This window comes from Zea mays, chromosome 1 (assembly GCF_902167145.1).
Source record: "Zea mays cultivar B73 chromosome 1, Zm-B73-REFERENCE-NAM-5.0, whole genome shotgun sequence".
NCBI lineage: Eukaryota > Viridiplantae > Streptophyta > Magnoliopsida > Poales > Poaceae > Zea > Zea mays.
Genome location: NC_050096.1, coordinates 179,344,528 through 179,416,278, shown reverse-complemented (window position 1 = coordinate 179,416,278; position 71,751 = coordinate 179,344,528). Strand labels below are relative to the sequence as shown.

Sequence of the window (71,751 nt, the reverse complement as noted above, 5' to 3'; positions counted from 1 at the left end):
CCCAGGGCCGCGGAAACGGAACTCGTGGCAGGGGCCGAGGGCGCGCGCAGCCGCCGCGCCGGTTCTACTGCCTTTTCCACGGCGAAGACTGCGCCCACCAAACCAAAGACTGCCCCGAGACGAAGGCCACCAGAGACAGAATGGCGCGGGCGCAGCCAGCCGACAATCCCAGAATTGTCGCGCATAATTACCAGCCACCCCCTCCACCATATATCCACGCTCCCGCCCCGCATCCACCGCACCACGCTTACCAACACCATCAGGAAGTACAAATCGTACCTCCTCCACCCCCACCACCACACCAACAACACCAAAACATCCCCCACGCCCCAAAGCAGGAAGACTTCGCCGACCAACCATATCGCGGAGTCATTCACATGATAACAGGGGGGTCCAGCACTGACTTCGACACCAAGCGGCAGAAGCGGGACCACTACCGCAGCATCAACCATGTCGCGGTCACCGGCCCAGTCGTGCAGACGAAGTGGTCCCACATACCGCTAACCTTCGACGCACGAGACGTCGACCTGCGCAGCGCCCCCCACATCGACGCTATGGTCGTCAATTGCAGCGTGGCAGGCTAGGACCTACACAAAGTCCTAGTCGACAACGGCAGTCAGGCGGACATCATCTTCCTCCACGCCTTCGACCGCATGGGTATAAGCCACAGCCTGCTCAAGCCTTCAGACAATCCGTTGTATGGCTTCGGCGGCAAAGGCACCTTTCCCGTTGGCAAAATAGAGCTTCCCCTCTCCTTCGGTGTAGCACCCAATGCCCGAAGTGAGCAAGTAACCTTCGACATTGTCGACATGGTATATCCGTACAACGCCATCATGGGCCGGGGCTCCATCAATAAGTTCGAAGCTGCCATCCACGGACTGTACCTATGTATGAAGATACCAGGTCCGCTAGGCGCTATCACGATCTACGGCAACCAGCAGACGGCGCGCAACATAGAGCGGGACTTCATGCCTGGTCAGAGGAACGTACACTGTCTCACGACCCAGCGCGAGGTCCCTGCGCCCGCCAGCCCAACCGACAAGCAGCACGAGAAGGCACAGTTGCAGAGCCAAGACGGAACCAAGACTGTTCCCCTTGATCAGGCCACGCCCAAGCAGACAGTCACTATCAGCGAAGACCTTACGTCACATGAAGAAGAGAAGCTTCTCTGCTGCCTGGCCAAGAATAAAGATGTCTTCGCCTGGTCCGCCCTAGACCTGGTCGGAGTCAGCCGATCCATAATTGAGCACAGCTTGGGAATTGACCCTTCGGTGCGACCAAAAAAGCAAAGGCTCCGCAAAATGTCCGACGAAAAGACAGAGGCCGCCAAGGCGGAAGTGCACCGCCTCCTAGAAGCTAAATTCATCGAGCCAGTGGCTTACCCCACGTGGCTCTCCAATGTCGTAATGGTGCAGAAAAAAAGCGGGAAATGGCGAATGTGCATAGACTTCACCAGTCTCAATAAGGCCTGCCCGAAGGACAATTTCCCGTTGCCGTGGATCGACAAAATAGTCGATAGCGCGGCCGGATGCGAGGTCATGTCACTCCTCGACTGCTTCTCCGGCTATCACCAGATATACATGAAGGAGGAAGACAAGGCTAGCACCAGCTTTATAACACCCTTCGGCACTTATTGCTTCATCAGGATGCCGGAGGGACTCAAGAATGCGGGGTCCACCTTCTCCAGACTCACCAAAACAGTACTCGAAGGGCAGGTCGGTAGAAACATATTTACATATGTGGACGACATCGTCGTCGCCAGCAAGAATAAGGAGGACCACCTCGCCGACCTCGCCGAGACATTCGCGAACATGCGAGATGCACGACTCCGCCTGAACCCGGAAAAGTGCGTTTTCGGTGTTCGCCAGGGCAAGATATTGGGTTACCTGGTGTCGCACCGCGGCATCGAGGCCAACCCAACCAAGATCCAGGCCATCGTCGACATGTCGCCTCCGCAGTCCGTCAGGGACGTCCAGCGTCTGACAGGCAGATTGGCCGCTCTCAACAGATTCATCTCCAGGTCCGCCGAGCGAAGTCTCCCCTTCCTCAAAACACTTCGCGGTGCGAAAGACTTTGCTTGGGGGCCGGAGCAAGCGGCGGCCTTCGCCTCATTAAAACAGTACTTATCGGAGCTGGCCATCCTCACAAGCCCCGACTCCTCGCTCCCCCTATTGCTCTATGTCGCGGCTTCGCCGCACGCGGTCAGCGCGGCACTAGTGCAGGAGCAGACTGTTGAAGGCACAGTCAGACAGTGCCCTATTTACTATGTCTCCGAAGTCCTGACACCGTCCAAATGCAACATGACAGAGCTGGAGAAGATCGCCTACGCAGTTGTCATGTCCTCGCGCAAACTGCGCCATTACTTTGAAGCATTCAAGGTCCGAGTCACCTCTGACAGGGGGCTCGGCGAACTATTCAGAAACCCGGAGGCATCGGTGAGGATTGCCGAGTGGGCAGCCGAACTCTCCGGCTACCACATCAGCTTCGAGCCCAGGACAGCCATCAAGTCGCAAGTCCTGGCAGACTTCGTCGTCGACTGGACTAGGCCAGTAGCACAGCCGGACCCGTCCACAGAAAAGGTCTGGACCATCCATTGCGACGGCGCATGGTGCCATGCAGGGGCAGGCGTCGCTGCAATCGTCACCTCACCAACCGGAGTCAAACACAGATATGCAGCACGCCTCAGCTTCGCTTTGGAATCCGACAGATGCACAAACAACATCGCAGAGTATGAAGCGGTTATCCTCGGCCTCCGCAAGCTAAGGGCCCTCGGAGTCACCACATGTATCATCAAGACAGACTCCAAGATAGTTGCCGGCCAGATCGAGAAAGACTATGCAGCAAAGGACCCCGCGCTCATGCAATACCTCGTGGCTATCCGAAGTCTCGAGAGACAGTTCAAGGGATTCACCTTGCAGCATGTGGATAGGGCCAAGAACGAGGAGGCCGACGCATTGGCCAAGGCTGCCGCCAGGGGCGAGCCCTTGCCCTCCGACGTGTTCTTTCACACCATCGGCACGCCTGCCGTCCGGAGCCCCGAAGGGCTCCAAATAACTAATGATAGCAAGGGCCACCGTATAGTCAACCTAATCATGACCGAAGACTTGCGGGCACCAATAACCCTGTTCCTACAGGGGTACTATCATCCAACTGACGTCAGTGAGGCAAAGCGCCTCAGACATCGAAGCCGGGACTTCGCACTGATTGAGGGCCAATTATACAAGAAAGGGGTCAGTCAGCCAATGCTTAAATGCGTCACCGAAACCGAAGGCATGCAGATCCTACGCGAAGTCCACAGTGGCACGTGCGGCTCGCACGCAGGGCCAAGGGCCCTGGCTGCCAAGGTGATCCGACAAGGGTTTTACTGGCCCGCAATGATCTGCGCCGCAAATCGGGTCACAAGGTCCTGCGAAGCCTGCCAGAAGTTCTCTCCTCGGTCAGGCAACCCCTCGCAATATACAAAGCTGATTGCCCATACATGGCCTCTCCAGCGCTGGGGCCTGGACATCATCGGGCCCCTGCCCACCGCTCAGGGGAACCTTAAGTTCGCCTTCGTAGCCGTTGAATACTTCACCAAATGGATTGAAGCGAGGGCTGTTTCCACAATCACATCAAAGACTGCCCAAAAATTCTTCTGGCAGAACATCGTTTGCCGCTTCGGAGTACCGTCCGAGCTAATAGTTGACAACGGCAAGCAGTTCGACAGCCAAAATTTCAGGGATTTTTGTTTCTCCATCGGCACCAAGCTTGCCTTCGCTTCAGTCTATCATCCGCAGTCCAACGGGGTCGTGGAGCGTGCCAATGGGAAAATCTTCACAGCTGTCAAAAAGATGCTCCTCGATGAAAAAAAAGGCAGATGGACCGATTTATTACCGGAGGCAGTCTGGGCGCTAAACACAACTGAGTGTAGGGCGACCGGGTTCACTCCTTTCCGCCTTCTATACGGATCGGAGGCAATGACCCCGCAAGAAATAAAGCATGGGTCCCCGCGTACAGTTCCGTCAGCCGTCCCCGATGTGGACGAGCCAACTTCAAAAGATCTCATTGACGGAGACCGGGTCTTCGCCCTACAGGCCCTAAACAAATACCAAGCCCAGACCAAAGCATGGCGCGACCACGCAGTCATCCCGAGAGAGTTCAGCGAAGGGGACCTCATACTCATCCGAACAGCTCGGACGGAGTCCAAGGGCAAGTTGGAGCCCAAGTGGAGGGCCCCTTCATAGTCAAGTCAAAAGCTTCCCCCAGCGCTTACAGGCTCACAACGCCAAATGGCGAGGACCTGGAGCACTCCTGGAACATCGACAACCTTCGCAAATTTTTTGTTTGACCCATTTAGGGCTGATTTCGCCCTTGTAATTCGCCGCAAACAATCTTGTACTGGCCTGCACTCTTTTCCTCCCGGGGGGTGAGGTTTTTAACGAGGCGGAGCCATGTAATATATGTGAGAAAAATCCCCCGCAAAAACATATGTCGAAAAAAGACCGCGACAACGGTCTTCAGCATTCGACCAATTCGAAGTCACCGTGAGGCTAAGCGCTAGCCACCCTCGCGTGCGACAAATCCGCGCAGAAGTCGCCTAAGGGTGCAGCCGGACTAAGCACAACAAGTGCGAAAAAATCCGATGTCTATCGTGAAGACTATCCGCGCAGAAGTCACCTAAGGGTGCAGCCGGACTAAGCACAACAAGTGCGAAAAAATCCGATGTCTATCGCGAAGACTATCCGCGCAGAAGTCGCCTAAGGGTGCAGCCGGACTAAGCACAACAAGTGCGAAAAAATTCGATGTCTATCGCGAAGACTATCCGCGCAGAAGTCGCCTAAGGGTGCAGCCGGACTAAGCACAACAAGTGCGAAAAAATCCGATGTCTATCGCGAAGACTATCCGCGCAGAAGTCGCCTAAGGGTGCAGCCGGACTAAGCACAACAAGTGCGAAAAAATCCGATGTCTATCGCGAAGACTATCCGCGCAGAAGTCGCCTAAGGGTGCAGCCGGACTAAGCACAACAAGTGCGAAAAAATCCGATGTCTATCGCGAAGACTATCCGCGCAGAAGTCGCCTAAGGGTGCAGCCGGACTAGCACAACAAGCGCGAAAAAAACCCGAAGTCTATCGCAAAGACTCCGCGCAGAAGCCGCCTAAGGGCGCAGCCGAACTAGTACAACAAAAGCAGAAACGATAGCATCAAACCATCCGTGCTAAGAACGACTATAATCACAATAGCACAGCATAACCAACCATACCAGACAAAGGCACACAACGTCCTCGCAGGCACAGGCACGCGAGGGCACACAACTTCATCGTACAAACCTCTACACATATACAAGCGAGGGCACCACACTCTACAACGGCTCAACCTTACGAATAATTCCCATCTCTCTATAATTAAATAACATTATCCTAAGCTCCTCACCCGCAAAAAGACTTCGCAGTTCCCTTTCCCCTGTACTCACAGCGGCCGGCAAAGACAACAGTTCCTGACGACCAGCCCTGCTCACACGAAGCCGAGCCCCCTCCTCCGCGCTAACCCTACGTTTTGCAACCGCCCTTCGTCGGCGGCGCCCGGTGCTAGGGCCTGGCACGTCTGGCGCGTCCGCGGCGTGTGGCGAAGCCTCCGCCGCAGCCACGTCCAAGGCCGCAAAATAATCCAAGTCCTCCGACGACTCCTCAGTCCACTCAACCGAGCTCCCGGAGTCGGTAAAATCAAAAAACTCAGATGCAAACCCACCATATTCATTCCCACCTTCCGCGGTCGAAGCCGCCAAAAACTCAGTAGTAGCGGTTGCGTGCGCAGGCCCAAAATCTTGAACCTGCGCAGCAACCAAAATTCAGCACAGCATCCAAAAATTCCCCAACCCTAAACACCTACTACGCCACCTGCGAAGGCCCTGACGCTGCGGGAGCCTCCGCCGTTGGCTCCGCCGTTGGCTCCGCCGCTGCCTCCGCCGTTGTTTCCGCCGCCACCGCCGCGGGATCTTCAGCACTCGGCACAGCAGCTGCGGGGGCATCAGGGGCGCCTTCGGCCACCTTCGGGAGCAGGTCTTCGCCGACCACAGCGGATGTGGGGGCAGCCGTCGCGATCGCTGCGGTCTCCGGGGTTGGCTCCAGGGCGACCCCAGTCACAGCCTCCGCGAGGGTCGGCTCCGGGTCTGGCAGCGCGCTGTTCAGAGCCCCGAAGTCGTCCACCCGCTCGCCGCGCTCCGCCTAGGACAAGACACACAGATTCAGCAAACACACGCACAGCCTGCATACAGCAAACGCCAAACAAACAAACAACGTTACCTGAGCCCTCGCAGTCTCGGCCCGTTCCCTGACCACCTCACGACCGTACAGACCCCACATCCGGTCATAAAGGGCCCCGGCGGATTCCTTCACTACGGGGTCTTCGACCTTATAGATATCTCGCTCAAATTCTTCATCCGCCTGGTCGAAGGCCTCGAAGTGCCGGCACCCTTCGCGGGAGAGCGCGTTCGTCGCCCCCTCGCAGGTGACCAGGGAGGCGTACGACATCAACCCCCCCGCGACGGCTGGAAGTTCCAGCAGCTCCTCCTGCACCCACTGCAGGCAGCGAAGCCCGGGCTCTCGGTCCGGCACCTCGAAGTCACCGGTCCGCGCACCCAGCTCACGATATGTATCCATAAGCTGCGTGCGCGTCCGTTCGGCCTCCGCATGCATCGCGGCCTCGGCCTCCTTCGCGCGGCTCTCCAGGGCGGTGAGCCGCTCTTGCAGATGTTCGGCGAGCTCCTTGGCAAGATTGCCCTTCGCCCGTGCCAGCTTGGCCTCCGCCTGCGCAGCCTGCCCCTTGGCGACGGCCTCGTTGGCTTCCCTCCTCTCCGCCGCCAGCTGGCACCGGAGGTCAGCCTTCTCCCTCTCCAGGGCGGCCACCCTGTCCGTCAGCTTACAGCACTTGCTGTCGGAGGCCGACTTCTCACGGACAGCGTCAGCATGTTGTGTCCGAAGTCTCTCGACTTCGGCAGACACAGCTGCCGTGAGGGCCCCCGATGCAGTACGGCTGGCGAAGTCAGCCACCTGCAGAGCACACGTAAGGCCGTTGCCCCAAAAGAAAGAGGTGGGGGAGAGAGTATAACTCAGCGGACCTGACTCAGCGCCTCCGTCGCCTGACTCAGCGCCTCCGTCACTCCCTTCAGCCGGCGGGTCGCTGCGCTCGCCTCGTCCCTAACCACCGCGAGGGCCGACACCTCGCCTCCGGCGCCAAGGGCCTCGCCCCTCGCCCTCGGCACTATGGCCGCCGTCGCGATCTCCGCGCCAGGCGCAACCATAGCAAGCTGCCCCTCGTCCGACCCTGCAACGCATCTTCGAATTAAAAAAAATAAATAATAATAATAATAGGCCAAAGACTTACCACCAAGATAGTCGTCTACAGTAATATCAGTGCCGAAGTCGGCAACGCGCCTGCCCGACAACGGCAACGCTCGGGCCGCCTTCGAGGCCTCCGCCACTCCGCTGGCCGGCGGCACCACCTTCGTTGACTTGGAGCCTCCAGCGCCCGCCGTTGCCTCCGGCGCCTTGCTAGGTGCAGAGGCGCCCGCCTTCGCCGCCAGCGGCGGCTTGCCTCCGCCGGAGGCCGCAGCCTTCGGAGCCCCCCGCTGCCTCTTCGGCCTAGCTTCATGCAGCCTGACAGTCGCCTGGCGTTTTTGCGCCGCACCTTGGCGATCCTTGTCCATCACTGCCCACACAACAGCACCGATATTTCGCCCGTAAGGAAAAACTCTCCACCGATGAACCATACGAGATGTAAAACAGTCCTCCTCAGCCGCGCAGGGGATAGGAACATTTCTAGGCCAGCAGCCCCCGGTAACCCTCAGCATCCGAGCTGAAGACTCCCGGAGCTCGGGCGAAGACATCCTTTCCCCCGGGGCCGCACACGTCCTCATCAACTCTCTAGCAAAACTGTCAAACACCCCAAGTCCTCCCATCGCAGTACCTAATTTTCTCTTTTTCGAGGAAGGGGCGGCCGCCGGCGCAGGGTTGTCTCTAGTCTCCACCGCCGGTTTCTTCCCACGGCGGTCCGCTTCGTCTTGACCGGGATAGCCGTCGTACGGCAATTGATTTAATTCGAAGACCCTGTTCAAACGGTCATTTGACCCGCGGATATCAAAGCTGCGCTGGCCTTCCGTCCTCGGCACGTAACGTCCCACGAGCCGCACCGCCAAGTCCTCCGCATCACGCACAAAGGCGGCCGGGTCACGGTTTCGCAAATTCAGTGCGAAGGCAGGACTTCGCACCACCCTTCCTCCGTGAAAAGGCATCTGGCGAGGGCACACTTCGCCCAACGCCCAGCCGTGCGCCAAGGGCCAGACCCCGTACGCCACGAACTCTTCAACTAAATCACGCCCACTGCTCTGACCGGCGGCGCACCGAAGGGCCCCTTCGTCTGCATCCTCTTCTGCCACTTCAAAGGGCGGATACGCAGAGTAATAATGAGAGCACATCTCAGACACGGGGAGTCCCTCATGGTCTTCGACAGCACCCTCAGCAACGTAAAACCAAAATTCATTCCAATTGCCCCACTTGTTGCGGGCGCACGGAACCAACTCCACTACTGGCATTGTGGTCTTGCCGGTCTTCGGCGTGAATGTGCATGACCCGAACTAGGCAACTCCGTCCCCAACCATCCTCTTCTGCCAATGCAAACAATAATTCTTCGCAAAAACTTCAACCGACGGTTGTCCGCCGTACGAAGTCGTCGCCCAGACATACTTCGCCAGCGCCACCATGGCATTCGGTGTCAGCTGATGTATTTGAACGTTGAATCTACGCAGGACTTCGCCAACAAACCGGTGCGCAGGCAAGCGGAGACCGGCGGCGAAGAACGCCTCGAAAACGACCAACTCACCCTCCGGCTCGGGGACTTCCTCCGTCCCCGGAGCACGAGAAACTCCGCCGCCAAAGTAGCCCAACCGCTGCATATCTTCAACGCGGGCTGACGTCATCCGTGACACACCAAAATCAACAGAGTCGCCGGCGCGCAACTCCTCCACCATCAAGCTACTCAACGTCTCCTCAGACGAGGCGGCCGCCGGCGGCGTGGTGTCGGCGGAAGAAGAAGAGGACGGCATTGCTACGTACCGTCGGCGGCGGCGGGCGGTCTGCTTCACTCGAGCCAGATCTCCGGCGATCAAGAGCACGGCGGGCAGACGAGCAGCAAGACGGCGGGCAGCTAGGGTTTTCGCGGAGCGCGGAAGGCAAAGTTCAAAAAGCACCGACCCCCGCCCCCTTTTATAGGCAGGGCGCGGCTCTTCGGGAAACCCGCAATCCGACAGGGCGCGGCGCTTCGGGAAACCCGCAATCCAACAGTACGCCGTCCATCAACGGTCACATCGAAAACCCCCGCAGAACCACTTCGAGCGAGGGCAGCGTCTCCGCCATCTAGCGACGTCTTCGGCACCAGGTGACTTTGTCGAACTGGTCCCTCGGAGGGCAAATGTTGGGGCGAAGGCAAAGACGCCACCCTTCGCTCGTCGCCTTTCGCTGCAGTCGCTGGTCTGACAGAGACAAAACGGACAGGGACACCCTTCGCTTCATTCAGCACCAGACGAAGGCCTGCGGTGACGTCTCCCCACAGCGCGGCCTCGTCCTGCTCTGAGGCCCACGTGTGATCTGGCCCATTGTAACGGGCCCCGCGTGGCCGCCTTTGTGTTACGGGCCTAGTTTGTAAAGGCATTCTTGTAATTACAGCTTGTAACCCTGCTTTATGGGAATATTCTGGGGATAAACTAGGTGTCTGAGGGCACATGCGTCCTTAACACAAGGCGCTGGGCACTCAGATACCTATAAATACCCCCGCACAGTGCCCGTGAGAGGCTAGATTAACAGAGTTATTGCCCCCGAGCACGCAACCCTGTTGTCACCACAGTTCACTCTTGTTGGCTTCTTTGCTTCCGAGAGCAAGTTCCAACATCCCCTTTAAGTCGGTTTCATCTTCCGCCTTTGTCATTATACTAAGTCGAAGCTCCTTCAGCCATAGCTTCGGCGTCCGTTCATTCTGCCTTCGGGTTGCATATCCTTACCACGCATATCTTCATCCCAAAGCCGAAGCCTCCTGTAACAATCTATGTTACACTGAAAAACTATTAGTCAGGTTTTTGAGGAACCTTCGGAAGAGGAAGGCTCCCAACAGTAGCCCCTCGCAGTATTACTTTGTTTCTTTGTAACAAATTCAGACTGCGACGTGAACGAAGGCCTTTAGCCGAAGGTCCAAAAAAACACCTTCCCTTCGCTAGAATAGCGAAAGGCACTGACATGTAGGGCCCACCAAGTTGTGAGGCGCTGGGCATATAAATAGGGACTCACATTGATAGCATTTTCTGTGCCATTTTAGTTGCTTGCGTTATTTTAAACATTCTGAGTTCTCTTGCTCTGCCAAGTTTTGATTAAATTGCGAGCTTCGGCATTTGTACAATCGTTGGCTAAATGGCTGAAGAGAAGAAGGTTGATGACCCTGCTCTTGCCGGGTTTTACAAAGCTATGGAAGAGACCAATGTAGAAAAGATTGCCCGTGAGACACTTGCTAGAATATCTTAAAGTTCCAGTGACAGTGAAGATTTTGACTTGGAAAGTGGAAACGAAGATGCCGAAGATCGACCCTGGCGACCGAGTCATACCATCTTCGGAAAGTCAACCATCAAGCAAAGTCAGATTGATTCCATGAAAGGAAGATATTTCCGCGATATTTCTATTGTGAGGGCTAGAGGAGATAGCACTGCCCCTGCACCCGAAGTAGACGAAGTTGTTGTCTACAGGAGCTTCGTGAAGGTAGGGCTTCGATTTCCCTTGAGCAAATTTTTAGTTGAAGTCCTGAAGACTTTTGAGATTTACCTTCATCAGATTACCCCTGAAGCTATCGTCAGAATGGGGATTTTCATCTGGGCCGTAAGGAGCCAGGGACTAGAGCCAAGTGCAAAATGCTTCTACAACATGCATGAGCTGTATTATGAGACGAAGGCTACTGACAAAGAGCAATATCATAATAATTTTGGTTGTTACGGCTTTGTGCCTCGCTCTGATGTGAGCTATCCAGTCCCGACGTTTCAGGAGAGGTGGCCAGGAGCCTGGATGGAAGAGTAGTTTTATGTAAAGAACAACTTAGTTGAGAGAGAAGATATAAATGGGATCATCCAATGCCCTATTTGGTCTCGCTTCGGCATCAGAAGGCTAGCCACTGCTCTTGGAAACGAAATTGAAGCATGCCAGAAGGCCTTTAACACTGTATGCACTTTTATTGGCTCAAGAGACTTAGTCCAAGAGCATATTTCTTATAGTGTGGCCTCTTGTAAATGACTGGGAGATGCCGAAGGAGACTGCTGCCGGGTCCAGTCAAGGCGGCTTGGTTTATCTGAAATACACCTTCAGATACAGAGATCAATTTGATGAGTCGAACGATGACTGGCTGAATTGTGTTGAGGCAACTAGTGACGAATTGCTTGGGGCCTACACAAGGGCCAAAGATGATGCCATGGCACTAGCCTTCGGAGGTCGAGGCAAGAGAAGATTAAACAGAGTTTTTGATGTAATTGGTTTTGTATATTCCGACTATTGTTATCCCTCGCGAAAGCAGGGAAAGAAAAGAAAAATCTGCTGCTTTGGCCATCTCTGCTATGCCAAAGAGTAAAAAGATCAAAGTTTTGACACACCGGCCTAGGTACATTGAAATGGCCAGAGTGCGAAAGCTTACGGAGAGGCCTTCTTCCGTTGCTGAACCAGAGTTCCCCGGTCCTGTTGGAGCCACAACGGGACCAGCCGAAGAGCCAATTCTGAAGATAGCAGTGGAGCAGTCAAAGGCCAAAATAGCCGATGTGCCGAAGCGTCCTACTGAAGCTAGGGCAAAAACAGCCGAAGAGCCAGAATTGAGGAAATTGGCAGAGGTATCAAAAATTCCTGCAGTAACTCCAAAGAGGAGGAGAATGACCAGTGTACTAGACGCTATCATGGAGTCGACAAAGGTACAAACTCCTGCCTCCACAAGAGCGCCCAGCATGAGTGAGAAAGCTGTCGAAGCTGTTACAACTCGTGCTGAAGCTGAAGTTAAGCCCTCAGTTCCCGCAGAAACAGGGCCTACGGGAACTGTTGGAAAGAATACTAAGCAAGGACCTTCGGATGCCGCTCTGATCTTGGAAAAAGAAGGCACACCAAAGAAGGTTAAATCTCCTACCCCTGAAGCGTCTACTGAAGAGCTAGATTTTATTATACGACATGCTTCGGGTAAACAGTTGACGGAAGAGCAGATTGCCGAAGTTAAGCACTATGCCAGGGATTTAAAGTACCCAAAAGAATCCTTGGTGTATAATGGCACTGACGAAGACGACTTTCTGTACTGCCTTTCGGATAATAAGGAGTTATCTGTTTGTCGGGAGATGGCAAGGAACATAGGGTTTCCGAAGCTCGAGCTTGGCCTATCTGCAATGTCGAAGGATGACCTTGCAGACAGCCTCGCTTACAACATTCTGAAGGTAAAGATGTTTTGACCTATAAACAGATTGTTTTTGTATCTCTTATTATTGTGCTGATCCCCCTTTTTTGTAGGGCTTAATCTTGAGAAATGCTTTAAGGGCACAAAAGCATGTTGAAGACGAAAGTTGTGCGATTGCACATGGAAACCTTCGGTCGGAGGTTATTAGACTGAGAAATGAAGCCCTGGAAAAGGATAAAATTCTACTCTCCTTGGTAGACAGGCTGAAGAGCAATGAAGCAAAGCTTAATGCACAGTCCGAAGCTCATAAAGCCAAAGTTGAAGAACTTCAAAAAGGCTTGCCAAAAAGAATGAGGATTTTGAAGTGGCTAAAGCGAAACAAGAAATAAGCAAATGGACTAGCTAAAGATTGCAAAAGAATGTGGATGAGCTTCGTGAATCTAAGGAGAGGTATTATGAGAAATCCTTGGATTGTGCTAAAAAGTTGAAAGATAGTTTTGCAAAGGTGGGTGCTTACTCATCGGAGCAAAAATTCATTAGAGGCGATCCCGAAGGAATCATTGAATGGATCGGCGAAGAAGCTGAAGCTTTTGACGAAATACTTAGCGACCGCAGGGATTTCTGTGCCTTCGCCGGTACCCGTGGTGTTGTAGCGATTTTGGTGAAAACTAGCTGTGACCGTGTCAAAGCTGCAGCCCAGGCAGAAACCGTCTTCTCCATAGAGGACACGAAGGAGCCTTCGGCCCAAGCTACTTTGATGGGCGGGAAATTCTATTCCAATGTGTGGATGAAAGGCGACCGCGAAATAGCCGACGAAGCTATAAAGAAAAATGAAAAAGAATCCATGATGCCCAAGAAGAAGCCAAGCGAGCCAAAGAGGCTGCTGAGCGCGCAAGGCGTATAGCTATTGTTGGGGACTTGTTCTCAAATACTATGAAATAAGAACAAGGCAACACAAAAAGAAGTTAATGGTTAATGCCCTTCATCCTTCGAAGCATTATTTCCCTTAGGATATAACGGTCTTCGGACGAAGGTCATGAAGGACGTACCTTCATGATCGCAGTATATAATAATGGGAGACGAAGGATATAAAACATGAGAAATAACATGAATAATCATATGACATTATCAATATATCTTTATTATATCATCATGGATGAGTAAGAACAATATTGAATTACATCTGATGTACCTTCGGATGTACCTACGGGGGTACTGTTCACCTATTTATAGGTACGGGACGCAGCCTGGTCAAAATTACATTTATATCCTCTACAACTAGTTACAATCATGACACAAATTACCAGGGGCTGATTGGTCTTTTCCTCTTTAAGTCGGTGCAGCCCTTTGTCTCAAGGCATGTCGCTATGCCGAAGCTCCCCGGATGGTAGCTTCGGCGTGTACCTTCGCGCTATGCTTGCTTCTGTGCTGATCTTCCGAAGGTGTTTCTTCTTAAAGGACCTTCGGCGATGAAGCAGACCCCCAACAGTAGCCCCTTCGCGGTGCTAGATCGTTTTTCGTAACGAGCTTGATCCGTGAAAAATCTCCAAGGCTTCGGAATGCCGAAGGTCCGAAAAACACCTTCTCTGAGCTCGTTGCCGAGAAACGATTAAAATATTCCGAGCGCGAGGTGGCCCACCATGCGGCGGGTACGCACGGTCTGGCGATTCTCCTCCCAAGCGCCGAGTGGTCCATCGTTCAGCGGGTGCGGGTAACTATTCAGCGGGTACATGCAACTTGGCGATTCACCTTCTCACCTGCAGCACTATACAAACAGACGGGTAGGTGTGAAGTTACCACAGCATTCATTGCCATTACACTGTTGTGCTATTGAAAAATTTAACGATAGCCGAAGCTTTTTACTGCATTCTCAAGCAAAGCATCATCTTGATTTAGCTTCGGCAAAAGAAAGAGCTTTGGCAAAACTGTAAAAATCATCAGCTTCGTAAAAACTTGTAAGAAATTCAACATCAGATGGCCAGAGTACGCTCAACTGCAAGGGTGACTCGTGAAGGACAAGAGGCCGAAGCCACCGAGATAGCCTCGATCTCCGAAGTCATGAGGCAATCGGGATTGGTTGTGACGGAGGGAGGTATTGACGAAGGTGCACCTACTGCCAAAGCTGAACAATCTGACATCGAAGAAGAAAATGTTGATGAGGAAGAGGAAGACTACAACACTCTGATCCCATCAAAACCTAGCCACTTGGACTTTGAAAAATCTACTCTGTCTGAGGCTGATGTACCCATGATGATGAAGCTGGGTTACTTCGGAGAAGCTGAGAAGAAACTTATTCGTTTTGCCGGAGAAGAAACCACTCCAGAGCCCAAAAATGATGAAGTAGTGGTTTTCAAGAGCTTTTTAGAGCGGGATTGCGGTTTCCCTTGAATGAGATGATTGGAGAAGTTTTGGATAATTATAAAATCTATCTTCATCAGCTAACCCCTAACGCTATCGTTAGGCTCAGCGTCTTCATCTGGGGCCTTCGAAGCCAAGGAATGGACCCGAATGCTGAAGCTTTCTGCCGAGTGCATGAGCTACATTACCAAACGAAGGCCAGAGAAGACGGGCTACATGAGAATTTTGGCTGTTACAACTTTGCGTATCACAAGGATACGAAGGCCTCGGTGCTCAGCTATCGCAACAAGTGGCCAACCGGCTGGAAAAGTGAATGGTTCTATATCAAGGCCGATGAGAAGAAGAGGGAGAAGTTAAAGACGATGGTCCTGAGCCCACTAAGTTTAAGCTTCGGACTGACTAGGCCCTTGTGCCGCATGATGTCGGGGTCACCATGCCAACAAGCTGTAGCAGAATTCAGGGTTGTGGCTGAACAGATCAGCACTAGAGATCTAGTGCAAGAATACCTAGCCAACGGGGTATTTCCAATGCTGAGTGAATGGAGTATGCCAAAGCTGAAGGGAACAAAGAAAAAGAATGAACTTGTTCGGTTGCCCTATTGCTTCAAGTTTGAGAAACAATTCAAAGAGCCTTGCCAAGAGTGACTGAAAATGATTGAGGCTATGTGCAACGAAATTTTGGGCAATTATACTAAAAAAGAAGATCAACTGATGAGTGCAGCCTTCGGTACCCGACCAAAACGAAGGTTGAATCGGGTAATGGATGCCTTAAACTTTGAATATCTTGAATATGAACGACTAAGCAAAGGTGCCAAAGGGCCAAAGAGAAAAAGGGTTGTTAGTGTTATGAGCAAATAGGCTGCTAGGATGGTAAAAGAAGATGAAAAAACTTTGAAAAAGATAAAATCCAGTCTTGAGCCGAAGGTGGCAACCTCGAAGAAGAGAAAAACTGCAACTCCAGAGCCGAAGATGGTTGAGATAGAAGAGGGAGCTCCTTCGACACCTTCTGCTGCCGAAGTAGAAGAAATTTTAAAGGTAATGACCAAATCCTTACCTATCAAGCTGCTAAGTTCACTGGGGCCGCAACTGACGAAGCTTTTATAGAAGAAGGACGAGCCTTCGGTAGCGAAGAAGGCGGTTGGGCCAAAAAAGCGAAGGATTGTTACTGTTATGCAAGCTATTGAGGAAACGCCACCGCCGACCTCAGCGTAAAAAATAACACCAGCTGCCGAAGTTGATGCTTCTGCCGAAGTTGCGACTGCCGAAGCTACCAACCTAGAGAGTACATTATCTGATATCGATAAAGTGCTCTTGGATTTAGCTGCGGAGGAGATTGCTGCTTCTGCAGAAGAAGTCCTGGCCACAGTGCCTGAAAAAGGGAAGAAGTTGCCGAAGATATTTCGGGAGAAAAAGGCTTCAATTTTTAAAATATAGTTGGTCAAGAATTATCCAAGGCTGAGAAAGAGGAGCTACAGGAGTATGCTATATCCTGTGGCTACCAGCTAGGAGCGATGCTCTTCGGCGGAATTAACGAAGAAGCCTTAGGATGTATTTGAGATCGAACTAGAGCAAAGATTATCAGCACTCTATCGAAGAGTGTTGGTTTTCCGAAGCTTGAAGCTAACATCAGTCGCTATCGCCAACAGCATATCGTTGGCAGCTTATTCTATTCTAATTTTAAGGTAAAATTTTTCTCTCAACTTTTTATTGTTTTGCGATGAAGGTAATTTCTGATGAAGGTTATTTTGCATAGAGTATGCTACTAAGTAAAGCTTTGAGGATGCAACAGGACCTCGAAGATAAGAAAAATGAAGTTATAATTGAAGGCTTGGAAAGTAAAATCAAAGATCATGAAGCTGCTCTTGAAAAGAAAGATTTTGTTCTTCAAACAATGGAGGGTTCATTGGCAGAGGCCCAAGCCGAAATTGCCAGATTAAACAATGAACTCCTCCTAAAGTCAGAAAGCTTCGAGCAAGAAAAGAAGAATTTTGATATGAAGCTTGCAACCGAAGTTGAAAAAAGTTCGAATTTGCAAAAATCCTTGAAGGAGCTTCAGGACAAATGCCTAAACTTTGGCAACCGGTGCGTGCAACGGCTGAAACAGGTCTTCAACTCGGTGGGAGCCAGTTCTGAAAAATTTGAACCTTCGGTTGAAGACCTGTCAAGCACCTTCGAACATATTGAGGGCGAAGTTGAGGCGCTTGACGAAGTTATAGCTGGGCATGGTGACTTCTGTGCCCTGCTAGCTTCTTGCGGCACAACTGTGGCTTTTATGAAGGCTGGTTGCACGCATGGGAAGATCGTAAATAGGCCGAACTTCAGCCTATCACCAGCGGATTTAACTGGCATCCCCAGCCTGGCCCGAAGCATTGGAAATAGATTCATAACTCAAATTTGGACGAAGGGTGGGCGGAACTTAGCTGGTGATGAAGCTCGAAGTCATCTTAAACCGGTATTAAACTTGTACCTGTTGCTTACCTTCTCCTAAGATTTTTATCTACCTTATACCGCTTTGTTATGTACAGGATGACGAAGCCGAAGGTCAATGATCCGAAGCTTGACGGATACTGATGAAGCTGCTGCAGAAAGCTCTAGAGAAATTTGAATTATCTTTGTAGAAGATATTGTAATTTAGGAATCAAACATTGCACTTGTAAATTTGTCCATACCTTGTAATATATTTTTACCTTTCCATTCGTGTATGAATTGCTTTGATGTGGATGAAACTTGTATTTTTTGAGCCGAAGGCGAAAAACACATTCCCTTCTTTTCGTACACAATGAAGCATATCTTTGCTTCTTTATACTCATCGAAGCCTTATCATCAGAGCCGAAGCATTTGTTTGTACTCTATGTTATGATGATGATGATCCTATGAATGTCTAAATGAATGTGTATGAATGCAATGAATGATGTGATGTAATGTGCAAATGAATGTCCATACACACGCATACGAAGCCACACCCAGACTCTGCATCCCCTCAGGAACGTCTTTTGAGTCTTAAGCTCTGCATCCCCTTAGGAACGTCTTTTGAGCTTCTTCACCTTCTACTTCGGTGGTATAAGTTCTGCATCCCCTTAGGAACGTCTTTTGAACTTCTTCGCCTTCTATTTCGGCGGTATAAATTCTGCATCCCCTTAGGAACGACTTTTGAACTTCTTCGCCTTATATTTCGGCGGTATTTGGCTCTGCATTCCCTTAGGAACGAATTTTGAGCAGAAAACGTATGCTACGTTCCTTTAGGAATGACTTTTTGTAGCTTCGTCGTGCTCTGCATCCCCTTGGGGACGACTTTTGAGCTTCTCCCTGTTTTTTTCTTTTTCTGCACTCGATGGTGCATGCTCAGATTTTACATTTTACATTCTTTTGGGGGATTTGGCTCTCGTGGAGCTAAATAAGAAAGGAAAAATTATGAGCTATGGCCCCATTAAAAACCTTTCTCCCCCTTTGGAAAGGAAAAGGGTGCCATAGAAAAAATGAAAAAAGATTACACATAATATCGCCGAAGCTCATCCGCATTCCAAGATCTAGGTATGTCGTTGTCGTCCATATTCTTCAATCTGTAAGAACCGGGTCTCGACGAAGATACCACCAGAAAAGGTCCTTCCCACTTCAGCTGCAATTTGCCTATTGTGTCCGGATTGGCCACTCTCCGAAGCACCAAATGCCCTGGCTTAATATTTTTCAACCAGACTTTTCTGTCACGCCATTTTATTGTTTTGGCTTGATATTTATTGATGTTCTCCACAGCCTGAAGTCTGGTCCCTTCTATAGTATCTTTTGCTACGTGGTAATCAGCTTCGTTTTCTGCCGAAGCTGTTGTTCTTATTGACCCTGCTTTAGCTTCTTCTAGGGTTATAGCTTCGTCACCAAAAAATAGTTTAAAAGGTGTAAAACATGTTGATCTTGATATGGTTGTATTGTGGCTCCACACCACTATAATTAACTCATCTGGCCACTTTCCTCTGGGCTGATTGAAGATTAGCTTCATTATTCCCGTCATTATAATGCTATTTGCTCTTTCGACCAACCTATTTGACTCTGGATGCCTAACTGATGCAAAATGAATCTTCGTGCCAATTTGATCACAGAAATCCTTGAACGTTTCAGCATCAAACTGTGTTCCATTGTCCACAGTTATAGCCTTCGGCACACCGAAGCGACAAACAATATTTTGCCAGAAGAATTTCTGGACTGTAACCGAAGTTATTATAGCCAAAGGCTTCGCTTCAATCCACTTAGAAAAATATTCTACAGCTACCACAACATATCTCAAATTACCTTGCGCTGGTGGAAGTGGGCCTAACAAATCCAGGCCCCATCTTTGCAACGGCCAAGTAGGCTGTATTAGCTGGATGAGAGATGAAGGTTGTTTCTGGTCTCTTGCACATTTTTGACAATTTTCACATTTTTGAACTAGCTCTGCTGCATCCAAAGCTGCCTTCGGCCAGTAAAATCCTTGTCTAAACACTTTTCCCAGCAAGGGCCTAGACCCAATATGAGATCCACACAGACCTGCATGTATCTCCTTCATTAATTCAATACCTTCAGCTCTTGATAAACACTTGAGTAGTGGAGAACAGACTTCATGTTTATATAGTTCCCCTTCTATTATCACATACGGTCTTGTCCTTGCTTCCATTCTCTTATTATAAGCTTCGTCATCCGAAAGACAATTACCTTGGAGGAAAGATATAATTTCAGTCCTCCAATCTTCACTATGTACTGGGGAAATTGCAAGCACTGCTCTCTCCATGAGTTCAACCGAAGGTGCCTTTATTGTTTCAAAAAATACTTCCGAAGGTAGAGGGAGCCCCTGTGCTGCTGCTTTGGCTAGCAGATCTGCATGCTCATTTTCTCCTCTTGGAATATTCTTGACAGAAAAACCTTCGAAAGAAGCCTCCAACCTTTGAACTGTATCCAGATATTTTTCAAGTTTCGGGTCTCTTGCCTTGCTACTTTTGTCTATATGGCCAGAAATGACTTGAGAATCAGATTTCAGGATGGCCCTTCTTATTCCCATTGCCCTTAACTTCCGAAGCCCCAATAGAAGTGCTTCGTATTCAGCAATATTGTTTGTGCAACTGAAGTCAAGCCTTGCTGCATAGTATGTTTTGACTTTTGAAGGCGCAACTAGGACAGCAGCCGCTCCTACACCGAAGGTTCCCCAGGAACCATCGCAGAACACTGTTCAAACTTCGGCGTCTTTGTTTATTTCTTCTTCCTGAGCCCCTGGCGTCTAGTCAGCGATGAAGTCTGCTAACGCCTGGGACTGAATGGAGTATCTATGCACATAGTCAATAGTGAATACGTTAAGCTCCGCAGCCCATTTTCCAATCCTTCCAGTAGCTTCTATGTTCCTCATTATGTCCTTCAGAGGCTGTGACGAAGGAACAATTATGTGACATGCTTGAAAATAATGCCGAAGCTTCCTGGAGGCCATTAACACAGCATACAACACCTTCTCCAATTCTGTATAATTTTTCTTTGATAAACTTAAAACTTCGGAGACAAAATACACTAGAGCCTGCTTTTTGACTTGGCCATCTAGCTTCTCCTCTACAAGCGCCGCACTCACTGCAGAGTGCGAAGCTGCCACATATAAGAGCAGTGGAGCCCCTGGCGAAGGTGGGGTTAATGCTGCTAAATCAATCAAGTATTGCTTCAACTCTTCGAAGGCTTTTTGCTGAGCCGAGCCCCATTGAAAAACTTCGGCTGACTTCAGTATTTCAAAGAATGGCATATTTCTTTCTGCTGATCAGGATATGAATCTGTTTAATGATGCTAGTCTACCTGCCAACCGTTGAGCCCCTTTCTTTGTGCTTGGCGGCTCCATGCGAATGATAGCTTCAATCTTGCATGGGTTGGCTTCAATTCCCGTCGTTGATACTAAACAGCCAAGGAACTTGCCCTTCTTCACCCCAAAAACACACTTTTCTGGATTTAATTTTAGGCCAGCTTGCTTGAAATTGGCAAATGTCTCTTGCAAATCCAATAGACTCATGAGCTCTAAAGAAGCTGCTGCATCTACTAAAGAGTCTATTCTTGGCAATGGGATCTCGTCCTTTGGACAAGCCTTGTTAAGATCTGTAAAATCAATGCACATTCTCCATTTACCATTGGCCTTCTTCACCATAACAGTGTTGGCTAGCCTTTCTGGGTATTTCACCTCTCTGATAACACCAGCACTAAGAAGTATCTTCACTTTGTTTCGAGCACCTTCAGCTTTGTCTTTAGACATTTTCCAAAGCATTTGTTTTCTTGGCCTGAAGGATGGATCCACATTGAGTGAATGTTCAATGACATCTCTGTTGACACCACAGAGATCACTGGCTGACCAAGCAAAGACATCTTTGTTGTTGAATAAGAATCTTAGCAGAGTCTTCTCTTGCTCTTTAGATAGCTAAGACCCCAGTAGTACCCTTCGTTCTGCTATGTCTTCACATAGGAGCATAGGCTTCGGCTGATCCGCCGAAGCAGCCTTCTCTCTTTTGTATTTATACTGCTCACATGCTTCGGCTCCATCTATATTATGGATTGCCTTTGAATCTGTCCAGTTTCCTTTGGCTCTTCTGGCAGCTCCTTGACTCCCATGGACAGCAATGGGCCCTTGCTCCGAAGGTATCTTCATGCATAAATATGCTTGATGAAGTATCGCTTCGAAAGCATTAAGTGTCCCTCGACCAATGATTGCATTATAGGGGTACTCCATGTCAACAATGTCAAAGACAACCTGTTCAGTCCTTGTGTTATGGACGAAGCCGAAGGTCACTGGCATTGTGATTTTGCCGAGTGCTACAATTTGCCTTCCTCCGAAGCCACAAAGAGGGTGTGTAGCATCATGAATCTTATCCTCTGGTTCTTGCATCTATCTAAAGGCCTTAGCAAATATGATATCCGCTGCACTGCCTGTATCAACCAGAACATTATAGACCAGAAATCCCTTGATGACACAAGATATGACCATAGCATCATTGTGAGGGTAATCTTTGAGCTGAAGGTCCTCCTAGGAGAAGGTGATTGGGATGTGGGACCATTTTGACTTGATGAAGGGTCCCTGCACCCCAACATGTTGCACCCTTCTCTGCGCTTCAATCTTTTGCTTCTTGTTAGCCGGCTCTGAGCTTGAACCACCTGTTATCGGGAGCACCAGCTTCGTAGCTGAAGGTGCTTCAAGTTGGTTGTCAAACGAAGCCATCAGCTCAAAAGTGGAAGTGAGTTCACCGGAGGTGGGCGCCAATGTTGGGGACTTGTTCTCAAATACTATGAATTAAGAACAAGGCAACACAAAAAGAAGTTAATGGTTAATGCCCTTTGTCCTTCGAAGCATTATTTCCCTTAGGATATAACGATCTTCAGACGAAGGTCATGAAGGACGTACCTTCATGATCGCAGTATATAATAATGGGAGACGAAGGATATGAAACATGAGAAATAACATAAATAATCATATGACATTATCAATATATCTTTATTATATCATCATGGATGAGTAAGAACAATATTGAATTACATCTGATGTACCTTCGGTTTGACAGAAGGCAAAAAGTCCGAGCGTGACACGCAAGCGAATACAAATCAGCGTGAACAGTACGGGGGTACTGTTCACCTATTTATAGGTACGGGACGCAGCCTGGTCAAAATTACATTTATATCCTCTACAACTAGTTACAATCATGACACAAATTACCATGGGTCGATTGGTCTTTTCCTCTTTAAGTCAGTGCAGCCCTTCGTCTCAAGGCATGTCGCTATGCCGAAGCTCCCCGGATGGTAGCTTCGGCGTGTACCTTCGTGCTATGCTTGCTTCTGTGCTGATCTTCCGAAGATGTTTCTTCTTAAAGGACCTTCAGCGATGAAGCAGACCCCCAACAGGTATTATTACTGAATCTAAACTTCGTTGTTTGCTTTTGGCTTCAGATTAACAATTTGTTCTTTACTATAGCTGAACTTTTCACCGCCACCCGAGCCATATGATCCCAAGGGCGATCCGGCCATGAAGGCAGCATTAGAAACAACAAAGATTGCCGGAGAAGCCGTTGATGAAGTTGTCTACAAATTACTAAGCGAAGCTGCCGAGAAGATTTTAAAAGAGTACTGACTTATTATGCACTTAAGAAATGTAGTATTTGGGAAATGTAATATTCATACATGAGCTAAACATTGAATATCTATGTGTATATTAATGTAATATATTTCTTTGCAATGCATGAAATTTGCATACATACCATTTTTGAGCCTTCGGCGAAAAAACACCTTCCCTTATTTTCATGTTTCGTAAAGAAAAAGGGCCCTTCTGTAGTATATGTTGTATAACATTGTTGTCGGTGAAGATTTTCTTGACATGTAAAATTATAATTGTCGAAGGTACACTTTGTGCTCCAGCATATTTTGAAAGAAGCAATTTTCCTTTTACATAATCTTGCTGCTGATGCGACATGATGTATGATGTAATGTTATGCGAAATGATGTGATGATATGATGCAGCATGATGTTTATGCCGAAGTCACATACCCACACAAAAACACACCCAGACTCTGCATCCCCTTAGGAACGTCTTTTGAGTCTCTTCACCTTCTATTTCGGTGGCATTTAAGCTCTGCATCCCCTTAGGAACGACTTTGAGCTTCTTCACCTTCTATTTTAGTGGTATTTAAGCTCTGCATCCCCTTAGGAACGACTTTTGAGCTTCTTCACCTTTTAATTCGGTGGTATATTAGCTCTGCATTCCCTTAGGAACGACTTTTGAGCTTCAGAACTTACTCTGCGCTCCCTTAGGAATGACTTTGTAGCTTCAGAACTTACTTTGCGCTCCCTTAGGAACGACTTTTGTAGCTTCGGAACTTTTGTTAAGGGGATGCACCCCACACTCAATGGTGTGACCACAATATTATTACATCAAATTGGAATTTAATCCTTCGTGAATTGTTTTTTTCATACAATAAAATAAACTGGCAGAAAAAACAAAGATACACCAGGGTAGGATATTCTTTAGTAAATGTGCTTGGACTCGGGCACAGTGCTATTGACTGTGTGAGCTTCGGACTCCTCTCAAAAATCGCGCTGTTGTTGAATGTGTTGATGCCCTTCTACGAACCAGAGTAGGTGCTAGCGGTGGTGGTGGTGGTGGCAGCTGGGCCCAGGAAGCTTGAGAATGGCTTGCCGAAGCGACAGAGGTCGTAGGCTGTTGATTGCCTACATACTCTAGGACGTAGGGAGAATAGCATGAAGCGGTATGTAGAACCTGCTTCGGCTGGTTCTGCCATGCTTCAGCTTCGGCAATCTCTTTCTGCTTTTGAATCGTGGCCTGGCACGTTCTTGTGGTATGTCCTTTGTCTTCACCGTAGAACAAACAAAATAGTCTCCTGAGTTGATCTCCATATCTTCCTCTGAAGCTTCTGCCCCCTCTACCTCTTGGAGCTGGTGGCCTGAAGGAACTTTGTTGCGCCCCTGATGATTGGGACCTATGCTGCTGCCTTTGGGTTTGGTTTCCCCTGTCGTCACTTGGGCTGGCATTATGGATTGACCTGACATGCCTAGGGTGGAATCTCCCTCCGAAGCCCCTGGCCATTTCAGAGTATCTGTAGGCTTCTTCCCTTCTTTGCCGAAAATCATTGTCGGCTCTGATGTATTCATCCATTTTCTGGAGAAGCTTCTCCAAAGTTTGCGGTGGCTTCCATGCAGTATTGCGCCGTAGGTCCTGGTCATAGCCCCTTGATCATGGCCTCAATGACGATCTCATTGGGCACTGTAGGTGCTTGAGCTCTCAGCTGCAAGAACCTTCGGATATACACCTGCAAATACTCCTCCTAGTCCTGCACTGAAAGAGAGCCTGGGCAGTGATCGGCTTCATTTGGAAACCCTGAAAGCTGGTCACTAACATATCCTTTAGCTTCTGCCATGATGTAATTGTCCCTGGCCGAAGAGAGGAGTACCAAGTTTGAGCTACACTTTTGACTGCCATGACAAAGGATTTCGCCATGGCTGCAGTATTGCTCCCATATGAGGATATGGTTACTTCGTAGCTCATCAGGAATTGCTTCGGGTCTGAGTGCCCATCATACATAGGAAGCTGAGGTGGCTTGTATGACGGTGGCCACGGTGTAGCCTGTAATTCATTCTTCTTCGTTGAATGAGCTCTCCTGACGAAGCTCCCTATGTTGAGGCCTTCGGTCATGGTCATCTTGGGTAAGATGGCGCATTTCTTCAGCGGCTTCGTTGATCTTCTTCTGAAGGTCGGCCAGCCGGGCCATCTTCTCCTTTTTCCTTTGTACCTGTTGATGAATGACTTCCAGGTCCCTGATTTCCTGGTCCAGCTCCTCCTCCTGAAGTGTTGGGCTGGTAGCCTTTATCTTCTGGCTTCTCGGAGAGAGACCGTCTCCTGGTTGGTGTTCAGTGGCTGCAGTGCAGCCCCTGGCGCTGTTGTCTTCTTCGGTGGCATGACGAAGGTTGATGCTTTGCCGAAAGTTGTGGAAGTGAGTACACCGGAGGTGGGCGCCAATGTTGGTCCTTGTTCTCAAGTGCTATACATCAAGAACAAAGCAACACAATTGTTAATGATTAAAGACCTTCGTCCTTCGAAGCATTATCTCCTTTGGGATATAATGATCTTCAGACGAAGGTCATGAAGGACACACCTTCGTCATTTCAATAAACAAATATAAATAAAAGCACATGAAAACCCAAAAAAATACAAATAATGATATGTCAATAAGTTATTTGTATTCACATTTTTATGAACATGGGCAATATTTATTTTACATTGATACCTTCGGTTTGACAGAAGGTGGAAATGCGAGAGTGGCGCAAGAGCGATTACAATTTAGTGTGAACAGTACGATGTTACTGTTCATCTATTTATAGGCTCGGGACGCAGCCCGGACGAAATTATATTCATGTCCCTGACATTCACTGTTAATCTTAAGGTGAGCCGTCAAGGACTAAGTAGTCTTTTCCCCTTTAAGTCAGTTTCATCTTACGCCTTTGTCATTATACTAAGCCGAAGCTCCTTCAGCCACAGCTTCGTCGTCCGTTCATTCTGCCTTCGGGTTGCATATCCTTACCACGCATATCTTCATCCCAAAGCCGAAGCCTCCTGTAACAATCTATGTTACACTGAAAAACATATTAGTCACGTTTTTGAGGACCTTCGGAAGAGGAAGGCCCCAACAGTAAGTGTTTATGTAGTCTCACAACATGAGAATATGTTTCTCACATGGAATGTGCCATTCAACATTCAAAGAAGATCAATCCAATATTATGTGATGTATTCCTTCTTGTTTAAATTGGTTTTGAATCTTCTACATTATTCACTGATCATGCTATGAATTAAACTTGCCATGTAAACTTAATTAAATAATCATGCTATTTTCACCTTGTTTAAATCAGTGTTATGCATGATGCTTGTAAGGGTATGTGACCAATAATAGTTCCTTTCAAGTGACATTTTTTCAATTGGTAATAATTTATTCTATGGAAAGAAATGTCAATATGAAGGTTAAATTCCTTTTGGCTTAAATTTTTAAATTGGTGCATATTGGTAATTCACTCCTCCATGTGCATTAACTTAAAAGGAATTTAACTTATGCCTTTATGCCTCAGAAATGATGATTTGTTTGCAATTCATATCTAAAGATCACCATTCATTAAATACTTGTACTACTAAATACCTCTTTTCATAATTCTTTTTCAACTAGTATTAAAAGGAAAAGAGATAGCAAGCTAAAGAAGGAAGTCTCCACAAATGATGAAAAGAAGAATACTACGATGACACCACCACAGATAGTAAGATCTTTCAAATTGGTATAACAAATGGTACGCTCTACTTGGTGGTAAGTATTCTTAAGGATAAGTTAATTCATTGCAAATTTGTCATGCCTTAACCATGATATGTAATGTACTCCTCATGAGACTCTTAACTGAATTGAAAGTGCATGTGGCAAGTCATTCAAATACTTGATGCACATATCTAATGGGAGAACATTATAGATCTTGTGTCGTAGAGAATAAGTTTCCCTTGAGTAAGCTATACTAAGACAATCCGAAATGGTAAATTTGTATCTCATTCATATGGATTGTAATCTTTGTTTTCTAAAGAGCTACTCTTGATGCAGTTTAAAATTCCCTTATCGTTAAATCTAAAAGTGCATAAGAATCATTTTTGTTGATATTCATCACATACATATGCACTAACATGGATATGATTTTCAAACTGTAAATGGTCCAATTAGCGATCCGTACTCTCTAAATTTTGGAAACCCATATTTTGGTATCTTAGAAATCTACTTCAATCAGTATCCATATGCTTCACATTGAATTGGATCACTAAGTTGTAAATTCCATGCATAACTTGTATTTATGATATGAATGCTTGTGCGACTAACCTTGATAAGCTAGGTGCACCCATGGTCAAGCTAGGTTCATCATCAAGAAGGCAACACAATGATGTATCAAGAAAAGGAGAAAAGGCTCCTATTCTTAACTCTAGCTTTTATCTGTGTGATTAAATATAGACTTGAAACCATGTAAGATGGTTGTCAAGTATATGTGGGTGCCTACACAAAGAGAAAGGCTACAATAAAGATTGTGATCACTCCTTCAATGGATCAAGTTGAGTGCTCGATAATGAATGTATAAATCATATTTGGAGATAGTAGCAAGGGTGGTAACAACTGAATCTCAAGTGCACATTATTTTCAAATCTTATCTCTTTTGTGACTTGTGTAGCCACTAAGGGAAAAGAAGCACTTGAGGATATACATCAGTTGTTGATTATGAAATAAAGGTCCAATTGGAAGATAAATGAATATTATCATATGGTCAACAATCCAAAATTATGTGATGTATTCTCTCTCTAGTTAATTTGGATTTGATTCTTCTATATTAGACACTCACCATAATATGGATTAAGTGAGCCCTTTAGACTACATTGAATAACCATGCATATTATCCATGTCATTCAAAATATATTGTGCATGAGGGCTTAAGGGAAATTTAGTCCATATTATGAGGTTTCTCTATTTTAGCAACTAGCTTGCCTCCTCCATATAAAGGGTTGCTAAATAAGAAACTAATGCTTGTGCTACTAATGCCATCTCTTGTGTTGAGTTTATCCATAGAAAATCTATGTTAAGAAATGGTGCTTATTATTAAATTGGATAAATCACAAGCTCAAAAGATACTATTCAACTAAAGTAAGATTAAGTTGATAAGAGGCCAAGGTATGAAAATTTCCACTCCTTCAGTTGTTTTAGTATTCTACCCTTAGTAGGATGTACCATAGTATAGGCTAAATTCCTTGCAATCTAAAATGTTCAATAGTGCATATAACTTTGACATCAACTATATGTGTGCACTAATTTAAAGGAATTTAGTCTATCCTTTTGGGTTTCAAGAATGATGATTTATTTGCCATCCACATATAAGGATAATCATTTGTGAAACCCTCCCTTGTGTATTTAATGCTCTCTTTTCTAAGTGTTTCAACAAGGTCCTTCCAAGTGCTTTTAAGATGGATTCAAAATCTACAAATATAAGAGTCTTGGTTCTGTCAATCATTGAGTTTCAATTGACCTCATATCAAGTATGATCGAATCAAGAAAAGACGAATGAAGTTCAAGATCACTTGGTTGGATGAAATCATAAAGAGAAAAGAAATCATAGTGAATCAAGAAGAAAGTTGAACTATCCTGTAATCCAAATAATGAAGAAGTAGTGACATAATCATATAATATCCTTCATTATGAGGTTTGAGGTTCATATTAGCATGCTTTACCCTTCAGAATTTCAATTGATATACTTTAAGTTATTAAACTTTCAATTTGTTTAATTTTCATCATCTATGTAAAGCATGTTGTGTTAAACCAAGATATAGTGCAAACATCTCCTTCGTATTGTTGATGTGCATAAGTGTACTTTGTGTACTCTTACATGCACAAATTGAGGGAGAGTTTAGCCTATATCCTGTGAAACTAATAATTTCTTTCAAGTTCATGTTGTGTAGTCTCACACCTTGGAGAACATCAAATGAGGATGAGTGGTTCCATAGAAATGAAAATGAGTTTCTCTTGAACCTATCAAGAAAATGAGTTTCTCTTGATCGTTTGAAGAGGATAAGTTTCTTTTTAAAATGTCAAGCCTATCAAAAGCTAAGATGGAAATTCATGATTATAATGGAGACCATGTGGTGTGGAACAAAGGTGTGTCACTCCATGAACTATTGTATTACATTTGTGTATCCAGGCTCTTACATGCTAGTGTGTGCATATATATGCAATATCTTAAGTCACATCATAAGGTTGCACTTGTGGTGACGATTAAAGAATCTCTAGATATTTGATTAACACCTCTTGTGGTGATATCATAAGTTAGTCTTAAGTCATCTTAGTGAGGTATGAGTCAAACATGCTAACTTCTCAAGAATCTTGGCTTAAAATATTACATATCATGTCTATTAGTATACCTTTTGATTATGAGTAATTCCTTCAATTGGTACAATTTCACATTTTTCATACTTTATTTGTACCAAGGTTCAAATTGTAGAACTTAATCCCCTGGCCTCACAAGTACAAGTGCATAAGCTAAACAAGTATTCATCACTTGTATGCACACATTTAGGGGCAGAATGGTCTATAATTTGAATTTTTGAGACTAACTTCATTTCCAAGTCTATTATGTGTGTAGTCTCAAATTAGAAAGGATTTTTTGGGCAAAGACAATCGCTTCCACTGCAAATTTGATGGGTATCAAAGATTCTTTGCTCCAATAAATTTGTATAATCCATACTTGTGCAATTTTCATTTTGCCTCTTGTTGTGATAAGAAAATGCTAGGTGACATCTAGACTCCAGGTATCAAGCTTCACCTTCGATTTAGTATGACAATCTTCATTTAATATCTTGGACCTATGTCGCAATTATGCCAACAAGAGCTTGCAAATGAATTCTAAATCCAACACAAGTCTGGAAACCCCTTGAAAAGGTAAAATGCAAAGGTACATCACTTATGACACTTATCCATTACCTTTGTGCCATCTAAGAATCCTTTTTATGATAGTGTGTTCACATCTCGCTTAATCATAATTTCTACCATTTATATTCTTTGTATCCTTTTTGGAGATTTATGACAAAGGTGGAGAAATTTTGCATTAAAGCTTACCTTTAGTCTTATGTAACTAAGTGTTAGAAGACTTTTAAGAAGGGGAGATATAATTAACAAAAAGGGGGAATCATAAGAAAAACATAAGATGTAGAAAGTTGATAATTGCATTCTATGTCATTAGCATCACGTTTATTTTATGACACACTGCACCCCATGAATAGTATGATATAAGTTGTCTCCATACCTTGATCCAAATATGTGCTTTTGGCATTTGAGTACAAAAGTGTTATTTTCTGAAATGCACATATTTAGGGGGAGGAAACTATATCATAGGATTCAAAATCTTATTTATCAAATCTTATGTAAGCTTTAAATGTGTTGTCATCAATCACCAAAAAGGGAGAGATTGAAAGTGCATTCATCCCTTTTGTGAGTTTTGGTGATTTGGATAACAACACATTTAAAGGTCTAACGAGTTTGCTAAGTGTTGAACAGGAAATTCAGTATGATGAACATACTTGAATAGTGTATAATGACAGTGAACAAAGGTTCAACACAAGGTTAAATAACCAGTGAGACAATGTAAATGGATATAATATGGTCTCTATATTGGTTTGAATATATGGACAATACCTTAGAAATCACTACATACATATGATCAGAATAGAGGATGAAGTGATTAAGAGGATTGGTCAAACCAAAGTGAATAAGATATGAGGAATCGTGAATTGGCTTGACCATATTACTATCAGTCCATATATGCCTCTATGAGAATCAAACTAGAGCTTGATTGATCTTAATAGTTATATCTAGAAGACATTCAAGCAAGGTTCACAATATTGAAGAAATGATTCTCTCAATGGATGCTCAATATGATGTGACTCAAGAATGGCTTGATAGGGTGAAGATAGCAAGGAAAGGGCTTCGAGGAACTAAGCAAAGGTGAAGGCCAAGCGACGGCTTGTGAACCGAGGTACCATGGCTAAGGTGAAGAAGAGAGTACTTGCACTAGGTCAATGAACTAATAAGCTATGAAGAGTTATAACATGTTGAGGCATCAGTAAGGAGACTTGAAGCCATGATTTGAACTCATATATGGTGAAATGGTACGAGTCACATGGTTTGAGTTGTGTTTACTTCAAAAGGTGAGACAAAGATGTTTGTGATCCTTATGAAGCAACGCCATGGAGAAATCACACATGAGACACCAATGACTCAAGGAGTTTACTTAATTATTTTTATTTAACTTGAGTATAGGATTCGACGTACTATAAAGGGGGATCCAAAAAGAAGGTTGGTGTTTGCCAAAGCTCAAGCCTCTATATTCAAAAGCTATTTTTGAAAACCCAAAATCTCTTGAACGTTCTATGGTTGATCGTGGTTAGGTTTGAGAAACTGAGAGTGTTCTTGTTGAAAAGCAACTGAACTTCTTCAGTTGTAGTTGAGCTTTTCAGCTGAACTAAACTTCAGCTGAGTTGAGCTTCTTCATCTGCAGTTGAGCTCTTCAGCTGAACTAAACTTCAGCTGAGTTGAGCTTCTTTAGCTGCAGTTAAGCTTTTTCAGCTGAGCTGAACTTCAGCTGAGTTGAGCTTTTTCAACTACAGTTGAGCTTTCTCAACTCCAGCTGAACTTCAACTTCAACTGTGAACCTCTCTGACCATACACCAGTGGAACTTGCCTCCGGGCAGTTGAACTAGGGTTTTCTCCCCTGAACTCTCTGATCAAGACCAGTTGAACTGGTTTTTCGGGGCAGTTTAACTGGTCTCTAACCCCTCTAACCTCTGACCAACAGTCTGCCAGTCAGACTGGCGAACAGGTCGACAGAGTCGTTAGGGGCGGTTCAACCGGTTTGGTCAACTTGGCCAGACTGCATAGCAGTCTGAGTCTGCCAGTCAGACTGGCAGACAGGCTCACAGGTCTGCCAAAGAGGTTCAACCGGTTTTCAAAAGAGGTTCAACCGGTTTTGGTCAACTTGACCAGTCTGCGCAGCAGTCTGCCAATCAGACAGTCTGTGTAACACCCTGATTTTGGGGGTATAAAATTTCTTTCTAATTATCACCCAAAATCATGTGTTACTCTTCTTTTTCTCACTCTAGGCTTTCTCTCTCTAGATTCTTTCTCCCTTTTTCCTTTTTGATTAGAAATAGCTTAAACTAGTGGAGGTTAATTATTTATTTTTGTCAAAACCTTATGAGTCATGACATGTTGCATCATGCTAAGCTTAAAATATTCTTTGAAGTGTTGCACAAGTTTGAATTTATTTGAATTTGAAACCTAGTTTGAATTTGGATTTGAAAACCCTATAGAAAAAGAAATACAAAAGGAATTAGAAAATCCAGGGAAAAAGAAAAAGAGAAAGCAGCCCAGCCGCCCCAAGTCGGCCCAGCCAGGCCGCGCGCCCGCGCCGCCTGACTTGCGGACCCCGCCTGTCAGCGGCAGTTCTCCCTCGCGCGCACCCTCCCTCCCTCGCTCGTTGCGCAGTGGGGCCGATCTGTCGGCGCCATTTTCCTTCGCCCGTTCGCTCCCTCTCTCTCTCTCTCTCTCTCTCTCTCTCTCTGTCTCACGGGCCCGGATCGCCAGTCATCGAGCCATTGCCCCGCGCCCCCCTTTCTTCTCTCTCTGCGCCGTGGGCCTACCTTGTCAGTTCCGCCCCTCCGCGCTCGTCGTGGACTGGCGCGTGCGCACTCGCGCACGTCGTCGGATTTCTCGGCCACGACGCCTGCCGACTCACCCAGCACCCTTCTTAGAGCCCGCTAGTGCCCTGCGCACACCCCTCGCCTCATTTCGCTCAACTTCACCCTCTCTCGCACTCTGCCCACGCCGTCAGCCACTGCCGGAGACCCACACCCGTGTTCCTGGCCATCTAGCTCACCGGAGACCGCTCCAAGCCTCCCCGAGCTCCGCCTCGAGGTGAGACACCCGTCCCCGTGCCCAATTTCCCCTATTGCGCCCTGTGTTCAGCCAATTTCATCTTCGCCGGTGCTCGGCCGCGGTGGTCCACCGTGCTCGCGTGGTGGTCAGCCGAATTAGCCCGGTTTAGTTCACCGGAGCAGGTCCATGTGTCACCCTTGCCTCTGCTGAAGTTAGCCAAGGCCTTAGCTCGCCTTAAGTCCCCTCCCCGTGGCCGGAATGGCTCACCGGAGTTACTCCGGCCCGCCCGAGGCTTTCTCACCACCGTTCTCCCCTCTCTACCCGTGGATTTGTGGCCTCTTCCCCGCCATTGAGTTCATCGTGGCACCCTCTTCCTCTCTGCCCAACTCCGGCGACCCTGGAGCCAACCTAGCTTGCGCCAGCCTCAACTCCGGCGACTTCACCGCCACGGAGAGGAGCGGCGCCGCCCGCAGCCAATCAACCACCTCGGTCTGATCCCCTTCGTCCAGTTCAGATCGAACGGCTCAGATCACAGATAACGCTTCGCACTCACGCACCCTGGCGCCCTGGCCCGCCTGTCAGCACCCAAACCCCCTGGTGCTGGGCCCACTCGGTCAGCGCGCTCTCCCCCTCTATCGCTGACACTCCCTGGCCCGCTTGTTAGCGCTCGTCCGCTCGCGCGCGCGCGCCCTCGGCCGCAGATCTAATCTCGGCCGTCGGTTTCTGATCTAACGGTTAGATTCACCCGATACCCCTTCGCGCGGTAGTTTTCTTAAAGAGACCCTCGGTTTATTGGAAATCAACCCGCCGTCCCTGTTTTCGCGTGCAGGCCCCTGTAATCTTGCAGAGTTAGCCCTGGACTTTTAAATATTCATAGAATTAGCCCTAATTTCATATTTTTAATTCCCAAACTTGTTTATTTCATAACTTTTGCATATGAACTCCAAATTTAGTGATTCAAATTGCAAAATGTCCATAGAATTATTCTCTGTTGAAATAAAATGGTTTCACTTACTGTCTGCACATTCTAATTTTTATGATTGAATATGAACTAATTTAGATGTAGTTTTATTTATTTAATAAAATAAATAAAAGGAGAACCTTATAGATTTAATCATGTTTAAACTTGTGAGATTAATGATAGGTATTACATAAGTTCATCTCTGTTCTAAATTTTAGGTCACAATAAAATAAGTTAAACTATGTTTATGTACTTGTAAGTAACACTTAGGGGAAATAGTAATCTATTTTCAAATAAAGTTAATGTATGTTATAGTTTATGTATACTTTGAATTCATTATCCCTTATGTAGTATTGTGTCTTTTTAAGATGTGTTCCAATGTTTGTACATGTTTGGTGTGATGTTCATTTGTACTTTCCAAATGTATTGAATGCATGCTCGCTTTATTTAGACAACGAGCAGTCCGAGGTTCCTGAGTGTGTTGTTGGAGACCTCCCTGAGCAGCAACCTGGTGAAGGCAAGTGTCCTCTGACCTATTATGTCCTACATACTTTATGATTCATTGTCCCGCATTACTTTATGAAACCTAAGGATTGACTAGTCTGTATTCACTTATCCTTGTTTACCTTTTTGGGTTATCATGGTTAGCATGTTGCTATTGCCTTAACTTAATCAATGAACATGATGTGAACATTTATGATACGATACTGCTATCCTGATTATGTGGATGATCTTGTGATACCTTAGGGGCTCAGCCCTTTTTCCTGAGTACCTCCCCGTAAGGACCTGTTCGTGGAGTGACCACCCGGGATAACAGTACAACCATGAGGGTGGAATGGGACGCCCTTAGCTGATTAATTAGATGAACCTGGGGGTTGTAGTTGGCTTTGCCGGAGGGCCGTCAATGGGGGCCGGGGTGTAGTGCTCGCTCTGCCAAGGTTGGGGTGCAGAGGTTCTTTCGATTTGGTTTTGTTAGTCACCCACCTTGGAGAGGTGTACTGCGTTTGTACGACTGGCGAAACCTAACGAGCAGCTATGCACCAGGGGAGTCTTTGTAAAGGCTACGTAGTGTATCCCTGGCCATTCACCTTGGTAGTGAAGATTGGGTCTGTACAACCTAGGCTGGAAAGGGATCACGACTTGTGGGTAAAGTGTACAACCTCTGCATAGTGTTAAAAACTGGTACATCAGCCGAGCTCATGGTTAAGAGCAGCCTTGGGATCCTCTTTGATTAGAAGAACTTTGGATACTTTTATGATGATGGTTAATAATGATGTTATAAAATCTGATCTCTGGTATTTCCTCTTTTGAGGAGGTACTTCTGGGTAAAAACTGGGTTTATTACTAAAACTTGGCTCTACTAATAGTAATAAATACTTGACCAACTAAAAGCAACTGCTTGACCTCAACTCCATATACAGCTAGACCGCTTTAGCCAGACAGGACATTTGCTGAGTACGTTGATGTGTACTCACCCTTGCTTTACACACCACCCCCACCCCAGGTTGTCCCCAGTGTACTCAGTGCTCAGGAGGTGATGCTGGCAACATGGATGACTTCGAGGAGTTCCAGGAATATGACGAGTTCTAGTTCTTTCTTAGTGGCAAACCCCCAGTCAGCTGCGTGTGTAGGCTTAGCTTCTACGTTTCGTATTTCCGCACTTTGATAGTTATGTTAAAGACAATGGTTATGTAATAGACTCTGTGGATGTCTTGGACATCTTGATGTAATCAAGTACCTTTCCGCTATTTATTTCAAGCATCGTGTGATGATGTCCAATTATGTAATCGTTGTGTACGTGAGTTTCTAATCCTGGCACGTATATGGTTCGCATTCGGTTTGCCTTCCAAAACCGGGTGTGACAGTCTGCTAGGCCTGCCAGGGGTGGTTCAATTGGTTTTAGACCGGGTTTTGGCTCAAACGACTAGGTTTGAAGCCCCACCTATATATACTCACTCCTACCTCTCTCCCCATACAAGGGAGCACGATTTGAACTCCATTTCCAACCTAAGAAACACCTCCCACTCTCTCACACACATCTCTTGTCTCTCCCATTTCAAATCTTTAGGAGAGAAATCTTTGAGTGAGCTTGAGAGCTGCAATTTTTGTGCTTCATCTCTAAATCCTTCTTGCTCTTCTTCATTCAGGCTTTGGTACTACATCGAGTTCTTTGTGGATTCATTACTCTTGGAGCTTCTAGCTCCTAGACGACTAGGTGTCTCTTGTGAGTCTCCAAATCTTGTGGAAGACCACAAGAAAGTTTGCATTACCCGCTTGTTTGAGCAAAGATTAGTGTGTGGGCTTGACCTTTGTGGTCGACGAAGGGAGGATTAGGGTTGAAAGAGACCCGGCTCTTTGTGGGCGCCTCAACAAGGAAGTAGGGCACCTTTTGTGGTGTGACCGAACCTCGGGATAAATCTTGTGTCTCTTGTGTTCTTGTTTATTGTGTTTGTTCGTGTTCTTCGTTCTCTCACCCTTCCGTGGAATATTTGTTTATATCTTTTTGGTGTGTGGATCTTGAGAAGTGCCCTTCTCAGATCTACTACTTTGAACCCTGTGGATCAACTAGAACATCTCATTTCCAAAGTTAACTAGGTGAATTTCGAGATCAATTCAGTTTATATCTCATTCTTTAGTTGAGCTCGTGCAAACCGGCTGAACCGGTTTTGACACCGGCTGAACTAGTTTTACCCAATTCGTTTCTCGTTTTTGTTGAAAAAGTTTTAACTTGCCTATTCACCACCCTCTAGGCAACTTTCAATTTTATACCCGCGAGCATAAATGGGTAACCTGACAGGTAGAATTTTTTTATGGGTATGGGTATGGAATGGTACTACCCGACGGGTATGTACCCGTTGCCATCCCTACTCACGATTTTACTACAAATCACAGGCCGACCGATCCAACTACAGATGAAGTGTCCACAAGCACAACCTGAAGGTGTGGCCCATTTACAAGATGGGGTCATGAAAAACACATCTAGGTGAGCCTACTACCAATTGCACAACTGAAATATGCAGCCGGTTATACACATCATCGGAGTAAGGGGAAATAACACAAAGACGCTAGGATAGATCATGAAAATTAAGGCATTGTGCGGTTGTGTCAGGTCAAAAATAACACCATACACTAAGCACTTAGCTGGTTCCTGCTGAATTGTGAGTTGATTTGCTAGAGAAGGAAACACCAGACAGAGTAATCCCTTGGATTGGCACATTAACACGAGTTAATATAGGTGGGCTTATTGACCATCCACACAGGGATTGCTGCCATGGCGACTGCTATGTGTTGTTGGCTAGGTAGAGCCCCTCCTTGGTCAGCTCCAGCTCTGGCTTCTCTAGAAAAAATAGCTCACTCCTTATATCCAGGAAGAGCCATGAGAAGAGCACCCTGTTTGGTTGGAAACACAAATTTTTGTTTAGCTTCTCTCGCAATGTGGGCCCGGTGGAGAGGAAAACAAGGGAGAGGAGCCAATAGAAGCCACGTTTTCTAACTTCTGGTTCCTTCTGGTTTTTGGAGGAGCTCCTCCCCTTTTAAGGAGGAGCCCATCAAAGAGCTCTCCCTTTAGTAGATTTCTTCAAGGAGCCGTTGGAGGAGCCCTTAAAGGAGCTCTACCAAAGGGGGCCTTAGCCACCAAGACCAAAAGCAAACTTTGAAACCTCGATTTGGGAACCAGTAAAGGACATCTAGCATTGATAGTTAATAGCCTCAGTTTGTAACCTTGGTAACTTTTGCCCAAAAAAATTAAGCCAGTAGGCGTAATATATGTATACACTTGTAATTAGATGAGATTCGAACAGAGAAAGATAGCTTTAAGTTAGGGGAAACAACTAATATGCAACTAAACCTTATGGGTAAGCATGCAAGCGAGGTTCCTAGTCTGTTAGATTAAGATCCAATTGTGGACATATCGTGGTTTGTTAGGGAGTTTTCTATAAATCTACACGAGCTGATGGTGGAAGGATTTAAGTGTTAAATGTGATATATGGTTGGATCATAATCTAACGGACAAGGTACATCGCTTGCACGTTTGCACATAAGATCTGATTGTATATTAGTTGTTGCCTAAGTTAGGGTTTGAGTGTTTGTTTTTTTTTCACAGCATGAAGAGATGGGCATGAAACAAGAGGCATATGTATCATGTATGAAGCAAAGGTGTGGTGTTGAGGGGGAGGGAGAAAGAAATATAGGGGCTAGTTTGGGAGACAAAAAACTGGAGAGGATTGGAGGGTCTAAATTCCCCTCCATATACAATTTTGAATAAGGAAGGGATTTTAGCCCCTCCAATTCCCTCCGGTATTTGGACTCCTAAACAAGTCCTAGAAGCGAATCCCACCGAAGGAGGTGGCTGCTGTGTTGAGTCGCCGCAGGAACTGGAAGTGCTAGACGTCGTTGAAGACCTGCGGGTGGTAGCCTGTCTTGTCACTTGTCAGGGCACTGGGTGACTCGCTAGTGGCTGGCAGCGAAGGCTCGTCGTGGCAGGGTTTGGCAGACGTGTTCGCGCGGGCGGCCTGCGTGATGGCGGGTGACAACCTCAAGATACGCGGGCAGAGCACCGGAGAGACAGGGCCGTTCCTGACTTTTCAGCCTAGTACATAATTATACATATATTATCAAATATTTAACGTATAAAAATTATTATACGCTATTTTGAACTTTATAAGATAACAAATGTAAAATATAGCCAAAAACACTTACTTGTTATCTGATATTATTAAAAATATCTTCTAACATTTTGTGATACAAAGTCATCGCTTATATCATTGAGATCAATCTCATCCAACAACTTTTTTCGATATATAGAATCGTCAAACCATTTAACATCTCTTGAGCTATTGTTGACCAAAAATAGTTTACAAAAATATTTCAATTTTAAAAAGCTTCTCTCTGCCGAAGCAACCATCATATGTATAGTTTATAATACTTTCTATATATCAAAATAGAATTTGTTTTGCTTCTTTAGTGGATTCATCATCATCAATATAAACATAAAAACTTAGTTTTTATGGGCTCCTCCTACACTTATACACCATTTGAAACAAACACTTAGAAAATTGTTTTGCCAAACGAATTATAAAACGACTCTATCTCCTTAAGAAAAGCTAAGGAGCCAAAAAAAAAGTCATAGTCAAAGCTATTTTTAAAGAACCGGAGCCTTAGGGGGGCTTGATTGCTCTCAATAGAGATTAAGAGCGCGATAGTAGAAGTGAATCTATCTGGCGAAAACTGTTTGGTAAATAGTGGGAAGTGGTTCTCGAGTGGTTGGAGAATATAGAGCAGGTTGGAAGTGGTGGGAAGCAGATTTTTTTGGCTCTCACTCTCTAGTACAAATGGAGACTAGATTCACTGCGCTCTCACCATGTAGCAGTTCACTTTTTTTACCGTTTAAGGGCTCGTTTGGCAGAGCTCCGCTCCATAATTCTCTAACTCTGAGAGTTGATTCTCTAATAGAGTGATTCTAAATGATTCTCTAGCACAAGTGAATCTCTTTGACGAAAACCGTTTGACAAATAGTTCGTAAAGTGAATCTTTTTGTGAAGTGAATCTATATGTGAAGTGATTTTTGAGAGCAGGGAGAAGTGGTTTTTTAGCTCTCATCCTCTAGTCTAGTCTAGTATATAAATAGAGATTAGATTCATCCCGCTCCTGCTATGGAGCAGTTTTTTAGTGTTTCGCTGCACGGAAGTGACTCTGCTAGCCCCTAATCATATGAGAGTGATTTTGAGTGTGCCAAACGCCCCCTATTGAAATTCCCACGCGCCCGTCGTTTGCCACCTTCCCCACCAGCACCAAGCGGCGAGAGCGGGACGGGGCAGAGCAAGAGCTAGGGATAACCCTCGCCCACCATGGCGACGCCCGGCGAGCAGCAGGCACCGGCTGCGGCGGAGTAGGTCGTGTCCGTCGAGATGCCTGCACCCGACGGGTGGACCAAGAAGGTACGGTGGGGTGATGACGACATGCTGCCTGCCTGCTTCTCTACTCGCTCGACCGAGCTGCCTCGCTTGCGTCGAATTCGGGGGCTCCCGGCCTCCGGGGAGTGGAATTCCGGGCCCCGGACGCTAATTCCCGCCGAATTCTAGGGTTCCCGCGGTGCCAGTCTGGCAGTTCTGAGTTTGGGGCTCTAGGGTTTGCGAGGCTGCTCCGGCCGACCGCCGCGATTCGTGGCCCCGTGAGGTTCCGGAGCTCGATTTGAGCTTGGAGTATGTGCGTCCCGAGTTCGGCCACGAGTGTTGGAGCTCTCTGCTCCGGCTGGGTAGGTCCGTAGGTGTGGTTTGTGAGCTACGGACCCCGTGCCCGGTTCGTACGGTGAAGATTCGTAACTGGGGCGATCGATTGGGAATTTGGGATTAGGGGTATCTAGAGATTGTCCGGGGTCGACGTGAGCCGGGGGGTGATTCGTAAATCTGGCCGCCAAGTGTCGTTGTTCACTTGCTTTGTTTGCTCGCTGTGCTGTGTTTGCTGATTGCACGGAGTGCCGAGTGTTTTGCTATTTTTGAGTTGGGGTCTTGCTTAGGGGTGGTAGGGTTTAGCCCATCGGTTTCCAAAATTCGATCTTAGCCATTTTGTTGATTGGCTTGGAATTTTAGTGCTTTTGTTTAGACTGAAATGCTTCAGTTTACTATTCGTACCCAAGCTTATTACTTCAGATTTAGGCAGTTGATTCTGCTTCGGTAGTTGTGTGCTTGTAGTGAGGCTGGAATGGGGAATCTCGTGCAGCTTGGAGCTATGGCAATCACTGCTAATAGGAGCTTTAGCTTAGCCATTTTGAGTTGGATGTTGTTTTCTTTATGATATATGTTACATTACAGGTTCCAGTGTTTTCTTATGTTTGGGCTTGAAATGCTTCATCTATTACTTTAGATTAGTGGTTGATGTTACTTGAGTAGCAGTATGTTTTCTTTATGACAGGTTACAGGTTCTAGTGTTTTCTTCCGTTTGGGCTTGAAATGCTTCATCTATTACTTTAGATTAGTGGTTGATGTTACTTGAATGACAGTGTGTTTGCAGTGAAGGTGGAATGGGGAATCCCGTGCAGCTCAGAGCTTTGGCAATCAGCCAGTCATTGTTGCTAGAATCTTTAGCCCCTGATTTCTAATTGGATGCTCAATTGTTAATTATTAGATGGTGGGTTAGTTTCCAGTGCTTTATTTTGTTCTGACTTCTAATGCTTCAGCAACTACATGGGATCCCAGCCTCCCAGGGTTTAACATTACTTTAACAGTAGTGTGTACGGGTAGAGAAGCTGGAATCGAAAATGTTCTGCAGCTTCAAGCTGTTGATTTACTGGTAATAGGGGTCTGTCCTACTCATTTCCAGTTTGATGTTGATTATTAGATGATATGTGCTTAGTGAATCTGGTTATATCTTGGTCAATTAGTTTGGTTTTAGTTTCATTTTACTCTGATTAGAGCCAGTATTGCTACAACAAGTGGGTCTTGAGCTGAATCATACAAGAAATGGAAGGTTGATGCAACAGAACAGGGTGCTGCCACACTGATATGGGCTCCTAGCAAGTGTTTGGAGAGTTTGAAAATGATCCATCTGCTCAGATGGAGTGTCACATGAATACCCACCTGAAAATCTAAAAAAATTCAAGCTTTGAGTTTAGGGTTCTGCTATTTGTTCATTATCAGATGTATTTATGGTTGTTTCTTTCCGTATCCTTTTTCAACTCGATGCAATAGTGCCAAACAACCTTATTGGCCTAGGAATCACTTGTTCTTTGTAGTCTAACATGGTTTTTTATTCGTAGCTGGAGACTGATGGTGCTTCATAGGATTTACTGTCGGTGTTTTGCATTATTGGTTGTTGGGATGCACTTTTCATGCTATTGATGGCTGCAATATCTAGTTTATCTATTGGAGGGAAGCATTGAATAGCTCAAGCAGTTTATATTGTCTGTCGTCATGATCTGTTTCAGTTTTTAGCTAGGCGAAACTGAACTTCGAATGCTAGATAAAGTTCAACATTGGAATCATCTAAACAGAGGTTTGGAGCTGGAAATAATTCTTGCGGATCATACCTTTATTGTCTTAAGTTACCACATTAATTTGACTGTTTAAGGTGACGTTCTAGTTTTTTTGTTTGTTACCTACTTTTTGTGATTCGGTTATTAATTGCCTGCATGTCTGTTGGCCACATAGCAACTGGACATGTGGTGTTGCTAAATCATCCGCTAGGTTGGCTCTTGTTGTGTCAATTTTTTGTTGTTTTCAAACCGAGGGATAGTGTTTCTTAATTTAAAAAATATGATCAAGTATGTTGCATTATATTGTGCGCATTTCCATTTTTGTTGGTTTTGCAGTTCTCTGTCATGTTCCGTAAAATATTGTTTCCATATATATAATATGTTCAAAATGAACTACAATATTTGTTGATGGCAATGTACCTGAAGTGGGTACAATTTTGTTACCATCCTTTGAAGTTTGTGATAAGGGTTTGAAAAAATTATAACCCTCCTTTGGACTTTGATAAGGCATTCAGATTCTCCATTATATGGCCCTCAATTTATTTTTGCTGATAACCTTCTAGTAAACTTATTTTTACTCTAAAAGATGTATCACTTCTATTCAGCTGTGAGATAACTGGTTTTTCCTGTTCATTTCTGTAACTACTGTGAAAATTAAGCTGCTAATAATGGGACGTTTGTCTGGTGACACATTAGTACCAATCTTCAAGAACAAAGGAGATGTTCAAAGTTGTACTAATTACCGTGGAATTAAGCTCATGAGCCATACAATGAAGCTATGGGAGAGAGTCATTGAACACCGCCTGCGAAAGATGACGAGCGTGACCCAAAATCAGTTTGGTTTCATGCCCGGGAGATCAACTATGGAGGCCATTTTCTTACTAAGACAACTTATGGAGAGATTCAGAGAACAAAAGAAAGACCTGCATATGGTCTTCATAGACTTGGAGAAGGCTTATGACAAAGTACCTAGGAGTGTAATGTGGTGGGCCTTGGAAAAACACAAAGTAGCAACAAAGTACATTAATCTTATTAAAGATATGTACACTAATGTTGTGACAAGTGTCCGAACAAGTGATGGAGACACCGATGACTTTCCAATTAACATAGGACTACATCAAGGGTCGGCTGTGAGCCCTTATCTTTTCGCTTTGGTGATAGATGAGGTCACAAGGGACATACAAGGAGTTTTACCGTGGTGTATGCTTTTTGCCGATGATGTGGTACTTATTGAGGAGAGTAGGAGTGGTGTTTCTCAAAAGTTGGAATTGTGGAGGCAGACGCTGGAAGCAAAAGGTTTTAGGCTTAGTAGGTCTAAAACAGAGTATATGAAGTGTGATTTCAGTGCCATGGGGTATGAGGATGGCGATGTTAGTCTTGATGGGCAAGTGGTACCCAAGAAAGACACTTTTCGTTACTTAGGATCAATGCTTCAAAAGGAGGGAGACATCGATGAGGATGTCAGTCATAGAATTAAAGCCGGATGGTTGAAGTGGCGACAAGCTGCGGGTGCCTTATGCGACCACCGGGTGCCACACAAACTAAAAGGCAAATTCTACAGGACAGCAATCCGGCCGGCTATGTTGTATGGAGCAGAATGTTGGCCCACTAAAAGACGACATGTCCAACAACTAAGTGTGGCAGAGATGCGTATGTTGCGCTGGATATGTGGCCACACAAGGAGAGATCGAGTCCGGAATGATGATATACGAGAGAGAGTAGGAGTGGCGCCAATTGAGGAGAAGCTTATGCAACATCGCTTGAGATGGTTTGGACATATCCAACGAAGACCTGAAGAGGCACCAGTGCATATCGGAATAATTAGGCGTCCCGAAAATGTGAAGAGAGGTAGAGGTCGACCAACTTTGACGTGGACAGAGGCTGTGAAGAGAGACCTGAAGGAGTGGAATATTGACAAAGAGCTCGCCGCAGATAGGAAGGGGTGGAAGTGTGCAATTCACGTGCCAGAACCCTGATTGATAGTTTCGCTTTTCCTCCTTAATCGTTTGACCTTTTCTTGTGTCCATTTTAGATCTTGCTGGTCCTTGTGGGTTTTATCTCTTTTATGTGTTTCCCCGTTTCGTTGTTTTCGGTTCTCCTTTGCCTTTGTTTCCCTTTTCTGTTCTTTGGGGGTTGAGCTCTGAGGTTTTCATACGGGGTTTCATCTCTAGCCTACCCCAACGTGCTTGGGACAAAAAGGCTTTGTTGTTGTTGTTGTTGTTGTAAACAGTAAGGGAAACCCCCTACTGTGGTATATATTAATAAATATATAAAAAAGGAGATACACTGTACAGAAAAGAAGAAACAAAAGCTGCTGGCGAAAACTGATTTCAGAGAGTCTGCAGCCGATTATCTCTGCTAACTTAGCAGTCCCATAAGTTTCACATTAATATTCATTTGTAATCGCTGTTTTTTTTTCTTGCTGAACTTGAGTGGATTGAAATTGGTTTCTGGCTAATTATGTATCCGAATTCCCATTACTGTAGCTATTCTTTTTTGCCACATTTGAGTCACATTGACTGCACTGCAAAATAATCTAACTACTTGTTAGGATCACTAACATCTGAAATGCCTCCTTTTTAGACTATGTTGTGCCTCCTTTCAAGTTCTATTCCTGTGAGAGCAGTAGCTAGTACTTGGCACAGTTAGCATACTTCCAGTCTAGTTCATGTGAGAGGAAGACTGCACTGATTATGGTGGTGAAAGCCAAGAGTTGTATCTATGTAACAGTGCAACATTCTAGTTCTTCTTTGTTGATTGTGATGCATACTTAGCAGTAAATTGGCAAGTATGGATTCCACTGTCTCCAACCACATCTTTTACTGTCCCACCTGTGTCCTAGCTGTTCTGCTTCGCAATATTCACATCAGTATAGTTTTCCCACTTGGTGTTACTGACTACCTGGTGGTGGAGCCAGCAGTTCTCTCAATTTGTGGTGCCTCTGCTTTTCAATATGTAATCCTCTGGATGATAGATGAGCACCCAAACATTAGATGGTACCGAGGCTAGTACTGTTCCACAAAGCATTATTTTCCTGGTAGCATGTTCATGTGTTTCCTTAATTTTTTCCTGATATTTCAAAGGAATGCTTCTCTTTTTCTTTTTGCACGGCATTGCAAAGAGCTGTTACTAGACACTCATTTCTTTCATTAGTGAATGTATGTTTTATGGGGACATCTGATTGCATGAACTAATATTCCTTCTTTTTCAATGTTACAGTTTACTCCCCAGAGAGGGGGAAGATCCGAGATTGTTTTTGTTTCGCCAACTGGCGAGGAAATTAAGAACAAGAGGCAACTAAGCCAATACCTAAAGGCACACCCTGGAGGCCCTGCTGCTTCAGATTTTGATTGGGGAACTGGTAGATACCTTTGACTACCACTCCTTGTTATTTCTTCAAATCTCTGGCTCTAATAGAAATGTGGATGGCTTTAGAAATTTTGTCTTCTCCATCTAAAATGCTTTGCAAACAGGTGATACCCCAAGGCGTTCTGCTCGCATTAGCGAGAAAGTCAAGGTTTTTGATAGCCCAGAGGGCGAGAAGATCCCGAAACGCAGCAGGAACTCCAGTGGTAGGAAGGGTAGGCAGGGAAAGAAGGAAGCCCCTGAAACTGAAGAAGCCAAAGATGCTGAAACCGGCCAGGACGCCCCAAGTGAAGATGGCACAAAGGAGACTGACGTGGAGATGAAGCCTGCTGAAGAGGCGAAGGAAGCTCCTACTGAAACTGATGACGCTGAGAAGGCTGCAGACAAGGCGGACGATACTCCTGCTCCGGCGCCAATGGAAGAAGATGAGAAAGAAACTGAGAAACCAGCTGAAGCTGTTGTAGCTCCTCTTGCGCAATCGGAGGAGAAGAAAGAAGATGCCAAGCCAGATGAGCCTGAAGCTGTGGCTCCAGCTCCAGTAAGCAACCCAACTGAGAACTCAGCCCCTGCTCCTGCCGAGCCTGCTGCTGTTCCTGCCCCAGTGCCTGAGACCGAATCAGTTGCCGAGCCTGCTGCTGTTCTCGCCCCAGCGCCTGAAACCAAACCAGATGCCAAGCCTGCTGCTGTTCCTGCCCCAGCGCCTGAAAACAAACCAGATGCCGAGCCTGCTGCTGCTGCTGCTCCAGTGCCTGACACCAAATCAGTTGCTGAGCCTGCTGCTGCTCCAGCGCCTGACACCAAATCAGTTGCTGAACCTGCTGCTGCTGCTCCAGTGCCCGAGACCAAACTAGTTGCTGAATCTGCTGCTGATGCTGTTGCTGCTCCGGCGCCTGAAACCAAATCAGATGCCGAGCCTGCTGCTGCTCCAGTGCCCGAGACCAAACCAGTTGCTGAATCTGCTGCTGATGCTGTTGCTGCTCCAGCGCCTGAAACCAAATCAGATGCCGAGCCTGCTGCTGCCGCTGATCCAGCACCTGAAATCAAATCAGATGCTGCCGCCGCTGATCCAGCACCCGGGACCAAGGCAGATGCTGCCGCCACTGATGCCGCGCCTGGAGCCGAGCCAGACGCCGCTCCACTAGAGAACACCGCTGCCGACAAAGGCGGAAGCGAGGAGAGCAGCCAGCCCGTGAACAACGTGAACAACGGGCACTCAACGTGAAGTGCATCTGAGGCCGGAACGGAACACCCCTTCCAGCACCGTGTATCTCATGTAGGAACAAACATTTGCATTCGCATTGTAATCTGATGGATCGGTAAGCATGTTGATTAGTCAGTCTGACGCTGCTGGGTGACATGTTGGTAATTAGGCTCTGCATTTGAGCTCTTTTTTTTTGTATGGCTGCTGTCGCCGCCGTACATGTATCCTGTATCCACCACCATCATCATCCCCTTGGACTATTGGTTGTGTTGTACCTAACTGCGTAAGCATATTATTATCAATGTTAGGCCATGTATACTCCGCTCTAATGTTTGTATTTTGTGAAATTTGGATAACCAGCTGAATGTTGTTTATCATCATCTCCAGTGTCTATGAGAAAATAGTAAGAGTGCCTGGCTGGGTATGTATAAAAAAAATGCGTTTTATTTTACTGCATGTGAAAATGAAATCGACCAGAGGCTAGAGCTGGGTAGGCGTCGCGGCCGGGCTGGGCACCGGCGGCGAGCGGCAGACGGGGCACGTCGGGCGCAGCCTCAGCCAGCGGTCGACGCACAGCTGGTGGAAGGCGTGCGCGCACTCGGGCAGCACGCGGAGCACGTCCCCGCTGGCGTACTCGCCCAGGCACACCGCGCAGCACGTCGTCGTCCCGGTGGCGGCGGTCGTCGTCGCAGTCTTCCTCTCCGCTTTCTCCTCGCCGTACACCACCTCGGGCAGCGCCTTGAGCGCGGCCTCGTCTAGCCCCGCCTCGACGTCCGCGCCCACGTCCACGGCGGTGCCCTCCTCCTCCCGCCGCGCGCGCGCTGCCGCCGTCGCGGGCGCGGCGCTGCGGACGCACGTCCGCAGCAGGAAGGCCACGGCGACGATGGCCATGGCGCTGACGACGCCGAAGGCGACCTCCACCTCCAGCTCCACCATCCCTTCGGCTGGCCGGCCGGCGCCCCTGCGTTTGTCAGTGCCTGCGACGACGAGCTACGTGGACCGGACCGGATCGGAGGCGCTAGCTGCTGGGCTGCTGTTCCATTGCAACCACCAGCTGAGCCGCCAACCTACTCGATCGAGCTGCTAGGTCGACGCAATTGAGCTGATGAGCTTCTCTTAGTTTCAGCTGGTGCAGCGTTGCTTGTTCGAGCTGGCGACTGGTCGGGGTTCCATGGCGAAAGGTCATGAAGCGCCTAGCCAACCCAAGGTGTCCGGCGCGCAAGTAGGCGGGTGATGTGATGCGAGGTGGCGGCGACAGACCTAGACGACGACGACGACCATTATACGAGTCTGACTTTTTCATGCGTGATAGTAACGTTGAATTGAAGTGAGAACGACTCCAGTTGTTGTGTTCTGGACAGCTTTGATGAATCTTCAAATGGTCGGTGGAGGCTTCGTTTGGCTGTACGTCGCACGACGGGTCATCGCATGTGGGCTGCTGGACTGTTCAAATATCTCGTTGCGTTTTTTCATGTACTAGTAGCAGCATTGTGTAGATTTAGGGCCCCTTGGCAGGGCTCTGGCTTCTCTAAAAACGGCTTTGGCTCTGGCTCACGAGGTGAAGCCACTTCTTTAGATGAGCCAAAGCCATTCTGAAAAATCATTTGGCAAAATGGCTTATAGGTTGTTTTTCAGAAAGACCCTTGTATAGTTTTTCTGAAAAATCTCTCCTGTACGTGGCTAGGGATTGAGGGCAGGACCAAAAAAATAATTTGGACTGGTGGGAGGGCTATTGTGCAAAAATGACGTGAGCTGAAGCCGGGTGAGCCACTTTTTTTGGCTCATGCCCTCTAGTTTATTTTGGAAAAGCACTTCACTGGTGAAGCCATTTGAAAAAGAGGTGTTTGGCACAACTTTTGCCTGAGCCAGAGCCGAAGCTGAAAAATAAGCCTTACCAAAGGGGCCCTTACAATTAATTTAACCGTTCGAATAATTATCTACTCCTTCCTACTCTACGCAAGCTATCTACAGGCTACAGCAACGAAAAGAAAAAAAGAACGGTGGCCTAAGAAAATGGTCGCTACAAACAAACCTTCGACGAACATATTTTCAGCTTTTTTGTTGGGGGTTTGAAGTTTTCCGCGGGATTAAATGGAAAGGGTGACCGCCATGTTATGCTCTAAGACCAGAGATTCCAAGGTGATTTAGGCGCTGCATATAGCTTAAATAAGTTAAGGGACAAACAAACAACATATATTATCAGTGGATTATATAATCTAGATACCTAGATTATGATAATCCATAAGCAGATCATTAGATGCTTATGTAATCTATAAGTTAGATTATATAATTCTGGAAGAAAACAGACAGGGCCGACAGGGCCTTACGCCACATGTTTGCCCTTACACAAGATAAAGAGAGAGAGAGAGAAAAATACATCTGAAATGACCACCTGTAGCTGCTAAGACGCCGACACTAATGACTAATCCTCTGAACACGGGCACTCTCCAGGAAAACGTAGCCGCAATACTGCAAGGCTTGGTCGCTCGCTTCCTGCAAATGGCTAGAGCAGTCCGATGACAATCAGCTCCTGCTCTCAGTAGTCTGTGCTGAAGTTAGAGAGGCCGAGGATGTCGTCGACGCTGCGAGGTCCCTGGTGCACTGCGACACGAACGGCTTCAGCTGCAATCGCCCACACATGGCATCCGGTTCATGGCGAGGACTGGACCTCAACCTCGTCCTTAGCCAACGTAACAGGTTGTGATGCTGTCTAAACTCTGAAGTCGTGAAAGTGTGAAGTGTGGACCAGAAAAAAAGGGGCCAGTTACCTTGAAATGAGTCATTGTCAGGAACTGCGAACCTTGGCAGCTTTTCATCGACAACCACGTATCCGCCTGGAAAAGAATGCGGACTTGCTCACTAGCGCCGATAAGAAAGGGTTGGATGGACCGAGGTTATGGTATTAGAATCTTCTGGTGATTATAGTATGGAAGTGAATGAAGATATTGACTCGATAATTTAGAGCGGCGAATGGCTTCTTCCAGGAGCTCTACAGCTACCAATTGTAGTGGGTACAAGGAAAAGATAATAACATGTATACAACCATACACCACATATGCAGCAGGCAGGGCGTATCCTGTGCAATCACTCATTTCGATACAAGTGTGCAATCAAACCATCGAGAACGGGAAGAGGTTAATGCAAAAATAACTAGCAGGTTTTAGGTGCAATCGAACCGTCAACAGTTTCATAGGAAACAGGTTGGGCCTTGTTCCTTTCATCCCAAAACCATGAGGATTGAGGGGGCATTTGGATGGATTTTGATTAGCAGTGGATTTATTACCCCTCAATTCATATGGATTTAAAATAAAACAAACATGCCCTAAGACGTGAAACCATGTGGATTGGATGGTATTAAGTCGGTTTAAATCCATAACAAGTCAAAATCCATCCCAACACCCACCCAATCCACTCCAATCCACATGAGGGCTTGTTCGTTTCACCATTGAACCATGTGAATTGAGTGATATTGAGTCAGTTTAAATCCATAACAAGTCAAAATCCATCCAAACCCATTCACATAGCATTAGAATAACCGAACTAACACCTAAAACGAAAATAACCGAACATGCCCTTAAATGTAAAATAGCTAGCAGGTTTTAGATGCAATCAACCAAACTGATTGATTGCACAGGATATTTCACCCCTATACTGATCTACGTGTCAAAGGACAGGAGACAGCTAACCTGGTGTAGGCGAATAAAGAACGGGCTTAAAAATATTACGTGGTGTAACTACAAACACCGGAGGAGGTTTTGCTAACATTTCCCCAATACTAGTGGACACCATGACTGAACCGGCTTAGTAGAATTTTGACTGACGCCATTTTCGGCGGTTGGCTGGTACCGTGGTACGACGATCGCCTGTCCTGCAGGGCAAGGCCGGAACAGCTAGACCTAGACCACTGGATGGCGAAACGCTTACCTTTGCGCGTGTGGAACCCGGTGGGCTTGCAGTTCTTGCCCTTGTAGTAGTCCCGCGGCGCCCGCTTGGAGGAGAGGATGTCGAGCGAGGACGGCCGCTTCTGCCGCATAGCCCGCCCCAGCGACCCCAGCGTCAGCCCCAGAGGCATCGTCCGACGCCGCGGCGAGCGAACGAGGAAAACGCCTAAGCCTTCCTCGTAGGTTCCTGCACAGCCGGGGGAGACCGGATCAGCGCGTGGCGGCGGAGTTCGGCTGCGGGGGCGCGAGGAGAAGGGGAGGGGACGTACCGGACAACTTTTTTTTTCTGTATTTTAGATCTTTTTGTGTTTTTTCTAACTATGTTTTATTTCAAAAAATGGATCCTTACCTCTCTGTCGTCATCATTGGCGTCTAGTTTCTATGTGTCGGTGCCAATTTTTTTGGCGTGCATGTCAGATTAAGGGTTACGGTGGAACTGACGTGACGTGTACATCGACGTCGTAGATCTCGGCGCCAAGTCAACCGTCAGTTTTTGTACTCATTTCTATTTTTCGAAATGAGAGACATCAACCTAAATTGTAGGATGTCTACACGTGATAAACCTGCTAAACAAAGGTAAGCATTGTATTAAAACATATTTTGTGAGTATATTATATTTGTGATTGTTATAGATCTTATCGAAATTTAAGGGTCCTTTGACCGAACTGCCTTCGACCCGCTGCCTTTGCCAACTGGTGTTCTAATGCCTATGTACTTTTGTAGTGATCCTTGCAAGGTTGACAAGTCTGAGGATCATGACACCTATCGACAGAGGTATTGGATGTGTGCTAACTATACATTTGAGTCAATGATTGTTCAGCGCCGAATGAATTTAACGGTGAGAATAGTCTTTTAATATGTTAACAATTTGAAAACTCGAAGTGGTGCATGTTTTCTTTGCCTACTAATTATTGCATGTTTTATAGACTCCTCCACCGCTTTGTGATTTTGAGCAGTGGATTGACACAGAAATCTCACAGAAAGACAAGAAGTGGTTGGAGAATCTTAAAAAGTGGGATGCAAAGGACAAATAGAGGATGAAGAAAAGACGAGAGGAGCTTGCTGTCGAACAACAATGGAAAGACGAGCAGGAAATGAGGCGTGTTGCTGAATGCAGGGAAGAGAAGGAGAAGAAGCTTGAGCGTGCACGTCGTGCAAAGGAAGCAATGGAGAAGAACCCTGATGCATTTCGCAAGGGCAAATGGCCCCGTTGCACTCAGCAGTCTAGGTGCTTATTTGATATTATGTAGTAATGAACTTCTTATTCTATATTATTTAATGTCGAACAATGTTATTTGGTAATGAACTACTTTAAAATTGATGAAGACGACTTAAAAAAGCAATTGGTGAACAATTATGGATTTAAATTGGACTTTAAAAGCAATTGTTGAAGACGACTTAAAGCAATTGATAAAGAAAATCAACACGCTTAAAGCAATTGATACAGAAGAGTTCTCTAGTAGTGCTCCCACATTCCAAATTGTGTGGACTCTTCTCCATAATATCCTCTCATTGTTGTTGTCTGTTGTGGCTGCGGTGGAGACGTTGGAGGACCAACATTCTTGTTGTGACAAGGGCAACAACAATATGGATCTGAGCATACCTGCACCTGTGAACCACCTCCATTGTTGTTATTTCTTTCTTCCTCGTCATTTATGTTGCTTACTTCTCTCTTTAGATCAAATATCCTATTCTGTAGGTAGGATATGTATTCCGCATGCGAAAAAATCGGACAAGGATCTACCCAATGAGTGAACCCACAATTCTCCTTGACCAATAAATGTTGCATAAATGTTTATAGTTAGGTTCACTCAACAACAAAATCATATAGAACAAAGGATTAGAATTAATTTTTACATATGCATAAGGACATCTGAAGAAACACCGGCCTCCATCAATTCCCCCCTCGACGAACATCTGCACCAAGCAATCCTCACCATACATGCACTTTGGCCAATCTTCTCTCCTATTATCGTAGGACTTGAGTCTAACCTCTTTGTTGAAATCTCTTTTACTTTGAACTAGAAAGTTAAAAACTGCCTCTTCAAAAAAAATCTGGACCAAGAGGGCCATCGAAACACATTGGAGGTAACTTCCCTCCATCCTTTCGTCTCTCATTTCCCACACCCTTGCCCCTAGAAGACCCTGAAGACATTTGTATTGCACAATGAAGCAAATGTACAAAGGATCGTGTATATATAGGCGAAAGGATAGGTAGTGTAATGGATTCTGAAAAAGGTTATGTACAGGCTATGAATAGGCTACAAGTCACACTCTGAAAAGGCTATGTATAGGTTCTGAAAAGTCTAGATGTAACAGCGACAACGTACGATCTTATTGCTCCTGAGAAGGCTACGAAATGGATCTGAAAAGGCTACATGTGATACTCATAATATAGGATATTGATGCTTCTGAAAAGGCTATGTAAAAGCTCTGAAAAGGCTATATGTAACAGTGACATTGTAGGATATTATTGCTCCTGAAAAGGCTACGAAATGGATCTGAAAAGGCTAGATGTCATACTTATAATATATGATATTGATGCTTCTGAAAAGGCTATGTAATAGTTCTAAAAAGGCTAGATGACATATTCACAATTTCACCAAATTTTGGCAGAGTTTTCCCTGTTTTATATCAATCCAACATATACACATACATAAGCATATAACATATAAGTGCATATAAGTTTAAAAATTCCAACAAGCTCATAAAAGTCCAAACAAGTGCATAATAGTCTATAGAGTTTATACAAGTCCATAAAAAGGCCATACAAGTCCGTAGAGGCCAAACAAGTCTATTACAATTCTTGTCCAGTGCATACACTACATAACAACTCCATAGAGTCCATACCAGCCCAAACCAAGTCAACAACTGCTTGGATCGGCGGCATACTTTGGCCATCATATGTAGGCTACTCACTGGGGAAAGCACCAGGACGACAATGCCGGAAGTCATCCACACACTAGGGAAAGCACCACACACTGGGGAAAGCACCAGAACGCACAAAAGAATATCTACCTCCCATCAATCCATGCATTTGGTTTAGGGATGTACTCATAATGCATGCCTAGATTAACCGCCTTCATTGCATTTAAAAGAATAGGTAGCTGCTCGTACCCAGACTCCCAGTCCCCATATATCATCTTCCACGCACACTGCTTAGCCCTCCAAGCTTTACCATATGTTATCTTATACCCATCAAACACATTCTCCACAATCCTCATGATTGTCCTAACCTTCATATTTGGTTCCAGCTGCAGTATTCCCATAAGCTGCTTCCTAATGAGGGTAGATGTCAATTGGCGATGTTTCATCGTTAACTCATGTTCAGCATAGGTGTGTGGCACCACTACTTTTGTTATCTTCCACTTTGCGGTGATCTTTTGTATCCTAGCACAAACCCTCCATGCACAGTTATCCTTGTCGCATACAACCGTGTAACGACGTTTCTCGTACGAATGAAGTACTCTATATGGCCTCTTATGTAAGACTGCATAATGCTGCAACCACCTCTTCAAGACAGTTAGGTCCTTGAAGACCCTACCCTTTTCAATCATCATGCTAGGACCGACCTCAGGAGCATTTAGCAGCTCATCATCCCTTCCTTCTGCATTTGCCTGATGAGAAAGACTAAGATCGCTGAACTCATGCACTCTTGGATCCCGGGCGTCTGGAAAAACATGTTGCAACATTTCAATGTCACTCTCCGTGAGTTCACCAACCGGACGATCATCATCTGAATTAGCAACCATAGCAAAGGCATATGGCTCCTCTTCATTCCTAAACTCAGGACTATTCGAGGCAATAAATCCATCACCGAAGCAGCCACGTGCCACGGTCTGAGGTTCAACCACAAGAGCAGCGGTCTCTCCTGCAACATGTACAAGATCATCAGTCCCACATCAAATGGAATAAGCAAAGTGCTCATGGTCCAAAATGAAGATGTAATGCTAATGAAACTTACTGTAATTGGTTTGTGCCAAAGGGATACACGCAGCAGAATCTATCTGCAGGCCATCTTTTAGCTGACTTAATGGGATCAAATTGGAGCCAGATTGAGCATCAGGCACAGTTAGCACGTCATCCACATCACAATCATAGTCTTTAGGGGGACGGTCTACTACAACCGGCCGTACCACAACCTCCATGAGTTGCAACTAGGTCTTCATAGCTGATGTTGGGGACTTGTTCTCAAATGCTAAGAGTTAAGAACAAGGCAACATAAAAAGTGTTAAGTGTTAAAGTCCTTCGTCCTTCGAAGCATTATGTCCCTTCGGGAAATAATGAGTTTCGGACGAAAGTCATAAGAGACATACCTTCGTAAACATAACAAGTAATGACGAAGGATTCATATAAAGCATGAAATATAATATAAGCATCATCATAGAATCATTTCTATTTTATTAACATGGAAAAATAGAAATGATTTCAAATTACAAATGTACCTTCGGTCCTGAGAGAAGATAAAAAGTACAAGCGTGACGCAAAAGCAAATGCCAAGTTCGTGTGTACAGTACGGGGGTACTGTTCATCTATTTATAGACACAGGACGCAGCCTGTGACGAATTACAATTATGCCCTTTACGAAAGTTTACAACATTATCTTAGACCTCTATGGATAAAAAGGTCATTCTATCTTTATGTCGGTTTGCAACGCCGAAGCTCTATAAAAAGGAACCTTCGGCCATTTCCTGGGGACGATTTCAGCCGAAGCTGCTTCTTCACGCAAGACCTTCGGCGCAACGAAGCATGGGCCCAACAGTAGCCCCTTTCGCGGCGCTAGATCGTTTTTCGTAACGAGCTTGAACCGTGAAAAAATCCTCTCAAGCTTCGGGAAGCCGAAGGTCCAAAAAACACCTTCCCTGAGCTCGTTGCCGAGAAACGATCCATTTCCCGAGATCGTGTCGGTCCCACCTTGCAGAGTCACTGTTTGGTCTTTGCGGTCCACTGCGCAGCGAGTACAAGTTACTGCCCGCCTGGTGTAAAAACCCTGCCGCTTCGCCTTCTTACCTGCAGCACTATATAAACAGACGAGTAGGTGTGGAGTTACCACAGCATTTACTGCTATTTGCACTGTTTTGCTGCCAAAATTTTTAACCATCACCGAAGCTTGTTTGTCAGGTTTGAACGAAGCTCCATCTTGAAGCCTGCTTCGGAGAAAAAAGTATTAAAGTTTCACAAGTTCATAATTAAATGGCCAGAGTTCGCTCTACAGCTAGGGTTGAGCGTGAGGGGGACGAAACTGAAGCTTCGGAGACTGTGCCCATCTCCGAAGCGATGCAGCGCTCCGGACTGGTGACTACGGAAGAAATGGCTGCTGCCGGAGCAAACCCGACAGCTGCCGAAGGAGAAGGGAACATTGAAGAAACCGACTCCGAAGATGACTACCGTATTGCCATGCCCAGCAAACCCAGCCACCTAGACTTCGGAAAATCGACTGTTTCAAAGGTTGATCTCGCCAAGATGGTGAAAGCAGGTTTTTTCAGTGAAGATCAGAAGAAGCTACTTCGCTTCGGGGGAGAAGAGACCACCCCGAAGCCAGAGAAGGACGAGGTTGTCATCTTCAAAAGCTTTTTAAAGGCTGGGCTAAGATTCCCTGTTCACGAGATTGTTGCGGAGATATTGAAGAGGTTTGGCATCTACCTTCATCAGTTAACTCCTAACACTATCGTTAGGCTTAGCGTTTATATTTGGGCCCTCCGAAGCCAAGCAGTGGAGCCTTTTGCTGACAGTTTCTGTCGAGTTCATGAATTGCATTATCAAACAAAGGCTAGAAAAGATGGGCTTCATGAAAACTTCGGTTGCTACAATTTTGCCTACCGGAAAACCGCAAAGTTTCCTGTAATTAGCTACCGAAGCAAATGGCCGGCAGGCTGGAAATCAGAATGGTTCTATGTCAAGGTTGATGAGGACAAGGAGAAGCTTGTGCAAAGTCCACTCGAGCTAACTTTCGGAGAAACCCGACCCCACTGCAACATGACACCAGAGGGTCAAACTCAACGGGCAATGGATGAATTCAGAATCATCGCAGAGCATATTGGTACCAGGGATCTGGTTCAAGAATTCTTAGCATTCAAAGTTTTCCCTACTCTGAAAAAATGGGAAATGCCAAAGTTAAAGGGGGAGAAGAAGGAAGGGGATCTTGTCCGGCTTCCTTACCACTTCAAATTCAAGAAATATTTTAAGAAGCCCTTCCAAGAGTGGCTGGACACAGTTGAGGTGATGTGTAATGAAATTCTTGGAAATTATTCGAAAAAAGAAGATCAACTGATGACAGCAGCCTTCGGTACCCGTCCGAAGCGAAGGCTGAACCGAGTGCTTGATGCACTGGGCTTCGAATATCCTGACTATGCGCAGCTGAACAAGGATGCTGAGGGCCAGAGAAGAAAAAGAGAGGCCGAAGCTTTAAACAAGGATGAAGAACAACCACCAAAAAAGAAGAAAATTGTCAAGAGAAAAATATCAACTCCAAAGCGAAAACTATCCGAAGGAGAGGGGACCCCCACACCACCTTCTACCAGCGACGTGGAGGAAATTCTAAAGGTAATGACTGAACCCATGCCCACGAAGCTAAGTCCATTAGGGCCTCGACTGACGAAGCTTTTTCAAAAGGTGGCGGAGCCGGAAAAAACGAAGATAACCAAAGCAAAAAGGCAAAGAATTATTGCCGTAACAGAAGTTATTGACAAGACGCCACCGAGAGCATCAATTCAGAAAACAGCAGCTGCTGAAGACACAACAAACGTCGAAGTCGCACCTTCGGAGGTCGCGGCTACCGAAGCCGCTACAGCCGAAGATGTGAACTTAGAGACTACCATTGAGAATATCGACAAAATTTTAGAAGACATGGCTGCAGAAGAAGCTGCCGCTGCTGCTAAAAAAGTCATGGCCGCAGTGCCTGAGAAGGGGAAAGAAATAGCCGAAGTCGCTTCGGACGACGAAGCCTACACATTTCAAAATTTAATTGGGCAAAAACTTTCGGAGGACGAAATAGAAGAGCTAAAAGACTATGCCAAATCTTGCGGATACAGGCCAGGAGCTCTTCTATTCGGAGGTGTGGACGATGAAAAATTAGGCTGCATTCGAGACCAAACCGGAGCTAAGGTCATCGGTACTCTGTCAAAGAGTATCGGTTTTCCGAAGCTAGAGATAGATATCAGCCGCTACCGACGACAGCATATCGTCGGCAGCTTATTTTATTCCAATTTCAAGGTAAACAATCTTTTCTCTGTTCCTTATTGCTTTGGATAATGAAAATGTTACTAACGAAAACTGTTTTTGTGCAGAGCATGCTACTGAGCAAAGCTCTGAAGATGCAGCAGGATTTAGAGGACGAAAAACACGAAGCTATAATTGGAAATTTGGAGAGCAAAATAAAAGAACAATCAGTCATCATTGAAAAGAAAGACTTCGAACTTCAATCAACCGAAGGCTTGCTGGCAGAGACCGAAGCTAAAATATCAGAATTGAATTCGAAGCTTATCGGTCAATCAAAACAGTTTGAACAAGAAAAGCTAGAGCTTAATTCTAAACTTGAAGCCGAAGTCCAAGCCAACTCAAATTTGAAGAAATCATTAACAAGCCTTCAGGATAAATGTTTGAATTTTAGCAACAATTGTATCCAACAACTAAAGAAGATCTTTTACTCAGTTGGAGCCAGCAGCGGGAAATTTACCCCTTCGGATGAAGATTTACCAAAAGCCTTCGATCATATCGAAGCTGAAATTGAAGAACTTGACGAAGTTATAGCTGGGCACGGTGACTTCTGTGCCTGGGTAGCTTCTCGGGGTACTGCTGCAGCATTCCTGAAGGCTGGCTGCGAGCATGGAAAGATCGTCAACAGGCCCAACTTCACCCTGTCTCCATCAATCCTGGACGATATACCTGACCTCGCCCGAAGTATCTCAAATAGATTTATAAAAATGATATGGACAAAAGGCGGGCGGGAGAAGGCTGGAGACGAAGCTCGAAGTCATCTTGAACCAGTAAGAAATCCTACTTTGTACTTACCTTCTCCTTCATACTTGATTTTTACTCTGGATACCTGGATTCATGTAGGATGACGAAGCTGAAGGTGATTAAAGAATATGCCGCCGAAGCGGGAGCCTGAAGAAGATTAGTAGTAGTAGGCTAGAAAATTTGTAACAACTTGTTGTAAATACAATTAAACCGTTCTCAAGGAACTTTGTACATACCTTGTAATATATCCTTACCCTTTTATTAAGACGCTTTGATGTGGACGAAATCAATATTTTGAGCCGAAGGCGAAAAACACCTTCCCTTCTTTTCGTACACAACGAAGCATTAAAGACTGCTTCTTCTTTCTGCGGAAGCTTTGCTTTTTTGTACAAAACATAAAAGACTACTTCTTCTTTCTGCCGAAGCTTTTCTTTTTTTGTACACTCCAAAACATAAAAGAATACTTCTCCTTTTTGCCGAAGCAACCACTTAGTAACACAGATGCCATGAATGAATGCTTATGAATGCAAATGCTATGATGTAATGTGATGTGCGAATGAATGTCCAAAACATATAACCGAAGCCACACTCAACCATTATTTCCTTGGAATCAACCACACATCAGCTCTGCATTCCCTTAGGAACGACTTTGGAGCTTCCTCGTCTTTTACTTAGACGGTATAAACTCTGCATTCCCTTAGGAACGTCTTTGGAGTTTCTTCGCCTTTTACTTAGGCGGTATAAGCTCTGCATTCCCTTAGGAACGTCTTTGGAGCTTCTTCGTCTTTTACTTAGACGGTATAAACTCTGCATTCCCTTAGGAACGTCTTTGGAGTTTCTTCGCCTTTTACTTAGACGGTATAAACTCTGCATTCCCTTAGGAACGTCTTTGGAGTTTCTTCGCCTTTTACTTAGGCGGTATAAGCTCTGCATTCCCTTAGGAACGTCTTTGGAGCTTCTTCGTCTTTTACTTAGACGGTACCAGCGTTGACTTTTCGCTGAGAGCTCTGCATCCCCTTAGGGACGTCTTTGGAGCTTCTTCTCTTTTTTCTTTTTCAGTTCCTGCACTCGATGGTGCGTTCTCAGCTGTTACATTTACATTTTTTGGGGGATTTTGCTCTTATAAGACTAAAAAAGGAAATTACACATGATGGCCCCATTAAAAACCTTTCTCCCCCTTCGGAAAGGAAAAGGGTGCCATGAAAAAGAAAAGAAAAAACATAAAAAATTACATCATGTTATACATAGTATCGCCGAAGCTCATCCGCATTCCAAGACCTTGGAATTTCGTTGCCATCCATGTCCTTTAATCTGTACGATCCAGGCCTTGACGAAGATACTACTAAGAATGGTCCTTCCCATTTCAACTGTAGCTTACCCACTGTATCTGGGTTAGCCACTCTCCGAAGCACCAAGTGTCCCGGCTCAATATTTTTTAACCGGACTTTTCTATCTCGCCATTTAACTGTTTCAGCCTGATATTTATTGATATTCTCCACGGCCTGAAGCCTGATCCCTTCTAAAGCATCCTTTTCCACAAGGCAAGCATCTTCGGGACCTGATTCTGCCGAAGCTACTACTCTTATTGATCCAGCTTTGGCTTCTTCCGGGGTTATTGCTTCGTCTCCGAATAATAACTTGAATGGGGTAAAGCCTGTAGATCTTGATGCTGTTGTATTGTGGCTCCACACCACTTTGGTTAACTGGTCTGGCCACTTTAAGCTTCAGGGACTTAAGCCTGTGAAGAAAATGAGTTTTCCTCGTGGGAAACAACGAAATTATTACATGAAAACTAACAATGTTCTTTGTTTCACAGAAAATAAAACTGAATAGAAAAGACTGCTATCAAAGGTAGGATATGTGTCAATAAATGTGCTTCGACTCTGGCACAGTGCTGTTGACTGTGCGAGCTTCGGATTGTTCTCTGAAGTCCCTTTGGTGTGGAGCATATTGACTCCCTTCTGGCTGTTGACCCTGTTGCAGTGGAGGTGGAGGCGGAGGCTGCTGCCAGGAAGCTTGAGGTTGACTTGCCGAAGCTACAGAAGCTGCAGGGTGGTTGTCTATGTATTGTGGGATGTAAGGTGGATGATACGAAGCAGTATGCATGACCTGCTTCGGCTGAGCTTGTTGAGATGCAGCTTCGGCTATTTCCTTTTGCTTCTGGATTGTAATATGGCACGTCCTGGTGGTATGGCCCTTGCTTTCTCCACAGAACAAGCAAAACAGTTTCCTTGGTTGATCTCCGAATCTTCCGCCGAAGCCCCTGGCGCCTCTGCCTCTTGGAGCTGGTGGCCGGAAGAAAGTTTGTTGTTGCCCCGAAGCCTGTGAGGAGCACTGCGGTCTGTTCTGCTGACTCCCCTTATCATCATTCTGAGTAGAGTTGTGGATGGACCTGACATGCCTCGGATAGGATCTTCCTCCGAAGCCCCTGGTCATTTCAGAAAATCTGAAGGCCTCCTCCCTTCTTTGGCGAAAGTCATTGTCAGCACGAATGTACTCGTCCATCTTTTGGAGCAGCTTCTCCAGGGTCTGAGGAGGCTTCCTAGCAAAGTATTGAGCAGCAGGTCCAGGACGAAGCCCCTTGATCATGGCTTCGATGACAATTTCATTGGGCACCGTTGGTGCCTGCGCCCTCAAACGCAAGAACCTTCTGACATACGCCTGAAGGTATTCTTCATGATCCTGAGTGCACTGGAACAAGGCTTGAGCAGTGACCGGCTTCGTCTGAAATCCTTGAAAGCTGGTCAATAACATATCCTTCAGCTTCTGCCATGAAGTGATCGTTCCTGGCCGAAGGGAGGAATACCAGGTCTGAGCAACACTCCTGACGGCCATAACGAAAGACTTTGCCATTACTGCAGCATTGCCACCATACGAAGACACTGTTGCTTCGTAACTCATCAAGAACTGCTTCGGGTCCGAATGGCCATCGAACATGGGAAGCTGGGGTGGCTTATAGGACGGAGGCCAAGGTGTAGCCTGCAGATCAGCGGACAGAGGAGAAGCATCGTCGAAAACAAAATTTCCATGATGGAAATTGTCATACCAGTCATCTTCATTGAAGAAGCCCTCCTGATGAAGGTCTTTTTGTTGAGGCCTTCGGTTCTGCTCATCGTGGGTAAGATGACGGACTTCTTCAGAAGCTTCGTCTATCTGCCTCTGCAGCTCAGCTAGCCTGGCCATCTTCTCCTTCTTCCTCTGCACCTGTTGATGTAACATCTCCATGTCCCTGATCTCTTGGTCTAGTTCATCCTCCTGAATCGTCGGGCTGACAGCCTTCCTCTTCTGGTTTCGGGCCTCCCGAAGAGAGACGGTCTCCTGGTTGGGGTCCAGCGGTTGCAGTGCTGCAGCCCCAGTCGCTGAAGCTTTCTTCGGCGCCATAGCGAGGGTCTATAGCTTCCGAAGGTGTTCAAAAAACTCGAAGTGGAAGTGAGTTCACCGGAGGTGGGCGCCAATGTTGGGGACTTGTTCTCAAATGCTAAGAGTTAAGAACAAGGCAACATAAAAAGTGTTAAGTGTTAAAGTCCTTCGTCCTTCGAAGCATTATGTCCCTTCGGGAAATAATGAGTTTCGGACGAAAGTCATAAGAGACATACCTTCGTAAACATAACAAGTAATGACGAAGGATTCATATAAAGCATGAAATATAATATAAGCATCATCATAGAATCATTTCTATTTTATTAACATGGAAAAATAGAAATGATTTCAAATTACAAATGTACCTTCGGTCCTGAGAGAAGATAAAAAGTACAAGCGTGACGCAAAAGCAAATGCCAAGTTCGTGTGTACAGTACGGGGGTACTGTTCATCTATTTATAGACACAGGACGCAGCCTGTGAAGAATTACAATTATGCCCTTTACGAAAGTTTACAACATTATCTTAGACCTCTATGGATAAAAAGGTCATTCTATCTTTATGTCGGTTTGCAACGCCGAAGCTCTATAAAAAGGAACCTTCGGCCATTTCCTGGGGACGATTTCAGCCGAAGCTGCTTCTTCACGCAAGACCTTCGGCGCAACGAAGCATGGGCCCAACAGCTGAAGTAACATAATTATCCCAATCCAGTTGAGAATCAATTGGGATGACTCGACTTATGACATTTGGTGGATGATCAATGTTAAGCACTACGTCAACCGCAATGTCATCATCTTCATGGTAACCAAGCTTTTGTTTAGCCTTTGTAAACACATCACTCAAGGAGGGTCTACCAACGAATAGTACAGGCACGTGTCGTATGTCAATGAACTTGGCATTTCCATAGGGATCTTCTTCTACATTGTCTCCACAATATAAGCTCATAAAATTGTCCATCTATTTGAAACATGAATTAAACATTCAATATCCACTATGGATGGTTATTTGAAAGGGAAATAGGGTCAAACCTTTTCCTAAATGATTTTGGTGGTTGAATTGCCCAACGCAAATAATTGGACTAACTAGTTTGCTCTAGAATAAATGTTCTACAGGTGCCAAAGGTTCACATCAAACCAATACAAAATCAAAAGAAAGGGCTAAAAAGAAAGGAGCAAAGGAAACCGAAGTGCTCCCTGGTCTGGCGCACAGGACTGTCCGGTGTGCCACTAGACAGTGTCCGGTGTGCCAGGGAGGATCGACCTCAAACTGTTCAGCTTCGGGTTTCTTAGGCGTAGCTCCGCTATAATTCACCGGAGTGTCCGGTGGGCCACCGGACTGTCCGGTGTGCCAGCGGAGCAATGACTACCTGCGCGCAACGGTCGACTCTGACAGTGAACAGTGCAGCACAGTGATCGCAGCAAAAGTGAAAGGGAAATGTGCCCTTGGGCCATTTCTAAGTATTTTGGTGATTTAGTGTCCAACACAAGTGCTTAAGTGTTAAACTATGCCAAATGGTGGACAAAGTGCAAATCAATACAAAGGTATGATTCTAGACTCAGTACATTGGTTTTTATGTACTAACATATTTGTCTAAGTGCTAGAATCAGAGAAAATTCAATTAGAAAAGACTTGGCTCGAGCAGCCAAGACTCTGCTCAGTCTGGGTGCACCGGACTGTCCGGTGGTGCACCGGACAGTGTCCGGTGCGCCAGGCTAGCGTCTGATCAACTGGCTGCTCTCGAGTCTTGACGGCGGCGTACAGCTATAAATCATCGGACTGTCTGGTGGTGCACCGGACAGTGTCCGGTGAATCTGCTGCGGCGAAGTCGCCGCTCTCGGGAACCAAGTCAACAACGTACGACTATAATTCACCGGACTGTCCGGTGAGTCACCGGACTGTCCGGTGAGCCAACGGTCAGGCGTGCCAACGGTCGGCCGCGCAATCCGCGTGTGACGCGTGGCCGAGCCAACGGTCGGATGGGAGCACCAGACTGTCCGGTGTGCACCGGACAGTGTCTGGTGCGCAACAGCTCCAAGTCTCCAACGATCGGCTACGCCAGAATAGGAAAGAAATCCGCACCGGACAGTGTCCGGTGGTGCACCGGACTGTCCGGTGCGCCAGTCGACAGAAGGCAAGAATTGCCTTCCTGGATTGCTCTCAACGGCTCCTAGCTGCCTTGGGGCTATAAAAGGGACCCCTAGGCGCATGGAGGAGCACACCAAGCACACTTTGAGCATTCTTGATCATTCACACTTCGTCTTTGCGCACTTGTTCGACATTCTTAGTGATTTGAGCTCCGTTCTAGTGAGAACTTTGTGATATTCATTAGAGCTCAAGTCTTGGCCGTGTGTGTGCGTATTTGCTGTGGACTTGTGTGTGTTGCTCATCCCATCCTTACTTCTGTGTTCATTTGTGATCATCTTTTGTAAGGGCGAGAGACTCCAAGTTGTGGAGATTCCTCGCAAACGGGATATAGTGAAAAGGAAAAGAAACACCATGGTATTCAAGTGGATCTTTGGATCACTTGAGAGGGGTTGAGTGCAACCCTCATCCATTGGGATGCCACAATGTGGAGTAGGCAAGTTTTGACTTGGCCGAACCATGGGATAAACCACTGTGCCTCTCTATGTTGATATCTTTGTGGTTATTGTGTCTTGCAAGAATTCCTCTCTAGCCACTTGGTTTTATTGCTCTAACACTTAATCAAGTTTGTGGCTTCAAGTTTTAAGTTTTTGCAGGATCACCTATTCACCCCCCTCTAGGTGCTCTCAATTGGTATCGGAGCCGTTCTCTTCACGTAAGGGACTAATCGCCCGAAGAGATGGATCCTAAGGGCAAGGGGATGGTGGTCAATGATAAGGAGAAGGAGTCCTTCGTTAATGATCCAAAAGATGACAAGCCTACTGACTCGAGCTCGAGCCACAAAAGAAAAGACGGGAAGAAGAAGAAAACAAGGCGCATCAAGGAGATAGTCTACTACGACAGCGATGAATCTTCCTCTTCCCAAAAGGACGACGACTACGAGAAAAAGAAAACGGTCAATTCAAACTTTTCTTTTGATTATTCTCGTATTCCGCAAAGCTCCAATACTCATTTGCTTTCCATTCCACTCGGTAAACCTCCTCACTTTGATGGAGAGGACTACGGATTTTGGAGTCACAAAATGCGTAGCCACTTGTTCTCTCTCCATCCAAGTATATGGGAGATAGTTGAAAATGGAATGCAATTTGATAGTACGGATAGTCCCATATTCATCAATGAACAAATTCATAAAAATGCACAAGCTACTACTGTTCTTTTAGCGTCATTATGCAGGGATGAATATCATAAGGTGAGTGGCTTGGATAACGCCAAGCAAATTTGGGACACCCTCAGGATCTCTCATGAGGGAAATGACGTCACCATGCTCACCAAGATGGAGTTGGTGGAAGGCGAACTTGGGAGATTCGCAATGATCAGGGGAGAGGAGCCAACCCAAACATACAACAGGCTCAAGACCCTCGTCAACAAGATAAGGAGCTATGGAAGCACGCGATGGACGGACCACGACGTCGTCCGCCTAATGCTAAGGTCTTTCACTGTCCTTGATCCACATCTTGTAAACAATATTCGTGAAAATCCTAGGTACACCAAGATGTCGCCCACAGAAATACTTGGAAAGTTCGTAAGCGGGCGGATGATGATCAAGGAGGCAAGATACGTCGATGAGGCGTTGAATGGTCCAATTCATGAGCATCAAGCCATTGCTCTCAAGGCAAAAAATAACAAGGAGGCGCTACCTAGCAAAGTGGCACAAGTTGAGGCGGCAGGGCTCAATGAGGAAGAAATGGCCCTCATCATCAAGCGCTTCAAGATGGCGCTAAAGGGCCGCAAGGAGCATCCCAAAAAGAACAAGACGAAGGGAAAGCGCTCCTGCTTCAAGTGAGGTAAGGTTGGTCACTTTATTGCTAACTGTCCCGATAATGATAGTGACCAGGAACAAGGAAAGAATGGGAAAAGAGAGAACAAGAAGGTTTACAAGAAGGCTAAAGGCGAGGCACACCTTGGAAAGGAGTGGGATTCGGACCACCACTGCCTTCAACAAATCGTCTCTCTTCCCCAACGAGCATCACACATGCCTCATGGCAAAGGAGAAGAAGGTATGTACTCGAAACAATACTACTTATGCTTCTTCAAGTGAGGATGAATCTAGTGATGATGAAATAGACTATGCATATTTATTCAAAGGCTTAGATAGAACTAAAATTGATAAGATCAATGAATTGATTGATGCTTTGAATAAAAAAATAATCTTTTAGAAAAGCAAGAAGATCTTTTATATGAAGAGCATGATAAATTTGTAAATGCACAAAATTCTCTTACATTAGAAGTTAAAAGAAATGAAATGCTTTCATGTGAATTGTCTACATGCCATGAATCTATTTCTAGATTAAAGAGTATCAATGATGACTTGAATGCAAAACTAGAAATAGCTAATAAATCAACCTCTTGTGTAGAACATGTTGTGATTTGCAATAGGTGTAAAGATTTTAATGTTGATGCTTGTAGTGAACACCTAGTTTCCATTTCTAAATTAAAGGATGAAGTGGCTAGTCTTAATGCTCAACTTAAGACTAGCAAAAGTGAATTTGATAAACTAAAATTTGCAAGGGATGCCTACACGATTGGTAGACACCCCTCAATTAAGGATGGACTTGGCTTTAAGAGGAAAGCCAAGAACTTAACAAGTCATAAGGCTCCCATCTCCGCCAAGGAGAAAGGGAAGGCCCCTATGGCTAATAGTGCTCAAAAGAACCATGCTTTCATGTACCATGATAGGAGATATTCTAGGAATGTTCATAGAAGTTATGATTCTCATGCCATGATTGCCTCAAGTTCTTCTATTATGCATGATAGAAATTTGGCTAGGAAAAATGTTGTTCATCATATGCCTAGAAGAAATGTTGTTCAGGTACCTAGGAAAGTAAGCAATGAACATTGCTTGCAATGCTTCCTTTGCTATTTGTAGAAAGGATAAGAAAGTGGTTGCTAGGAAATTAGGGGCAAAATGCAAGGGAGATAAAACTTGCATTTGGGTTCCTAAGACTATTGTCACTAACCTTGTAGGACCCAACAAGAGTTGGGTACCTAAGACCCAAGCCTAATTTGCCTTGCAGGTTTATGCATCCGGGGGATCAAGCTGGATTATCGACAGTGGATGCACAAACCACATGACGGGGGAGAAGAAGATGTTCACCTCCTACGTCAAGAATAAAGATTCCCAAGATTCAATCATATTCGGTGACGAGAATCAAGGCAAGGTTAAAGGCTTAGGCAAGATTGCCATCTCAAATGAGCACTCTATCTCCAATGTATTTTTAGTAGAGTCGCTAGGATATAATCTTCTGTCGGTTAGTCAATTATGTAATATGGGATATAATTGCTTATTCACAAATGTAGATGTGTCTGTCTTTAGAAGGAGTGATGGTTCATTAGCTTTTAAGGGTGTACTAGATGGCAAACTCTATTTAGTTGATTTTGCAAAGGAGGAGGCCGGTCTAGATGCATGCTTAATTGCTAAGACTAGCATGGGCTGGCTGTGGCATCGCCGTCTAGCACATGTGGGGATGAAGAACCTTCACAAACTTCTAAAGGGAGAACATGTGTTAGGTCTAACAAATGTGTATTTCAAAAAAGATAGACCTTGTGCAGCATGTCAAGCAGGTAAACAGGTGGGAAGCTCTCATCATATCAAGAATGTGATGACCACGACAAGACCTTTGGAGTTACTTCATATGGACCTCTTCGGACCCGTCGCCTATCTGAGTATAGGAGGAAGTAAGTATGGTCTTGTTATTGTTGATGATTTTTCCCGCTTCACTTGGGTATTCTTTTTGCAGGATAAATCTGAAACCCAAGGGACCCTCAAGCGCTTCCTAAGGAGAGCCCAAAATGAGTTTGAGCTCAAGGTGAAGAAGATAAGGAGCGACAACGGGTCCGAGTTCAAGAACCTTCAAGTAGAGGAGTACCTTGAGGAGGAAGGAATCAAGCACGAGTTCTCCGCTCCCTACACACCACAGCAAAATGGTGTGGTAGAGAGGAAGAACAGGACACTTATAGACATGGCGAGAATGATGCTTGGAGAATTCAAGATGCCTGAGCGGTTTTGGTCGGAAGCTGTGAACACGGCTTGCCACGCCATAAACCGGGTCTACCTTCATCGCCTCCTCAAAAAGACGTCATATGAGCTACTAACCGGTAACAAACCCAATGTTTTGTATTTCCGAGTTTTTGGGAGTAAATGCTACATTCTAGTGAAGAAGGGTAGGAATTCCAAATTTGCTCCCAAAGCGGTAGAAGGGTTTTTGTTAGGTTATGACTCAAATACAAAGGCGTATAGAGTCTTCAACAAATCATCGGGTTTGGTTGAAGTCTCTAGCGACGTTGTATTTGATGAAACTAATGGCTCTCTAAGAGAGCAAATTGAGCTTGATGATGTAGATGAGGATGATGTTCCAACGGACGCGATTCGTACCATGGCGATTAGAGACGTGCGACCGCAGGAACACAAGGAACAAGATCAGCCTTCTTCCTCAACAACGGTGCACCCCCCAACCCAAGATGATGAACAGGTACCTCAAGTGGAGGCGTGTTATCAAGGGGGAGCACAGGATGTCCAAGTTGAAGAGGAAGAAGCACCACAGGCCCCTCCAACTCAAGTTCGAGCGATGATTCAAAGGAACCATCCCGTCGACCAGATTTTGGGTGACATTAGCAAGGGAGTAACCACTGGCTCTAGATTAGCTAATTTCTGTGAGCATTACTCTTTTGTCTCTTCTATTGAGCCTTTCAGGGTAGAAGAGGCCTTGCTAGATCCGGACTGGGTGTTGGCCATGCAGGAAGAGCTCAACAACTTCAAGCGTAATGAAGTTTGGACACTGGTGCCGCGTCCCAAGCAAAATGTTGTGGGAACCAAGTAGGTGTTCCACAACAAACAGGACGAGCACGGGGTGGTAACGAGGAACAAGGCTCGACTTGTGGCAAAAGGTTATGCCCAAGTCGCAGGTTTGGACTTTGAGGAGACTTTTGCTCCTGTGGCTAGGCTAGAGTCTATTCGTATTTTGCTAGCATATGCCGCTCACCATTCTTTCAGGTTGTTCCAAATGGATGTGAAGAGCGCTTTCGTCAACGGGCCAATCAAGGAGGAGGTGTACGTGGAGCAACCCCCTGGTTTTGAGGATGAACGGTATCCCGACCACGTGTGTAAGCTCTCTAAGGCGCTCTATGGACTTAAGCAAGCCCCAAGAGCCTGGTATGAATGCCTTAGAGACTTTTTAATTGCTAATGCTTTCAAGGTTGGGAAAGCCGATCCAACTCTTTTCACTAAGACATGTGATGGTGACTTATTTGTGTGCCAAATTTATGTCGATGACATAATATTTGGTTCTACTAACCAAAAGTCTTGTGAAGAGTTTAGCAGGGTGATGACGCAGAAATTCGAGATGTCAATGATGGGCGAGTTGAACTACTTCCTTGGGTTCCAAGTGAAGCAACTCAAGGATGGCACTTTCATCTCCCAAACGAAGTATACGCAAGACTTGCTCAAGCGATTTGGGATGAAGGACGCCAAGCCCGCAAAGACTCCAATGGGAACTGATGGACACGTCGACCTCAACAAAGGAGGTAAGTCCGTTGATCAAAAAGCATACCGGTCCATGATAGGTTCCTTGCTTTATTTATGTGCTAGTAGACCGGATATTATGCTTAGTGTATGCATGTGTGCTAGATTTCAATCTGATCCAAGGGAGTGTCACTTAGTGGCTGTGAAGCGAATTCTTAGATATTTAGTCGCTACGCCTTGCTTCAGGATCTGGTATCCAAAGGGTTCTACCTTTGACTTAATAGGATACTCAGACTCCGATTATGCTGGATGTAAGGTTGATAGGAAGAGTACATCAGGAACATGCCAATTTCTAGGAAGGTCCCTGGTGTTGTGGAGTTCTAAGAAACAAACCTCTGTTGCCCTATCCACCGCTGAGGCTGAGTATGTTGCCGCACGACAGTGTTGCGCACAACTACTTTGGATGAGGCAAACCCTCCGGGAGTTTGGCTATAATCTGAGCAAAGTCCCACTCCTATGTGACAATGAGAGTGCTATCCGCGTGGCGGACAATCCTGTTGAGCACAGCCGCACAAAGCACATTGACATCCGACATCACTTTTTGAGAGACCACCAGCAAAAGGGAGATATCGAAGTGTTTTATATTAGCACCGAGAACCAGCTAGCCGATATCTTTACCAAGCCTTTAGATGAGAAGACCTTTTGCAGGCTACGTAATGAGCTAAATGTCTTAGATTCGCGGAACTTGGATTGATTTGTAGCATACATGTGTTATGCCTTTGATCATGTTCCCTATGCATTTTGTTGTTTATTTATGGTGCTCAAGTTGTACTCATGATCCCCGGACCTCACAAGTCCAATTGCAAGTGATGCACTTATTTAGGGGGAGGCATGCTACAACTTGACCCTTTGAGACTAACCGTGTGCTTGAGTTTACTTGATTTAGTCTCAAAGGTAGATTGAAATGGAAAGGTGAACTTGGACCATGCAAGACTTCCACTGCACTCCGATGAGAGGGTAACTCACTCCAAGTTCGTCTTCATATTCTTATTGCCTTTTTACTCTTAGTTGAAGATTTTGGTGAGGCAATGGGGTTTAAGGGCCAAGATTAATCCCGTTTTGGTGCTTGATGCCAAAGGGGGAGAAAATAAGGCCAAAGCAAGAAATGGATCAGCTACCAAACTTGAGAATTTTGAAAATAGTAGAATAGAGTTTTGTTTTGTCAAAATACTCTTGTTGTCTCTAAGTGCTAAAAGTCTGTCTCTTGTGGGGAGAATGCTTGATTATGGGAAAAAGGGGAGTTTTTGAATATTTGATCAATTTCTCTTGGAATACCTCTCTTTATGTCTCTGCAAGTGAATTTGACTTAGAGATAGGAAATTGAGTTTGATTTGCAAAAACAAACCAAGTGGTGGCAAAGAATGATCCAAATATGCCAAATTTGAATCGAAATCATTTCTTGTTCGAAATTGCATTGATATTGCACTTCTTTTAGTTGCTCTATGTTGTGTTGGCATAAATCACTAAAAAGGGGGAGATCGAAAGGGAAATGTGCCTTTGGGCCATTTCTAAGTATTTTGGTGATTTAGTGTCCAACACAAGTGCTTAAGTGTTAAACTATGCCAAATGGTGGACAAAGTGCAAATCAATACAAAGGTATGATTCTAGACTTAGTACATTGGTTTTTGTGTACTAACATATTTGTCTAAGTGCTAGAATCAGAGAAAATTCAATTGGAAAAGACTTGGCTCGAGCAGCCAAGACTCTGCTCAGTCTGGGTGCGCCGGACTGTCCGGTGGTGCACCGGACAGTGTTCGGTGGTGCAGGCTGGCGTCTGATCAACTAGCTGCTCTCGGGTCTCGACGGTGGCGTACGGCTATAAATCACCGGACTGTCCGGTGGTGCACCAGACAGTGTCCGGTGAATCGGCTGCGGCGAAGTCGCCGCTCTCGGGAACCAAGTCAACAACATACGACTATAATTCACCGGACTGTCCGGTGAGTCACCAGACTGTCCGGTGAGCCAACGGTCGGGCGCGCCAACGGTCGGCCGCGCAATCCGCGCGTGACGCGTGGCCGAGCCAATGGTCGGATGGGAGCACCGAACTGTCCGGTGTGCACCGGACAGTGTCCGGTGCGCCAACGGCTCCAAGTCTCTAACGGTCGGCTGCGCCAGATTAGGAAAGAAATCCACACGGGACAGTGTCCGGTGGTGCACCAGACTGTCCGGTGCGCCAGTCAACAGAAGGGAAGAATTGCCTTCCTGAATTGCTCTCAACGGCTCCTAGCTGCCTTGGGGCTATAAAAGGGACCCCTAGGCGCATGGAGGAGCACACCAAGCACACTTTGAGCATTCTTGATCATTCACACTTCGTCTTTGCGCACTTGTTCGACATTCTTAGTGATTTGAGCTCCGTTCTAGTGAGAACTTTGTGATATTCATTAGAGCTCAAGTCTTGGCCGTGTGTGTGCGTATTTGCTGTGGACTTGTGTGTGTTGCTCATCCCATCCTTACTTTCGTGTTTATTTGTGATCATCTTTTGTAAGGGCGAGAGACTCCAAGTTGTGGAGATTCCTCGCAAACGGGATATAGTGAAAAGGAAAAGAAACACCATGGTATTCAAGTGGATCTTTGGATCACTTG

General features: G+C 45.9%; 2 protein-coding genes across 2 annotated transcripts; one reads left to right on the top strand and one right to left on the bottom strand.

Moving 5' to 3' along the window:
* Positions 1–39,503: 39,503 nt before the first annotated feature.
* Positions 39,504–46,561, top strand: mbd106 (methyl binding domain 106). The gene is made up of 3 exons (NM_001111705.1): positions 39,504–39,649; positions 44,902–45,043; positions 45,156–46,561. The coding sequence occupies exons 1-3, from the start codon at positions 39,620–39,622 to the stop codon at positions 46,268–46,270; spliced, it is 1,287 nt and encodes a 428-aa protein (NP_001105175.1). The 5' UTR covers positions 39,504–39,619; the 3' UTR covers positions 46,271–46,561.
* A 1,954-nt stretch (positions 46,562–48,515) lies between these two features.
* LOC100278182 (Mitochondrial ribosomal protein L27) lies at positions 48,516–50,497 on the bottom strand. The gene is made up of 4 exons (NM_001151541.2): positions 50,460–50,497; positions 50,174–50,377; positions 49,018–49,083; positions 48,516–48,850 (listed from the first exon to the last, which is right to left on the bottom strand). The coding sequence occupies exons 2-4, from the start codon at positions 50,319–50,321 to the stop codon at positions 48,786–48,788; spliced, it is 279 nt and encodes a 92-aa protein (NP_001145013.1). The 5' UTR covers positions 50,322–50,377; positions 50,460–50,497; the 3' UTR covers positions 48,516–48,785.
* Positions 50,498–71,751: the final 21,254 nt, after the last annotated feature.

Excerpts from the sequence above, each read along its gene's own strand:
- mbd106 (NM_001111705.1), top strand. The coding sequence starts at position 39,620 with ATGCCTGCACCCGACGGGTGGACCAAGAAG. Across the intron at positions 39,650-44,901 it reads CCGACGGGTGGACCAAGAAG|TTTACTCCCCAGAGAGGGGG; the intron begins GTACGGTGGGGT and ends TCAATGTTACAG. Across the intron at positions 45,044-45,155 it reads AGATTTTGATTGGGGAACTG|GTGATACCCCAAGGCGTTCT; the intron begins GTAGATACCTTT and ends CTTTGCAAACAG.
- LOC100278182 (NM_001151541.2), bottom strand. The coding sequence starts at position 50,321 with ATGCCTCTGGGGCTGACGCTGGGGTCGCTGGGGCGGGCTATGCGGCAG. Across the intron at positions 49,084-50,173 it reads CGGGTTCCACACGCGCAAAG|GCGGATACGTGGTTGTCGAT; the intron begins GTAAGCGTTTCG and ends ATTCTTTTCCAG. Across the intron at positions 48,851-49,017 it reads TGACAATGACTCATTTCAAG|TGCACCAGGGACCTCGCAGC; the intron begins GTAACTGGCCCC and ends TTCGTGTCGCAG.